At 35.3% G+C, this 72,089-nt stretch overlaps 4 protein-coding genes and 1 long non-coding RNA gene across 13 annotated transcripts in view; 2 read left to right on the top strand and 3 right to left on the bottom strand.

The window, feature by feature from the left end:
* LOC110810839 (casein kinase II subunit beta-1-like) overlaps positions 1-5,100 on the bottom strand; it is a 10,434-nt gene extending 5,334 nt beyond the window's left edge. The window contains exon 1 of one of the 3 annotated variants that reach the window (XM_022037136.2): positions 4,655-5,100. In XM_022037136.2, the coding sequence (XP_021892828.1) occupies positions 4,655-4,880 (226 nt within the window). In that variant the 5' untranslated portion in view covers positions 4,881-5,100. The remainder of the gene's footprint in view (positions 1-4,654) is intronic. The other 2 variants (XM_022037138.2, XM_022037137.2) reach the window with 2 other exon arrangements.
* On the bottom strand, positions 4,888-11,521 carry LOC110810855 (coiled-coil protein). 2 transcript variants are annotated; one of them, XR_015818514.1, is made up of 4 exons: positions 11,241-11,521; positions 10,397-10,980; positions 8,318-8,820; positions 4,888-7,487 (listed from the first exon to the last, which is right to left on the bottom strand). XR_015818514.1 is itself a non-coding variant. In XM_088218064.1 (3 exons), exons 1-3 carry the CDS (start codon positions 11,410-11,412, stop codon positions 8,563-8,565), a joined length of 1,014 nt encoding a protein of 337 aa, XP_088074190.1. In that variant the 5' UTR covers positions 11,413-11,521; the 3' UTR covers positions 8,171-8,562. The 2 variants fall into 2 exon arrangements, 1 of the variants encoding a protein (XP_088074190.1); XM_088218064.1 differs by lacking the exon at positions 4,888-7,487 and having other exon boundaries at positions 8,171-8,820.
* A 23,189-nt stretch (positions 11,522-34,710) lies between these two features.
* Positions 34,711-47,686, top strand: UVH1 (Restriction endonuclease, type II-like superfamily protein). Of its 3 annotated transcripts, none has more exons than XM_088218062.1 (9): positions 34,711-35,664; positions 38,805-39,028; positions 39,277-39,359; positions 40,052-40,216; positions 40,750-41,544; positions 46,062-46,172; positions 46,252-46,512; positions 46,600-46,823; positions 47,090-47,261. In XM_088218062.1, exons 1-9 carry the CDS (start codon positions 34,808-34,810, stop codon positions 47,112-47,114), a joined length of 2,745 nt encoding a protein of 914 aa, XP_088074188.1. In that variant the 5' UTR covers positions 34,711-34,807; the 3' UTR covers positions 47,115-47,261. The 3 variants fall into 3 exon arrangements, with proteins under 3 accessions (XP_088074188.1, XP_088074186.1, XP_088074187.1); XM_088218060.1 differs by having other exon boundaries at positions 34,713-35,664; positions 47,085-47,686; XM_088218061.1 differs by having other exon boundaries at positions 34,714-35,664; positions 39,280-39,359; positions 47,085-47,686.
* Positions 47,687-54,163: 6,477 nt separating this feature from the next.
* Positions 54,164-56,202, bottom strand: LOC110825643 (large ribosomal subunit protein eL43). Its single transcript, XM_022056115.2, has 5 exons — positions 56,062-56,202; positions 55,383-55,422; positions 55,151-55,239; positions 54,539-54,621; positions 54,164-54,434 (listed from the first exon to the last, which is right to left on the bottom strand). The coding sequence occupies exons 1-5, from the start codon at positions 56,062-56,064 to the stop codon at positions 54,371-54,373; spliced, it is 279 nt and encodes a 92-aa protein (XP_021911807.1). The 5' UTR covers positions 56,065-56,202; the 3' UTR covers positions 54,164-54,370.
* A 1,604-nt stretch (positions 56,203-57,806) lies between these two features.
* LOC148266442 (uncharacterized) lies at positions 57,807-62,022 on the top strand. Of its 4 annotated transcripts, none has more exons than XR_015818513.1 (4): positions 57,807-58,938; positions 59,149-59,219; positions 59,455-60,244; positions 60,833-62,022. It is a non-coding gene; the product is annotated as an uncharacterized LOC148266442 (long non-coding RNA). The 4 variants fall into 4 exon arrangements; XR_015818512.1 differs by having other exon boundaries at positions 57,829-58,938; positions 59,455-59,550; positions 59,860-62,022; XR_015818511.1 differs by having other exon boundaries at positions 58,065-58,938; positions 59,455-59,550.
* Positions 62,023-72,089: the final 10,067 nt, after the last annotated feature.

Below are 72,089 nucleotides of genomic sequence, written 5' to 3'. Positions count from 1 at the left end.
GCATTAGGAAATATGCATTGAGAGATTTTACAAATGTCTCATCATCATGTAACCCGAGGAAAAACTCAAACAACTTCCCCTTTCATAAGATGCTAGACCTCCCGCAGGAAACCCATATTAAATCAATCTGGACCTGGTGCCTTATCTCTCTTGCATGTCAAAAGACTTTCAAGGATCGCATCTTTCAAAAAGCCTCTTTCTAGTTCCCTCCTACTAGATTCATCAAGGACTCTAAAAGTAATGTCATCAAGTTTAGTTCCCCAGTCAAACTCTTTCTTGTACAGCCCACAAAAGTAGTCTCTGGGCTTCATCCTCAGCTATTTATTACCTCGATCACACAATTGTCAATCTCCAAGGACTCCACATAATTGTTCCTTTTGTGATGATTAGCTAACAGTGGAAGAACTTGGTGTTGCGATCCCTCTCCTCAACCCATCGGGCTCTAGCCTTTTTTTTCCAAGAAATTTCTTCCATCTGAATTCTGTTGGCTACCTCAAACTTTAAGGACACTTGTTTAGCAAAATCTTCAATACTCGAGACCCCATCCTCTTCCTTCCTATCAATATTCGCTATTTCCTCAAGCATTGACTTTAACTCCAATTCATGTCTAAACCCTACCTCTAATCAAACTTTAAGCCTTGTAAGCAATGGGATTTTGAGAGAGTCTAGAGAGAGAGTCACGGGGAGATAGAAAGTTGAGACGAAGAGAGGAGCTAAACAAAAAAAGGAGCTGAGTACAGGAGGGCAAAGTTGTGAAGGAGGAGGGATAGCTAGAATAGCAGGATGCAAATAGACACCTCGCGCTTGCGGCAACGCCTAGGGAATAAAAATGGTGTCCAAATATAGGAGATTTCTAGTGATTGAGCAAAAAAGCTTTGATATTGTTGGGGAAGGGCTAGGGATGAGAATTTATGAGAATGGGAGGTGTTACCAAAAAGCTATATATTTCCAAGGAGAAGATGTTCAGTGGTTGTTGGATTACTTTAAGGAGTTCTTTTGGGTTAAGGGAGAAAGGGTGTGGAGCAGGAGTAGACGGAGCAGTTGACACAAACTATGGATGACATTAGGGCAAAACAGATGAGGAAACTATCGATGCAGTCTGAGAGTAAAGAGGTGTTGGATAAGGAAAGAGCGGCAGGTTCGTGGGGGCTTTCCCGGCAGGTTCGTGGGGGTTGATGGAAGCCCTCCATCAAGTAGCTGGGGTTAAGCTCGAACTACCAAGCAATAGGAAGAGGAAGGAAGTGATACAAGCCACCATCCTTTGTCCATGCTACAGAGCAACGATCAAGGGGCGTTTAAAGGTGAAGAATGGCGGATTGTTTGCGTAGATGCTGAGGAAACCAGTGTAGGGGGAGACCAGGTAGAGAAAAAAGGATTCATACCCGACACTAGACCAAGCAGTTTGAGATTCAGAATGTTAGTGGTCAAAATGCAATGTCTAGAGGTCGTTTTAGAGGGAGCCAAAACAACAGGGCAGGGGGTCATTTGGGCCAGATGAAGAAGTTGGATCAGAATGCAAGTAATAGAGGTGGCTCAAGCAATGGGCTGAGCAAAGTTGATGGACCAAGCAAAGTTGAGGGCAAGTTGGGCCGTCTCGAAGGCCCGATAGTAATACTGAAGACGATAGAAGAACGAGATTGCCTAGGCTAGACCAATGTTAAGATTAAGAAGGTTGGGTTTTCTTGTTCAACGGGCTCAAGTTAATAACAACAGCTTTGCAAAATAGGTTAGTAAGAAAAACAAGTCAGCCTTATAACCCGTTTATTGGAAAACCTTATTTCTCGAGTTGGTTGGCTTTGCAAAGAGAAAATGGGGAAATGGAGGTGGCATAAGTGGAAAGGGCAAAGGGCAAGGATTCTGATGGTAAGGAAGGTGAGTCGATGAAGTATGATGGTAGTCATGGGAGTTTGAAAGGTGGAGGGGTCAGACCTGTTGTGGGTGTTGAGACGAAAAAGGAGACTGCGAAGAAAAGAGCATTAGGAGCAATAGTGATGGAGATGGAGGAGATAGTGAGTTGAATGAGAAGATGAGCGTGGGGGAAGGGGATGGAGAATATGAACCAAATTGGAAGTCAGGCCTGGAATGGAGATTGTTTTGGCGGCCTAGGAGGAGGAGGTTAGGAAACTTTTAGGACTAGCTTTGCAAATTAGAGAGGAAACATTGGAGGTGTGTGAAGAAGGTCTTGAAACTAGAGTGGAGGATGGAGATTCTCAGTGGGTGATTGAGAATGCCCAACTGTTGAACGAGTTGGCGGGGGTGTCTTTTAAGGACATGGAGAGTAAAGCTATGGAAATGTTTCGTGAGAAAGAGAGGAGAAGAGAAAAAAAGAGAGGGGGGAGAGATTGAAGAAAAAAGCTAATGGGAAAATGGGGTTGAAGACAGAGCTGAGGAGACTAGTGTCAACAGTCAATTATGATGGTATGAGAAGGAGGGGCGAAAGGGAGAGAGTCGTCAGCAAGCAAAATAATTACTGTTTGGCCAAATTATATCGTGAAATGTGAAGAGAATCAACAACCACAAGAAGAGACAAGTTATAAAGGGGTGCATGAGTAGATGGAATCTTGAAGTGGCATGTCTGGAGGAAACTAAAATGGAAGCAATTGGGGTGGGGATTGTTCACAGCATGTGGAAAGCTAAAGAGGTGGGCTGGAGAGAATTACCAATCTAAGGCACTTCAGTTGGCATTCTTTTGTTACAGAAGACAGGGTCGATGAGTTGTGAGAAAACTCCCTCAAGTGGACAATTGCACTGTCTCCTGTCTTTTTCAAGATAATCGTAGTGAGTTTAGATGTGTTTTCATGGGTGTCTACAATAGAGGTGAATGTTGGGAACGGAGATTGTTATGGGATCACTTGGACGCATGCAAGAGGAAGTGGGAATGGTCATGGGTACTTGGTCAGAATTTTAATATGGTGCTTTATAGGAGTGAGAGATCAAGATAACACTTTCCTCATAGTTATACTGAGTAGTTCAAGGACATCATAGATAGACTTGAATTGGTAGATCTAACCATTAGTGGGAGGTAAATGGATCTGGTCTAATATGAGAATCAAGCCACCTTGTTCCATTATTGACAAATTCTTTGGGTCAGTGTTTGTCATGTACAAGTGGCAAACTTGTGTCAGAAACATATGCAAAGGATCATCTCCAATCACTTCCCTATTTGTTTGGAGGCGGATGGCATAAAATGGGGTCCATGCACCTTCCACTTTGATGATAAATGGTTAAAGATGGAAGGCTTATGTGAGAAGGTTAGGGGCTGGTGGGAGGCAACCAATCCTAGGGTGATGGCAAGCTACAGAGTTGCACAGAGATTAAAATTTATTAAGGAGGAAATAGGGAGTAGGCACTACCATGACACAAGACAATGGATGCTATTAAATTGATTCATGAAAACAACTGAAAAATGAGTAGAGCTTTATAATTTTTTTATTACAACATCCAATCACATTGTGCAACAAGAAACATTTTGAGAAAAAAAAAAAAAAGAAAGTTCGGTAGAGAATAGACTTTTTTTGAGAAAAGGAAAAATGATAAAAACAAAGAACCAAGGAATGCCATCCATGTAGAAAAGGACATACAAATTAAAAAAAGGTCAAAATATCAATTGAGTTTCCTAAATCTTCTCCTTCAAGACAAAGAAGACATTTAAATAAGATATTCATGGTCTTGAATCAATAATCTCTAATTCTACGGAAAGGAAGCAAATCAAATCCCTTACAGATTCTTTTCTTTCTTTCTTTGTAAATAAACTAAACGCAGGGTAAAGCAAGAAGGGAGAAGCTTCATCCACGACTTTCCTGCTTGAAGACTATCCAAAGAAGAAATCTTTTCTGCCATTGTGCCTTCAACAAGCAAAGACTGTTAAGGAGGTTGAATCCAGAATCCCACGACCTTCTAGTACCAAAGCAGCAAAAAATGAAGATGGTTTAGGGATCCATTCTCACAAAAACATGCATGTGAGCTGTTTACCAGAATTCTTTCCTTTCTCTCAAGTTGCATATGGTAGGAATTCTACCCTATGCAGCTTCCCGAATATTGCTCGGATAAGAGAAGGATGTAATTTCCCTTTACCTCCTCAAAATAATAACCCCAAAACTACTTATCAATCTTAATTTAATAAAAATATGCTCAGCAATTTTATCTCAAGGCATTTGAGAAAGAAAAGATTACCCTAACCACACCTCACGCACATAAAATAACAAATTTATGTTTTCATAGGACTCTGAGTCGGCTTCTTTCTTTCCGTATACTTAAAGAAGAATTCTAACGAAAATCCAGAGAACTATCCTGAATCCACCATGTTTTTCTTTTTGTTGAATAAATCCCGAACCCACCATGCATAAAGGTTCATTAAGAAAGTGGAACTTCCACTCTCGAAAGTAACAAAAAAGAAATTTGATGAGTTGACAAACGATAACATAAATTCGCTTGATACAAAGAACTCACATAAAAGAAGAAGAACGAAAAAAGCTGATTTCAAGTATTACGTCGAACATCCATTTCTTTTAAACCAAAAAACAAAACAAAAAAAAAAATTGAATTGCAAAGCAAAACCTAAACAGAAAATCTTCAAATAGTCCTCATAAACCCTAATATCGCATATAAATCAAAGATAAAAAAACATATAAGTGTATTGAAAATAGAAAGGTACCAACGGAAGCATTGTTTTTGGAGAGAGAACCAGAGCGAGAGTCCCTGTGATTAGGAGGTTGCTTCCCTATCATAACAGATTGCGCCATTTTGTCCTTGCTGTTGGTGGCCCTGGAGGTAGACGGCGAGGATCTCTCGAGATGCTTGTCGAGGGCATCATTAATTCGCTTCCGATCCACGGCTCCCACCTCGGACTTTGACCCACCCGCTCCACGCTCTCTGTACATCCTTCTCCTCTTCCTTCACACCTTCACCTTCACCTTCACCTTCTCCTTGTCCTCCTCCTCCGCCGTCGGAGACTGTCTTGTTTCGCTAGTATGGCCGATTCATGGTGGTTGCAATTACCAAACTGACCCCATTTGGCAAGAAAAATCAAGGGTTTGCTTTGGATGAACAGATGGCTATTCTCTCTCTTCTCAAATTCGAAAAGTTATGCTCGGATTTTATTGGCTATGGCCGTCGGAATTACTGAACTGGTTTAACAGTTTGGACAAATATTTCATTTTATTTAAGATTTAATATTAAAAACATTATTTAAGGGGGGGAAAAAAAAAACAGATTTTTTGGATTAAAAAAAAATAAAATTTGTTAAAATTTAAGAGAGAAAGAATTAGTCAGGCAACAAAGGGAACTTAAAAAGACGAATTTCATCAAGTTTGAAATCAAACTCATATCTTTATGGTATATAAATCTGAACTCATTCTGAGTAGATTTAATTTTATTTATTTTGTATGGTACGAGTTAGCAATTTACCCAATTTGCACCAAATATGTTTAGTTTTTCTTGAATGTTTTTTTTTTTTTTCCCTCTCTGAATACAACTTTCTTTTTTTCATATTTTGCAACTAATCAGTATTTATTTTAAAATTTAAAAAAATAATTATCACATTATAAAAATTTTATCGGGATCATCTTATGTACACTCTCGTACTTACTCGTTCATCTCTTCTTTTTTCTTTTATTATCTACACCATTATTCACACATATTCTATCAATACTCTCCTTTTTGTGATTTTCTTTTTTCATACAAAGCTTGTTCGAATTCATTCCTCTTAACAATTTTTTAATTAAATCGCTGTTTAGTGTTTTTATTCTTGTTGACACTTTTAATCAGTATTATTTTTTTTATAAAAAAATAATAATAATAATAATTTAAATACATCAAGAATAAATTAATTTTGTAACATTTTTTTATACTACACATTAATAAAAAAATTAATTAAATTATTTTTTCTATTCATAAGACACAGATAAGTTCAGTGTCTTTATTCTCATTAACACTTTAATTATTATTCATTTAAAAAAAAAATTAAATTTAAGTTTTTATACACACACACACACATATATAATAATTATTATTTTTTTGTAATAATTAATGTTTTCATTGACATTAAAAATATAAATAATATTGTGAAAGATATTAATATATGTTGATTGGTACATTTGAAACATTGCAACCATTTCTTATTACTGTTTACAATAATCAATTTACAATTGTTTGGTCAATACATCAAAAGACACCATTTAGTAATAGTCACAACTATTGGCAAAAATTATAATATCTGATCGAAGAGTGCCCACACCTCTACATATAAAAGATGAATGACAATAGCTACTTGTAATTTCCTCATATAAATACATCTCCCTTGAATTGTCTAGGTGTAAAATAACCTAAAAATACACTATATTTTCATCTATTGCGGCAAAACAGCAATTCCCTAATGGGTGGAGATGTATTTAATCTCGATATGCAATACAGATATATATATATATATATATATATATATAGCCTTATATTATTTGGATTGTTCAAAATTCTAAAATCTGGTATCATAGGGGGTATTTGCCTATACCTTTACGTGCATTTGTTGGTTTTTATTTCATGTTATGCTAAATTTTTACCTAACGTCATGGTTTTTTGCAAAGTTGTTTTGAAATTTTTTCATGTAAACTAATGTTAGAAATCATTAGGAAGTTGATTATATATATATATATATATATTCAGATGGGTTATGAAATGTCCAAATCTTTAATCAATCTGCAAACCAAGTCATTCAGGTCTTTCTTCTGTTAGAAACTAAGACGTCATTTAGGAACCAGAATACATGTTGTCATAGTAAGAAATGGTATGCAATTTCAAACGACATGTCAATTTCATAGAGAATAAATATGTCACTGGTTTAATCATAGAGATTTCTAACTCAAGAATGATATGAATCAGATAGCCCATAATGTAACCCAATTGTTGATTTAATTTGTTGTGTGTGCTAATAATATTCATTTAAAATTAAATATGCAATGCACAGGAGATGAGAGAATTAAACTTACATAACAGATACAAAATGAAAAAGAAATCGAAAATTTTGCCTATCCATGTTTACAAAAGTTGCTTGATTAGCTAAGATGAGCTCAACCAATTTTCGTTTTACCATTCATCGTTTCTAATCTTATTTCGTAAAAAGGAAACTCATTTTCACAAAACATTAAAGATAGTATCAATAAAAGCCATTTTATTTACTGTCTAGTTTGCAACACTTATCATGCACGTGTCAATGAACAGGAATAATTGCTGCCATTGTATCTTACCTAAGCCGTCTTTTTATTGAACAACAGAAAGCAAACTGAACATATGGATGTGCATGCATTGAGGTTCACAAATAGGTCATAAACCAGAAGATTTCTAACATCAACATTTGAGAAGATTTACGTTATTCAAAACAGAGAGAATACAAACCCTAATTGTCAAAAGGCGCCCGTTTTCGCCCATGTTCACTCCACTGTTATTCATTTCCCTCGCTCTCTATTGTCCTATCACCGAATTCACACTTCTCATCACTGTTTGCATGCACAAAACCCAGAAATTCCCTCTTAGAATTTTATGCAGTTATTATTTATACTTTTTAGATATATAAATAATACTTCATATTTTATTTCCTTACTATCTTGGATCAGGGCAGGTAAAATTATGAATAGAATAAATAAAACCCAAGTCCATTCCTACATTTTTTTATCTTAATTTTTTTTTTTTTTTTGGTTCAAACCCACAGGTCGAACTGGCAGATTTTGATGGGTCTATCGGTCAATGATCAAGTCTTACTGTTAGCTATGCTACAGTTACAACCAAAGATTATGAAAGAGGATAACTAGTTTTTTTTTTTTCTTTTTGAAAGAAGAAGAGGGTACCTACTCGTACATGGTTGAAGGAAACAAATTCTTTCCATGTACGACAATCAAATACAATTTCATTTAACATTCTGTCTGCACTTTCTTTGAGTGATTCCAACAAATGGTGCCCCCTGTAAGATTGGGAATCTGACATTTCATCCATCAATTACAATTAGGATTTTTATCATGGAAAAAGTTATAATTTCAAACATCTCCAATCTTTCAAGTTTCAGAAGTTCACTTTAACCCCATCACTGAAAGTTATCTTGCTTCTTTTGGGCAATTCTTCTTTTGTTGCCTACTCTCTTCTCTGAAGAAGATCTATAGTGTTTTTTTTTTAATAAGATATGAACTGAACATGGCAAGACTGTACGCCAAAGAGCCTTCTCATTAAGCTTTTACCTAACTTTAAGTTACACAGTTGGAAACCATACTAGGCACAACAGCATAAATGCATAACTCTCTTGTAGATGACAAGATTATAAAAGCAGATTCCATACCTGGTGGACTATGTTGGAGCCATCTGGTGAATCCTCTTCCATCAAGGCTCCTGTAAAAGATTCTTCACCTTCTTACTGCTAACCAAGTTGGAACAGGCATCAGAAATCAGCCAACAACAAGATGCAATCAGAAGGCCGGTGAAACAAACTGCTACTTCCAATATCATTTCCACATTAAAAGATGGGATCTGTAGTTATACAAGCAGATGATTCCTCGCAAACAGAGAGCAAAACAGTTGGCATCATCAATCTTCAGCGAAATACTTATCCTCAGCATCACGGTTGACTTCTCTTATCCAATGATCATCAAGGGTCTCATCATTGTCTATTTTTGAATAATCTAAATGTTGATAGTCTTCTCCTGAGAGAACCTTCTGTTGCATGATATATGTGAACTGTTCCATCATGTCTTGCCTATCTTCAGTTGATAAAGCGTGTCCCTTGGTGTTCTCCTCTGTTGTCAACCGGGCACCATTGGCTGCCTTAGTATCACTCAAGGGCATCTAGAAGTTACAAGGAAAAATTTTAGTGCTTTAGAAACCATGCAACATTTTATTATATCTTATAGCTGTTCTGAATATCAATAACACATTACAATTCCTCACCATATGCTAAACTGGAAATAATTTGAAGGATTTGAGAGTATACAGCAAAAATTCCTATCAAGCTACATAAGTTGCAGCACAAAACATTTTGAACACTTAACAGCATTATCATATCACTATAACACCAGGTTTCTGCAGCCCAAGTATTATTATACAACTGGGTCATTGGGCTGTAAATATATATCAAAACTTCTCCTATTGCACTACTTTATGAGATGAGTAACTTACGAACTCTCACATTTAGATCTCAGTATCTTCCCGAGCAGGAGTCCCCACAAACACAAACCTGCCGACCAACTATCTACCAACCTACATCTATATAGCCAACAAAATATGGATCTCAGTTGACTTTGATACCAGATATCTCGAAATTATTATGCGATGCTGCTATGGCAATCAAAATGACACTTTTAGATCACTTGATTGTAACTATATTACCTCTCTCTTAAAGCATCATCCTCATACAACATAAATCAAAAAAGAAAAGAATGGCCTTTATGAAAGCATTAAAATGTACACTATACCATGAATAAAATTAAAAAAGTCCTAGGAAAGATTATGCTAGTATCTCCTAAACCTATTACATAATTTCTAGCTCCATAAGGAAAGCAGACACAGAAAGAGGCTGATCAAAGAAGAACTTTGCATCTAACAATGTCTTTCTAGATACAATGCTGAATAAATAATGTTCATCTCTCCTTTAACATCAGCAGCAGGCCTTTCAGGCAGTTCACTGCAATGAACTAACTAAAAAGTGTTTATTCAAATAACTTGAAGCACTAAAAATCATATCTCATGGGCATATAAGCCAAACATGTTTTGTAACCCACTTAGCTCAGCACCAAGTTTTGGCATTTCCACTTCTATAAACCAATAATCGCTAATCAGTAGACCAGCAGTGAAATATAACTGTTCAAAATCAAAGATAAAACATGATCGATAAATTTCCCTTTCATACATGCACATCTTTCTCATCATCGTGATTTTTAAATGGTGTGGTTTCAAATTATAGTCCACTATTTTTATAGGAAAAGAGGAGCTCATGTTCCAAATGATTCATAGGGGAAGACACCATGTATAAAAAATTAATGAACTCCTGGAAGCACTCTTGCTAAACAGTAACACGAGCCTTGACAAAAATTCCACCAATTCAAGCAATTACTAGTTAAGCCTTCCCATACCAATTACCTGCACAACTCCAGCTCTCAAATATAAAGCTTAAAAAGCCTGAGCTGCGATATGTAACATCTTAAAGTCACTTTTATAAAAAAAATATTCATACAGTGTTTATTAGTCCAAAGTTGAACAGATAATAGAGCAAGAACAAGGCAATGAGAGGAAAACGTATGCCCTACCAGCCACATGAAATCTAAGGTAACAAATGCAAAGAACGAGATACAGCCTATACAAGTAAAAATCAGAACGCCCAGTTAACTTTCTGAACTTTCAGTTCTTGAACGGCTTTACTTATTACCTCTTTGGGAGTTAACATAGCAGTTGCCTCTTTTGCTTTTATTTCTACTGCTACTTCTTGTTCTTCTTCTTCTTCTTCTTCTTCTTCTTCTTCTTCTTCTTCTTCTTCTTCCTCCTCCTCCTCCTCCTCCTCCTCCTCCTCTTCCGTTTCTTCTTCCTCCTCTTTTAGGTTTGTCTCATTACCAATCCAATCCCTCTGGGCGACACCAAACCGCTGCTGCTCTTCCCTAATCTTTGCAACCAAACATGCTTCTTCCGACCTCCTCATCAAAGTCTCTGACCAACGCTCCCCTGGCCTCGCCATGCACCTGCCACTAGGATCCTGAAATTTTCCAACATACTCATGATGCAAATACGGCTCTCGCTCCCTCATGGCGTCCTCTGAGAAATACTGCCCATCAGATATCAGTTTGTTCAGGTAAGCCAGTCTCCGGTTCCTCACCACGACGGTCCTTGAGCGCAACTCTTCTGAAGTCGGATTTAGCTTCCTCCTCAAATCCTTCAAGTGCCAATTTACCTCATAGTCATCGCTGAGTGCATCGAATTCCCGTAGCTCCTCAGAAGTCAATTGAGATCCATATCGTTCTGGATTAAACATATGAAATAAAAATCAATTTTACGCCGGTAACCTGACATTTCTGTTTATTCATCTAATCGCCCTCAAGAAAACATATATAAACCGACTTATACAAGGTTAATTAAGATAATAAATATGAACAAGGAATTTGCCGAATTTACCTTCATTTCTCATTTATTTCAACTGAAACTCCATTTTGTTCGAAACCTAGTAAAGAGAAAGAGAGAGCGAAAGCGAAAGAGAAACAGGGAGAAGAAGGTGAGATTACCAAGAAAAACAGCGACATCGCGGGAGACCAGGTCGAGAAGGAGAGATTTACGGTGGGAAGGCGTGAGAGCGGAAGGTTGAAGAGCGCGAGGGAAGTAGAGATCATCGATAGACGATAGCCTCTCCGTTATGCTCTCAATAGCTTCCTTCTTTATCGTTCTCTGTGTTTCCATCTTCTACTGTATTCAATTCAGGGCCAGCTCTGTCTTCTATACCAGAACGAGAAGAGTTTATCAATTTGTACCCTTCGTCGTTTCAGCCCGTATGCCCAACGCTTTATAGGTAAGGATGAGTCTGTATTCTTCATTCCAATTTTTTTCAATTTGTAAATTAAATTGGTTAAATATTATTTCTCTTTTTATTATTATTTAAAAATAAACACTTCAAATTTCATGGGTTGTGAATGTTTATGTATCTTCCCAATTTTTTACTTTTTTCCTTTCATTATATTTTAACTAATTGTATATTTTTATTATATTTTTATAATTTTATAATACTTTTAATTTTTTTTAAAAAAATTAATTGTTATATTTTTAAAACATATCTAAATAAGTCAACCATCCTAATATAACTTATTAGTTATATTAACCATTATAAATTGATGTTTGTTACTTTTAGATCCTCTTCCTTTATGATGCATATACCACCGATCACATTCCAACCGCACTACATTATTTTGCACCAAATAAGTTTTATAATATTAATTAACACTCCAATGTAGTCTATGTAACATGTATTCTCATCTACTTCTATCTTTCGTAATGAACTTTAACAATTGATAAAATAGTTAAAATAGTAAAAAAAAAAACCTCATTTATCAAGACCGTATAAAAAACTAATAAGCTATCATAGTAGACTGATCTCTTTAATTACTGTCAACTAAATAATTTTTACCTATTAAAAAATCATGAGATAAAAATATATTCAAATAATTTTTAATTAAAGAAAATAAGAGATAGAATGGAGATTGTACAATGAATCAATACTAATTATAAATATTTTACCTGCAATTGAGAATAAAAGTTTAGACATAGATAATCTTTTACTTACATTATTTTTAAACAATTGATAAAACTCTTTTTCATATCTTTTTTCAACACTTTCATAAGTTACTTACCCAAGTTCCTCTTAATAAGACCAATAGATAGAACACATCAAGTATACCATTTAATCTTTTAAAAAGAACATGTAAGAAATTAGAAACTTTGCATACTTACTTTATAAATTCTAAAAGTTTGTCATTATTTTTTAATATATAAATCCCTTGATTATTTTTAATTTTACTATGCTCAACTCAATATATTTTCTCCTAAGCAAAAGTTTACCAACTTTTTGGAAAACATTCAATTTTGAGGAAAATGAATTACCACATTCATCGCAAGTTCTTCCAACATGGTTTTACCTCGTCTCAACTTTGTTAATGTAATGTGAACTTTTGTTCACAACTTCTTAAACAATAGAAGCTTTAGCAATTAACCCTTCACGATGAGTTTTATTTCTCACATATGATTTTGAGAGACGTAAAAAAATTCAATATGATACATCTATCGATATTGCACTAGTCTAACAACTTTCACATCCCATGCTAAGTAAATAGGCAAGTACATCATTATGAGATAAACGATGAGGAAATTTTCTTTCTAATATACATATGGTTACTAAAATCAACTTTTTGAGTTGGTCTAACTTGTTCATATATAAAGTTTTCACATATAATTCACGAAAAAAAAGTGTTTACCTCAACCAATGTTTCAAATATCTCTTTACTTAGCACACCTCATATAGCTAGAGAAAGATATTAATGTAAAAATACGTAAGAGTCATGATATTCCATTCCATAAATCTTGCACTCTTTAGTGTTTACACATCGAGAAATATTAGAAGAATAACCATATGCAACTTTCAAGTTGGTTAAAAAGTCACAAAATGCTTATTTATCATCAAATAACATAGTGTAACATTATGATTAAATAAATATTTACCATTATTATTAAGAGTTGCATGAAGTTCATATCATATACCCATATATTCTAAATCAAAATGAGCATTTATATGGTATTGTGCCTTACCTTTGAGATTAAGTAGTGTTTCAAGCACACTTTCAAACACATTGTTCTCAACATGCATAACAACCAAATTATGTCAAAGTTTAAAATCTTTTCAATATTTTAATTTAAAAAGTACTTTTTTCATCTAATTACCTAGAAATAGATTCTCTCCATGTTTTCTTTTCCTTGTTCCTTTACTAAAAGTCACATGATTATTCAATAAAATAAGTAATACAATAAAAATAATCTTTAATAAGCAATTAAAAAGTTTGAAATAATAAATAATGACATTAATTCAAATTATTATATGATCAAATTGTTTGAAATGTTCAATGATGTCATATCCTGATAATCATGAAGGAGTAAAACGTCTTTTTCTTATACCATCAAATGATTTTGCATAATTTCTCCAATTATTGTGTTATAGCAAGAAGTCCCAATGATCCATGAAAGATTTTTTTTTTGACAATTTGGACGTCTAATAGGGCAAGTTTCTATATGACAACAAGGACATTCTAATTTTCCTTTAGTACTCCATCCTAACAAGTTAGCACAAGCAGGAAACTCATTAATAGTTCACAAAATAGTTGCGTGAATTATTTCATTAGTTTTAAGTATTGTATATGTAAATTATGACATTGTAGTTTATTTTCTTCAACTTAATTTTAATTAGCTTCGTTTCCACCATAGGTTTAGTTGCATACCCTAATTTATTTTTAGCTCTCTAATTTTTGAAAAGTAACAATTATTATATATAAGGTGTAGGGGAGATGAAAATTGTTTTGGGTGTTGGGTTTTGGGTTCCCTCCTATGTAGAAAAACCCAAATTCTTTTTTGAGTCCACTTATTTTTGGCCCATTAGAATTATTAGAGTTTTTTTTTTTGGGCATATCACTTTAACCCTAAGGAATAGTATAAAAAATAATTTTTCAACCACTAAAAGATAAAGAACAAAAAAAAAATTACTAGAAAAATTACATCCAATATGTTTTACTTCTTTCCACGATCGGACATTGATCTTCATTTGGATCATGCTGAAATTTAGTGGGTATTTAGAAGACTCATTATTCTTTATTCTGAATGGTGAAGATCAATTTTGGACGCTTAGATTTTTGGTACTTTTAGTTTGAAGTTACTGTTTATGTTTTTCTTTCCTGCACCGATCAGTTTGACTTTCTCCAATAATAGAATTATCATTTGTGGTCTGATGAGGCTGAAATTTGGTGAGCATGTTTAGGATAAGTCGTTTTTTAATCTACATGGTGAAGATCGAATTTGAACTATCAGAACGTATACGTTTCGAATAAACAGTAGCTGTTTTGGTGATATTTCTCCATTCTCTTATTTATCTCTTATTGTTTGGTTGATTTGTTGTCGAGTATTTATTTTAGGATTATAGTGATTGTTTATTGTTGCTGTAAACACTAATTTTTATAGTGAAGCTCTTTTTACTTGGACCAAGAGAGGTCCCATGGTTTTTATCCTTCACATTGAAGGGGTTTTCCACGTTAAAAATTTTGGTATCTTTGTGTGATTGTTTTTTAACATGTTGGAGCAGATTTCATCATATTTATTTTGGTTGAATTTTTTACTTAACTTTCACTGCTCATAGATTCATTTAAGTGCTTCCCTACAAGTGGTATCAGAGTTTGATTCACTAATTCATTGGTTGATTATGGATTTTCTTTTGGTTGTGTGAATGATGGAGGTGAATATGCGTAAAATAGTTTGTTTAGATGGCATAAATTATTACAAGTGGAAAAAAAAAGAGGGATTTTCTTGTTGTGAAAAGATTGCATTTACTTGTGTTTGCTTCTTAAAAACCTAAGTCTAAATCAGATGAAGATTAAGAATTTGAGAATTTACAAGTATGTAGTTTTATTTGACAATGGGTAGAAGATAATATGTTGAATTATATTGCTAATAAAACAAATGCCAAAATTTTGTGGGAAAAGCTTGAAACCTTATTGCTTTAAAGAATGGAAACAATAAGTTATTCTTGCTTAAACAAGCTATACGCTTGCAATATAGAGAAGGTAGTTCTATACTTGATCATGTGAATGAATTTTAAAGTATCTTTGATCAACTGTCTGGTATGGGTGTCAAATTTGATGAAGATATTATTGGACTTTGGTTTTTAACTACACTTCCTGACTTATTGGGAAAACTTTCATGTATCTTTGACTAATTCTGCTCCTAATGGTGTTGTAACCATACAGTATGCACGAATTGGCATTTTGAATGAAGAGAGAGAAGAAGAACTCAGGGGCATCTAATTCACAGTTAGAAATGTTGGTTACTGAAAACATGGAAAGAAGTAAAAGTAAGTGTCAAGATTAGAATAGAGGTAAGAGTAGGAGTAAATCAAAATCAATGTACAAGAACCTTGAATGTCATCATTGTGGTAAAATAAGGCATATCAAGAAATATTATTACAAGTGAAAGAAAGAGAATAAAGTAGACAAAGGGAAGCAAGAAAAGAAGAGAAATGACAACAATATTGATCGTATTGCTACTACCACTTCAGATCATGATTTAGCTATAGTTTATCAAGAGAATATGATCAATGTAGCCTATGATGATACTCTTTGGGTTCTTAACAGTGGTGTATGCTTTCATGTTACATAAAGGAAGGAATTCTTCACATCTTATACTTCAGGTGATTTTGGAATTTTGAATATGGGTAATGATGGAGTGTCAAAGGTGATAGGCATTGGAACTATTTGTTTAAAGACCCAAAATAGAACAAAGTGCTTCCCATTGAAGGGGCTTTCTATGTTAAAAATTATGGTGTCTTTGTATGATTATTTTAAAATATTTTGGGGGCAGATTTCATAGTATTTATTTTGGCTGAATTTTTTATTTAACTTTCACTCTTTATAGATTCATTCAAGTTCTTCCATACATTGGGATCATATTTCCTTTTTGTATTTTGGTTTTTTTTAATCTTTCTTGGGTCTTAGTATAGATTCAACATTCCACCATGTGTAGTCCTCTTAGAGTTTCTAAATTATTTTTACTTAATATGATATTATAACAGTTATTCCTAATTTATAAAACACTAAAAAACAGCACAAGCTTCTGTCATTTTTTGAGCAAGCCAATTGTTTAGTATGGTATAATAATATACACAATAAAAATAAAGATAAATTGTTTTATTGTGTTATCATATAAATTACAAGCATTGCTTCACAAAATATATGCCATATTATTTCCAAGGGAAACCATTGTTATTTAATCAACTCAACCGCGTTATTTGTTTAAAGTTCACAAATGATTCACCATTATACTCTACAACTTGATTCCAATTTTCAAATGTTTTTTTTACATCAATTATCAAGATAAACCTGGAAAAATAATTCGATTGTAATAATTTATAAGTAATTTCAGTTTTCAGTCATAATACAAACTATAGTGCTAAGTTTATTATGACAAATAATTAGGAATATCAATTATTATTTTTTTAGGTAATCTTAAAATGTTATATAATTATGCAAAACATACTGCACTATATATAGCAAATATTTGTAAATACCAACATTCATCTTGTTCATACCTCCAATATATCCATTATTGCAAGTATCAATAATTGTTTATGTATCCGTAATTGCTCATTGGATATTATTAACTAATAAGAACTCTCTTATTCATATTAGTAATTCTTTTTTTACTAACCATCTCCTAAATTCAAAATGTCAAATTTTGATGAGTTTGCTTGTAAATTTGGCCACTAATCAAAGGAACTAAGGTCTTTATATTGGCTTATAACTCCATTGTTCAACTTGTTTTGCATGATATTGGGATTTTAACACTTGGACACCACCTTATCCATCTGCACAGCTTCAATTTCTTCGATGTCGACACCAGACAAGGAAATTTCAACACAAGTAAAGATCCTAAGAATTTTAACCTGGTTGATCCTGTTGAGAGGAATACAATTAGAATGCCATCTGGTGGATGGACAATTATCAGATTCATAGCGGATAATCCAGGTAATTAAGTCTTTATATGCTAATAAGGACTTAAATTTTCTTTTTTATTTTCTTTTTTTATAATTTAATCCGAACATACTTCTAAAATTTTGTAGGGGTTTGGTTCATGCATTGTTATTTGGAAGTACACACACCATGGGGATTGAAGATGGCAGTCTTGGTCGACAACGGAAAGGGTCCTAGCCAGTCTCTTTTACCTCCTCCAAGTGATCTTCCAAAATGTTAAGTAAAGAAGATCAAAAAGCTATTGGCTTCAACAGAGAGAATCTTGAGCTATTTGGGACAAAAAGAGACAAAGGAAAAAAAAAAGAAAAAGGGAGAACTAAGATAGAGTTCATCAATAAAAAAGAGATGAATAGATATTCAATTGTTAGTAATTGAGCAAAATTAAATGTGCTTAAAGAATTTTTGTAACGACCCCAAAAATTTTAAAGAAAATAAATTAAAAATTTATTATGGAAGCGAAATAAATAGTTAGGGTTTACATTCCTTACACAATAACTGAAAATACCAAATAGGGCTTACGGAAATAACCATTTTAAAAGAACAATTAATAACCAAGAAATAAATTAAAGTAAACAACTGAACGTCCTACTCGCAATCCTCTTGTGGATTGAGCTCTAGATCTTAGTCCTCTTGATCTGAAATGGTTAATGAAAGAATGAGCTATACTAGCCCAGTAAGAATATCACGCTACTCACCAACACATAAATGAAGATTGATAGAAATCATAAAAATAACTAATGGAGCTCTTAATTAAGCAAAATTGTTTATCATAAGTAAAACTATTTACCACCTACTTATCGTAGTGGGATTTTAAAAAAACAACCTATAGAGTCAATAATATAACACATATTATAATTTCATATACAATTGATTGGAACAATAATTTTCTCTTTTATCAGCCTACTGGTATCCATGGGGGTCCATAGTGATATCCCCACAATGAGTGAACCATTTTCTTTAACATTTCCAATTAACGGACCGTCCCCATACCTTGTTCGGTATGAGCACCAAATTACTAAACTTCGATATCTCGTTCGGTATGAGGGTGAATGGGCTGTCCCCATACCCTGTCCGGTATGAGCGCCAAATTATCAAATCTTGATACCCTATCCGGTATGAGGCAATATTCACGGTAGGGTTTTCTATGTACCCGGTCCGTCCATCGTCTTCCAAGATATCAATAAAGCTATTGTTTCATCCATTCACTTAATCAAACAGTTTTTCGATTTTCTTTAACTTCCAGTTTCTCAATTCAACCATAATCACATGAACCAAAACAATACATGCATTCAAACTATAAGATCAATCAATCAGATATTATCATGCATTCAAATTATAAAATAAATCAATAGAATTAACAGTGAATAATTTTTTATTTTAGTTCCATTAGTGACCTGTAATTAATCATAAATATTTTTTACACTACCCAAAATACCGTATTATTATTATTAATTAGACTTCAATTCCATAACAATTGATGCCCGAAATGCTAAAATTATTGGCTGCGCCTACTAGCAGTCCTCAAGTTCCCTAAATTTTTCTTCGGAGATTAAAACACACTTCAAGTACCTAGAAATCTCCCAAAAAATCCAAAATCAGTGCTAGGACCCATTTTTGGCCAATTCCAGAATTCTGGCACGGCGACAACACCAGCATCCGCGACGGTGATTTGCCTCGGGTCGGTTGTTTTCGGACGAATTCAGCCAACTTTACATCAATCTTTGTGAAAAAATATGTTAAGGGGCCTTGGTTGGCCCAAAAAATTGAAAAATAAAAAATTACCAGTGGCGGGGTTATTCGATGCGGTGGTTCTCCAGTGCGGCAGTTACGTCGGCTCACCTTCGTTATTGAGTGTTTTGCTTTGTTCAACCTGTAGAGAAGAGAATGACGATTGCAATGGTGGAAAAATTTCGTACAACGGGAATCGGAAAGGGTCTCATCGGAGGCATTTTTTGTATTTTTCTGCGGTGGCGCTGCCGGGCTTTGCCCATGATTTTTGGCCAATCCACAGGTTCTTTTACTATGATTTGGCCATGAGGGTTTTTAAAATCAAAATTTAAGCAAATGAGAAAATTTTTACCTCTTTTGGCTGTCGAAAATGACTCTGGTGCGGCGGCGACGGCTTCCTTCCTGGGGACTAGGTCTTCTTCTCTAGTGGGGGAGTTTGGCAGCTAGGGTTAGGGTTTGCTATGAAAAGGGTTATTTATATCTGTCTCCTTTTAATCTGGGCCATCCATTTCGTTTACTCTAGACCTCCGATCGCGATTAAATATGGAGTGAATCTGGACCGTTCATCGCAATCTGATCTGGACTGTCCGATCGTGTTTAAATAGGAAGTGAATCTAGACCGTTGATCGCTTTTAAATCTGACCGTCCGATCGTATCTGGGGAGGGAACGCATCCGGATCGTCTGTGTGCGCGGGAGCGAATTTGGGCCGTCCGATCGCAGCCACACAAATTGCCAGCATGGCCTCCCACATGGCATCGCATCCGCGTCCCTTGCCACGTGGCGTGCTCTGGTTCATCAGCGCTGCTGACTAGGCATCCTATGTGGTACAACTTTCCTAAATTGTGTTTTGACATTCAGTTTCTGATTTTTCTTTCAAAAATACCCCATAACCTTAATTTTCACCTATTTTTCTCAAAATTATTTTTAATTTCATCATCCACCTATTTTTCTTCATTTTTACATTAAATTAAAATTAAAAAATTATATTTATAAATTAATTTTAAATATATTAAAATTAATTGAGTATTATAACTCTCCCTCCCTTAAAAGAAATTTGGTCACTCAAATTTGTCTCTCTCTCACTCAATCAAACAGGTAAGGATATTGGGCTCTGAAGTCTGATTCTAGCTCCCATGTGGCCTCTTCCGGTGTGTGATTTTGCCATAAGACTTTAACAAATGGAATTTTTCAGTTACAAAGTACTCTACTCTTTCGGTCCACAATACCGACCTGTATTTCCACGTAGGACAGATCCTCCTAGAGTGAAAGAGGCTCGTGGGCCAAGACGTGAGAGGGGTCCGGGTTGTACTTGTGTAGCATAGATACATGAAACACATTATCGACCCTAAAAAATTCTGGAGGCAGTGCCAGTCTGTAGGCGGCGGTACCAATTCTATCTAAGATTTCAAATGACCTAATAAACCGGGAATTTAGCTTCTCCCTCTTTCCAAACCTACGGATTCCCTCTAAATGAGTGATCTTAAGGAACACCCGGTTGCCTTTTTCAAAATTTAAATCTCTCATCTGGGTATCCGCATAACTCTTCTGTCTGCTCTGAGCCGTCTGAATGTTCTTCCTGATCTTAACTATTTTGGTTGTAGTCTCCTCTATAAGATTTGGACCAAACAATCTTCTATCACCCATTTTTTCCCAACATATCGGCGATCTACATGGGTGGCCATACAACGCCTCGTACGGAGCCATGACAATACTTATTTGGTAGCTGTTATTGTAAGCGAACTCTATCAAGAATAAATGATCGTTCCAATAGCCTCTGAAGTCAAGAATACAAGCTCGGAGCATATCCTCTAGTGTGCGGATCATCCTTTCTGATTGTCCATTAGTCTGAGGGTAGAATGTAGTACTAAGGGATAGTTTCGTTCCTATGGCCTGCTGAAAACTAGTCTAATTAAAGAAGTGAACCTGGGGTCCCTGTCGGACACTACTGTCACTAGCACTCCATGTAATCTAATTATCTCCCGGATATACATTCTTGTTAACTTATTTAAGGGGTCGGTCATCCTGATGGCTAAGAAGTGGGAAGACTTGATAAGCCGATCAACAATTACCCAAATGACATTGTGTCCTGAGTGTGCCCTAGGCAATTCTGTCACGAAATCTATTGTGATATGTTTTCACTTTCACTCGGGGATTGGTAATGGCTGAAGTAGCCCACTTCGGTGTTAATGCTCTGCCTTAACCTGCTGACATACAAAACACTTAGAAATAAAGTTAGCTACATCTCTTTTTATCATGTTCCACCAAAATTGGGGTCACATACTTTGATACATCTTGGTACTTCTAGGATGCATGACAAACTTTGAGTTATGGGCCTTTGTCATGATGTCCCTTTTCAACTCACTACCACCTGGAACACACACCTTGTCTTGAAATCTAAGCAACCTATCGGCAGAGACTCGAAATTCTGAATTAACTCCCTATTCTGCATCTTTCTTAAGGGCTGTTAAGGTGGAATTGACGGATTGAGCTTCCTTTATTCTCTGGATCAGCTCAGGTTGGACAGTCAAGTAGGCCAAACATGTGATTCTCTTCAGGTCCTGAAGTCGTACCTATTGTACGGTCCCTATTACCCTACATTCTGAAACCATCAAGTGAGATAATATACTTGCACATTTTCTGCTGAGTGTATTGACTACCACGTTGCCCTTACTCAAGTGATATAAGATGTTGCAATCATAGTTCTTAAGAAGTTATATCCATCTTCTTTGATGCATGTTGAGATCATTTTAAGTGAATATATGTTTTAGACTCTTTAATGTCAGTATAGATTTGAAAGGTCTCCCCATACAAGTAATGGTGCAAATTCTTCAAAGCGAGGATAATTACAGTAAGTTCTAAGTCATGGGTGGGGTAGTTTTTCTCATGACTCTTCAACTGTCTGAACCTATAGGCTATGACCTTTCCAAGCTATATCAAAACACAACCCAACTCTAGGTAGGATGCATCACTATAAACTGTATATCCACCCGATCTGCTCGGTAAGGCCAACACAGGTGCAGTAGTCAACCATTTCTTTAGTTATGAAAAACTTCTTTCACAGTTCTCGTTCTACTTAAACTTGACGTTCTTCTTTGTGAGCCGAGTCAGATGAGCAGCTAGGCTAGAAAACCCTTCCACAAACCTGCAGTAATAACTTGTTATCTCCAGAAAGTTACGGATCTCCTTAACCGAGGTCAATATTTCTCAGTTGAGCACTACTTCAACTTTTTCGGAGTTCACCGACACTCCATCATTTGATATGATATACCATAAGAAAGTAGTCTGCTCAAGTCAGAACCCACATTTACTAAACTTTGCATACAGTTTCTTCTCTCTAAGACCTTGCAAAACCTGAGTCAAATTATGAGTGTGTTCCTCTCAACTTTTTGAATAAACTAAGGTATCATCGATGAACACAATGACGAACTGATCCAGAAATTATCGAAAAACCCTATTCATCAAGTCCATGAAGATGGCTAGTGCGTTGGTTAGTCCAAATGGCATGACTAGGAATCATAGTATCCGTACCTGGTTCGAAAGGCTATTTTGGGAATGTCTACTGCCTTGATCTTTACTTGATGATAACCTGAACGCAGGTCTATCTTAGAGAAGACCTCCCCTGCAACTGATCAAAAATGTCATCGATTCTGGGGAGGGGATACTTGTTCTTGATCGTGACCCTGTTCAGACCTATGTAGTTAATACATAACCTCAACGTCTCATCTCCCTTTCTTACAAATATGATTCCAGCACCCCAAGGGGACACACTATGTTGGATGAATTCACTGTCCTGCAATTCAGTGATCTGTTTTCTCAATTTCTCCATCTCAATATGATTCATGCGTTAAGGAGCAATCGAAATAGATTGGGTACCTGGCTGAATGTCTATGATGAATTCAATTTCTCTGTCCACTGGCAGTTCAGGTAGTTTATTCGAGAATACATCTAAAAAGTCTCGGACTACTGAAATATCTTGAATACAAATTTTTTTCTTGGGTTTACCTAGTTAGAGAAAACAGTCGGGTTAAAGTACTTGATAATAAGAAAATTTTCCATGAGGGAAAAAAATGTTAAGAAATTTTATTAATTTATAAATTACTCCTTATTAGAAGGGTTAAATACAAACTTTTTGCGAAAATAATATAGGGTGGCATGATACGCCGCTAGTTAGTTTATTATTAAAATTACATCAAAGTCCCCTGTGTCAATTTCTATTAGGTCCACACTCAATTTCCTATCTGTTATATCTATGACACAAGCTTTGTATATAACCTCCCCCAGTAGTGTTCTACTCGCAAGAGTAGACACAAACAACATATAATCAAACTTTTCAGGTAATACATTTAATTTTGATGCAAAAATATGTGAAACAAATGAGTGCGATGCACTAGTGTCAATCAAAACATGAGCAAAATAGTTACAGGTAGTGTACGAACCTTGTACCACGTCTGGGTTGACTTCTGCATCCTACTGAGTGAGGTTGTAAACCATGCCCTGGATCAGAGGTCTGGTCTGGTTCTTGTTGCCTCGGGTTGGCTATTTTCGAATGTTTTCGGTCGAATTTGGTCTTTTTTGCATCAATCCTTGCGAGAAAACACATTAAGGGGCATTAGATGACCGAAAAAAATCAAAAAATTGAAACTTACCTGTAGTGGGGGTTTTCGGTGCAGCGTTTCCACCGGCTCACCTTCGCAGTTTGGTATTTTGTTTCAGTCAACCTGTAGAAAAGAAAATGATGATTACAATGGTGGAAAAATTATGCAGAACGGGAATCGGGAATGGGCTCATCAGAGACATTTTTTGTATTTTCCTGCAACGGTGTTGCCAGGCTTTGCCCGCGGTTTTCGGCCAATTTGTCGGTCATTTTGCTCCGATTTGGCTATAGGGGTGTTTAAAGTCGAATTTTGAGCAAAAGAAAATTTTTTTACCTCTTTTTGGCGGTTGAAAATTGCTCCGGTACGGCGCCAGGTGGCAGCGACCTTCTTCCCAGCGGCTGGGTCTTCTTCTCCAGTAAGGGGGAGGGGGGGGGGGGGGGGTTTGGCGGCTAGGGTTAGGGTTTGGTGTAAGGATGGTTATTTATATCTGTCACCTTTTTATTTGGGCTGTCATAGCATATGATCTGGACCGTCTGATCGCGATTAAATAGAGAGTGAATATGAACCGTTCATCGCGATCTGATCTGGACCGTCTGATCACGTTTAAATAGAAATTAAAATTGGACCGTTGATCGCATTTAAATTTGACCGTCTGATCGCGTCTGGGGAGGGAACGCATTCAGGCCATCCGTGCGCACGAGAGTGAATCTGGGTCGTCCGATCGCGGGCATGCGGATTGACATCGTGGCCTCCTGCGTGGCACCACGTCAGCGTCCTTTGTCACGTGGCGCGCTCCGGTTCGTCGGGGCTGCTGACTGGGCGTCTTACGTGGCACAACTTTCCTAAATTATTTTTCGACCACCACTTTTCGATTTTTCTTTCAAAAATACCCTATAGAACTCAAATTTTCACCAATTTTTCTCAAAATTATTTTTAATTTTATCTTCTACTTATTTTTCTTCATTTTTATATTAAATTAAAATTCATCAATTAAAAAATTATATTTATAAATTAATTAAAAAATTAATTGGGTATTACAATTTTTATGTAACATTTTATGAGAGTTTTACTTATTAGAATAATACATATATATTTTTTACTAATTAGTGTATATGACTTATAAACATAAGCCTGAATCAAATTTTATTTGGTAGCAATATTGATTAATCTTAATGCACAATCTCAATCGATGTGATAAAAAAATGTATGAATTTTTAATTAGTATTATAATTTAATGGATAAAAAAATAATAATATAAGAAATAATAAATATATGCATAGATCATAAAAAGTAATCACTAAGTTAATAAATAACTCATTCATTGATTGAAATTAAAATATCTTATTATTCTTTATAGATCTATATTCCGTATTAATTGTGAGTATTATGAGGTATTATATTAAGAAAAAAAAAGTAAATTATTAAATTAATTCTCAAAATTTGACATTTGTCATAATATGATTTCTAATTTTTTTTATTTATTTCAAAAGTCCAATTTCCTCTTATTTTCTAAAGAAAAAAGTTAAAATAATTACATCATATTTGTGTTATTTAAAAAACAGTCTTAAAGAATAATTTTGACTAAAAAATAAATTAAAAACATTTTATTATTATTGAAAATAAGAATTGATATTCCTAATTATTTATCGTGATAAACTTGGTATTGTGGTTTATATTATGATTTAAAACTGAATTTACTTATAAAATATTAGAACAAAATTATTTATCGAGATTTATATTTATGCCTTGATATAAAAAGAAACACTTGAAAATTGGAACCAAGTTGAAGAGTATAATGGTGAATCACTTGTGAACTTCAAGCAAACTAAGTAGTTTAGTGATTAAATAACAATAGTTTCTCTGAGAAATAACATGACACACCTTTTGTGAAGCAACACTTGTAATTTGTATGATAACACAATAACACAATTTATTTTTATTTTTATCATATATATTATATTATCATACTAAATAACTGTCTTGCTTAAGATAATTTACTTAAAAAATGATAGAAGTTTGTGCAATTTTTCATGATGATAGTCTCAAGCATATTGTATAGTCTATATAATTTAGTTCTTCATTACATCGCATGATAAATAATTTTAACGAAACTATATTATTAATATAATTATTGGAATAATATTATTGTAAAAATATAAATGTTATATATATATAACATTTATGTGACGATGTTATTGCATAAGTCATTGTTATTATATTTAGTTTTTATTTTGTATTAATTTATCACAACTATAACTTATACATTTAACGTGATTTACCATTGATGATATAGTTAATTTTTCATATATAATAGACTAATAGTAAAAAAATTTCACCTTTAAAAGAAAAGTAACAAGCTTTTTAATAACTTTAAAGGTTTTGTAACAATAAATTTGTTTTTGTCACCAATAGCAGCTTCATCACAAAATAATTAAATAATAATGATTTAAATTATAGAACTAAAAATTAATTTTAAAACTAAAAACTAAAACTCTTGTAGTGTAGTGCAATTAAGTCTAAGTTTTTTAATAATTTAATTCTTAGATTTTACATTATTTTAATTCATTATTTTTATATAATTGTAGAATTTTTTATATAAAATTTCAAAAGATCTTTTATTTTATTCATATACTCCTTTGAAAATTATGGCAACTAAAATTAATTATGAAATTAACAAAAAACATTTAATTTGTTTTATTTAAGTTATATAGACAATAATGAAATATCATAAAATAGGAGAAATTTTGAACAAATTATTTTTTTTATATTTTTTAGTTTTAAATAAAGTAATTATATTTTATTTTTTTGTTGTTTTACTATGTAACAGCCCGGAATTAGGAAAAAATAAATTTATTAATTTAATACAGAAACGTATAATAACGTTAGAGTTTACATTATTTACATATAAATTTGAATGCCCAATAGGGTTACAAAAATATTCACTTTATAGCGGTTCATAAAAAAAACGAAATAAGCATATGAAAATAGTAAATAAATGTTGTGAGAAGTTTAATCTCTACTAGCTATTGACAGTATCTGAGGGACATCTACTCACAACCCTCCTGCTAATTAGAATCTAGGTCTTGATCTTTTTGATCCCGTCAATACAGAAACTGAATTTTGGTAAGAAAACATAAAACAACTAATGAAACTCTGAATTTAAGTAAGTTCATTTATCATAAGAAACATCATTTATTACATACTTAACGTTATGAGATTTTCAAAATCAACCTATAAAGACAATAACTCACATAACATTATGATTTTTTATATAAGTGAGTAAGAACAACAACTTTCTTTTTTTTATCTACTTACTGGTATTTCTGGAGATCTATCAGGATGTCCCCCTACGTGTGAACCCAATATCTAAACTTGTCAATTATCCGACTATCCTCATACCCCATCCGGTATGAGCGCCAAAAATGTCATCCCTCGATACCTTGTCCGGTATAAGGGTGAAACAGGCTGTCCTCATACCCTGTCCGGTATGAGCGCTAAAATATCATCCCTCGATACCCCGTCTAGTATGAGGTGACGTTCACGGTAGGATTTCTTATGTATCTGGTCCATCCACTATCTATCAGGATATCTAGTAAGACAATCATTTATTAATTTACATCATCAAACAATTTTTCATTTGTATATAAATTTCATGTCTCACAATCAACCGTAAATCACACAAAACAAATGATATATGTATCAAGGAAACACAACTAAATAATTTAACTATTTTAATATATTATCATGTATTTAAAGTTGTACAAGCAAATAATCAGTTAAATAAGACAAATAAATAACTAACTGGTTATGGCTCCATTAATGACATGTAATTATTCTCAAAGTTTTTTTATAATGACCCCAGAAATTCAAAAGGAAATACATAATAATTTAAGTGCAGAAACGAAATAAAAGGTTAAGGTTTACATTCTTTACACAATAATTTAAAAGTACTAAACAACATTACAGAATTAATTCTCTGAAAGAAACACGAAAAATAAGAAAACCAAAGGAAAATAGAAAATATCTAGCATCTACTCGCAATCTTCTTGCGGATCAGGCTCTGGAACCAGGTCCTCTTAATCTGAAATGGTTAAATAAAGGATGACTTACACTAGTCCAGTAAGGATATCACACTATATCACTGGTACAGAAGTAAAAATTAGTATAAAATTAAAAACTATTAATGGAGCATTAAATTTAGTAAATTCATTTATCAATTATAAAATCATTTCTCGTTTACTTATAGTGGAATTTATGAAAATAACCTATTAAAATAATAATACCATACAGGTCATAATTTCATGAACCACCAGCAACATAAAACGTATTATAAATCTATATCCATTAACAATAAACCAAACTATAACTGTTTCTCTTTTCACCAGCCTACACGTAAACCATTTTCTTTAACAATATCAATTACAGGGCAATCCCCATACTATGTCTGGTATGATCGCCAAATTACCAAATCTCGATACCATGTCTGGTATGAGGCAACGTTCATAGTAGGGTTCCTTATGTATCTGGTCCGTCCACCATCTCTCAGGATGTCCAGTAAGGCTGTCGATTCATCCATCCACTTAATCAAATAATTTCACTTTTTCTTTTAATTTTCTGTTTTTCAATTCAACATAGTCACACAAAACAAGCAAAACATGCATAAAAGGAATACAATTGCATCATCATACCAATTTCAATGTATTATCATGCACTCAAAAACTGTAAAATCAGGCAATCGGTTAAACATAGCAAACAACAATAAATAATTGGTTCCTACTCTATTAGTAACCTATAATTAATTATGAATATTTCTAAGTTTTACAAAATACCATATTATTTAAAATTAAACTTCAATTCCATAACAAGGAATAAAGTGAGGGATTCTCACTCGATTTAATGCCGAAAAGCTAAACGGTTTACTGCACCTACGGACAGTCTCTAAGTTTTCTGAATTTTTCCCAAAAACTGAAACGCGTTTATAATACATACAAATGTTCTAAATAAACCTAAAATCAGTCCTAGGGCCGACTTGGCCAATTTTGAAAATTCGGCACGGCAGCTCTGCGGTGCTCCAGTGATCGCACCGCCGCGAGCGGTGACGGTCCGCCTCGGGTCAGCCGTTTTCGGCCGAATTTGCGTTGATTCCTGCGAGCAAATACATTAAAGGATCTCGGTTGATAAAAAAATACAAAAAACTGAAACTCACCGGCGGCAGAGCTCTCCGGTGCGGCGGTTCCTCTCATGTTGTGGTTGTGTATTTCGCTTTGGTCAACCTGTAGAGAAGAAAACGGTAATCACAACAGTAAAAAAATTATGCGAAACGGGAATCAGGAAGGGTTTCATCGGAGGCAGTTTATGAAATTTCCCGCGACGGCGCCGCCGGGCTTCGCCGGTGTTTTTCAGCGAATTAGCCAGTCTTTTCACTTTGATTTGGTAATAGGTGAGCTTAAAATTGAATTTCGTGCAAAAGGAGAAATTTTTACCCCTTTTAGCAGTCGAAAAGGGTTCCAATGCGGCGGCGGTCGGCTCTCTGACGGCTGAGTTGTCTTCTCCGGCTAGGGGTTCTGGCGGTTAGGGTTAGGGTTTGGTGTGGATGTGGATTATTTATACCCATCTACTTTTAATCTGGGCCATCCATTGTATTTGATCTGGACTGTCTGATTGCGATTAAACAAAAAGTGAATCTGAGTCGTTCATTGCGATCCAATCTGGGCCGTCCATCGCGATTCACTCTGGGTCGTCCGATTATTTTTGAATCTGGTCGTTCGATTTCGTTTGGGAGGGACTGCATCCAGGCCGTCCGTGCGCGCGAGAACGGACCTCAGCCGTTCGATCGTGCGCATGGGGATCACCCACTTGCCCCCCCCCCGTGGCCTCCCGTGACAGCGCCTCTGCCACTTGGCGCGTCCTGGTTAGACAGGGATGCTGACTCAGCGTCTGATGTGGCAAAACTTCTCAAAACTGTATTTTGGCCCCTGTTTTCTAATTTTTCTTTCAAAAATACCCATAGAATCTAAATTTTCACTCTTTTTCCCCAAAATTGTTTTCAATTAAATCATCCTTACATTTTATTTTATTTTTTTACTCTAAATTAAATAAAACAAAATACAATAATATAAAATAAAATAATAAAAATTTATATTTAATAATTTTTAATCCCAAAAAAAAAATTGTTGGTGTTACATTTTTAAATTTCATATAATACCATATTATTAATTTTTAAGCTTCAATTCTATAACATGGAATAGGGTGAGAGATTTTTACCTAAATTGGTGTTCGAAATACTGTACTTTATATTGCGCCTCTTAGCAGTCCCTGAATTTCTTGAATTTTCCTACGGAGATTAAACATACTCTACGTATCTAAAAAATACTCCAAAATAAAAAATCAGTGTTAAAAATTCCTTCAAGCCAATTTCGAGATTCTAACACGGTACTGTGCTCCAACGACGGTGTCGCTGCCTGCGACAGCAGTTTGCCTCAGTCTGGCCATTTTCGGTCAGTTTCGGCCGATTTTACACATATCCCTACAAAGAATACGTTAGAGAGCCTCGGTTGGTAAAAAAAATCAGAAAAATCGAAACCTACTAGTGGTGGGGTTTTCGGTGTTGCGGCTCTGCCGACTTTTCTTCACAGTTGAGATTCCTCCTTCATTCAATCTATAGAAAACAGAACAGTAAAAAAATCATACGAAATGAGAACTGGGAAGGGGCTCATTGGAGGGGGTTACGGTGGCCCCGTCGGATTTTGATCGCAATTTTCAGCTCACCCACCGTTCTTTTTTCTCTGATATGGCCACATGGGTGCTTGGAATTGAATTCTAAGTGGATAAAAGAATTTTTACCTTTTTTGGCGGTCGAAGGTGGCTTCGGTGCAGTGGCGGTCTGCTCATTCTCCGACGTCTGGTTCTTCTCTACTCGGCGATCGGGGGGGCACTAGCAACTAGAGTTTGAGTTCTATGTGATGCGACATATTTATACTTATCTTGCGTTAATCTGGACCGTCCATTGCGATCAATCTTGATCGTTCGATCATGCCTAAGGAAAAAATGAATCTATACCATTCATCGCATTTGATTTCGACCGTTTGATCGTGCCTAAGGGAGAAACAAATTTGGACCATTCATTGCGTTTGATCTCGACTGTTCGATCTCGCTTATGGAAAAACAGATCTGGACCGTCCACGCACGCAGAATTGATCCTGGGCCATTCGATCGCGGGGCATGTGGATCGCCAACGTGGCCTCCCGCATGGCATTGACGTCAGCGCACGTGGCCACGTGGCTCGCTCTGGTTCGTCGAGGCTGTTGACTGGGCGGTCCTACGGGCGAACTTTCTCTAATTGTATTTTAACCCACTGTTTTCAATTTTTCTTTCAAAAATACTATTTGAACTAAAATTTTCAGCTCTTCTTCCTAAAATTATTTTTAATTTCATCCCTAATTAGTTTTTTCTCAAAAATTCAATCAAAATAAAATAAAATATATATTTTTTAATTATTATATATATATTCATAATCCGTAAACATTATCTTGGACCAATTTTTAGATCCGGGTGTTACAACTCTCTCTTCTTTAAATGAAATTCGGTCACTCAAATCTGTTGCCTTTTTGCTAGTCAAATAGCTGGGGATACTGGGCTCTGACGCTTGATTCCAGTTCCCAAGTGGCCTCTTCCTGCGTATAGTTCTGTCATATGACCTTGATGAATGTAATTTCTCAGTTGCAGAGTAGTCTACTCTCTCGGTGTATAATGTCTACCGGTACCTTCTCATAAGATAAATTCTTCTGGAGTAAAAGGGGCTCGTAGGACAAGATGTGTGAGGGGTCTGGGTTGTACTTACATAGCATAGATGAACACATTATGAACCCTAGATAGCTCTGAAGGTAGTGCTAGTATGTAGGCAGTCGTACCAATCCAGTCTAACATCTCAAATGGTCAAATGAACCGAGAATTTTATTTTTTCCTACTATCAAATCTACTAATCCCTTTGAAAGGAGTGACCTTAAGAAACACTCGGTCACCTTTCCCAAATTTCAAATCCCTCCTCCAGGAGTCTGTATAACTTTTCTGCCTGCTATGAGCTGTCTGGATGCTCTTCCTGATTTTAACTATCTTGGCTGTAGTCTCCTCTACAAGATCTGGGCCGAATAATTTTTTATCACCCACCTCTTCCCAACAGATTGACGATCTGCATGGTCGGCCATACAATATCTCGTACGGAGCCATACCGATGCTAATACTTGTCTGGTAGCTGTTATTGTAGGCGAACTCTATCAAAGGTAGGTGATTATCCCAATGGTCCCTGAAGTCTAAAACACAAGCTCGTCACCATAGATCTCCAACCTATCTTAATGGCCCCTTACCGCATGAGTCGTATCGAGATGAAAGAACTGAGAAAATAGATCAATGAATTGCAGAGTGCCCAAGTCTTTTCTAAAATTGATTTGTGTTCGAGTTACCACCAAGTAAAAATCAGGGTAAAGGACATTCTCAAGACAGCTTTCAGAATTAGGTATAGACATTATGAGTTTCTGGTCATACCCTTTAGACTAACCAACGTGCTAGCCATTTTTATGGATATGATGAACCAGATTTTTAGAAAATTCCTAGATCAGTTTGTCATTGTGTTTATCAATGATATCCTGATCTATTCAAAAAGCAAAAAAGGACACGTTCACCACCTGGCTTAGGTTTTACAGGTTCTCAAGGAGAAGAAATTATATGCCAAATTGAGCAAGTATGGTTTCTGGCTCAAGCAGACTACTTTTCTAGGGCACACATTGTATAAAGAGATGGAGTATCAGTAAATCCTGAAAAAGTTGAGGCAATGCTTGGATGAGAAAAATTGATATCGGTAAAGGAGATTCGTAGTTTTCTAGGGTTGATAAGCTATTATTGCAGGTTTATAGAAGGATTGTCTAGTCTAGCCGCTCCATTAACCCGGTTAACAAAGAAGAACATTAAGTCTAAATGAAACGTAGACTGCAAAAGGAGCTTTACAGAACTTAAGAAGTGATTGACTACTGTACCTGTGGTTGCCTTACCGAGTGGGACAATGGGTTATATAGTGTACAGTGATGCCTCATACTTGGGACTGAGTTGTATTCTGATGTAGCATGACAAGGTCATAGCCTACGGGTCTAGGCAATTGAAAAGTCATGAGAAAAAATACCCCAAGAAAAATTATTTACTGCATATTTACCGTTATGAGATTTTCAAAATTAATCTATCGAGACAATAACTTAAATAACATACCTTGTTCGGTATGAGTGCCAAAAATGTCATCCACCGATACCCCTCTGGTATGAAGGTGAAACGGGTCGTCCCCATATCCTATCCAGTATGAGTGCCAAATACCATCATTCGATACTCCGTCCAATATGATGTGACATTCACGGTAAGGTTCTCTATGTACCCGGTCCATCCACCATTTTCTAGGATATCCAGTAAGACAACTATTTATTAATTCACATCACCAAGCAATTTTTCATTTGTATATAAATTTTACGTTTCACAATCAACTGTAAATCACGCAAAACAAGCGATATATATCAAGAAAATACAACTAAATCATTTAACTATTTCAATATATTATCATGTATTTAAAGTTGTACAAGCAAATAATCAGTTAAATAAGACAAATAAATAACTAATCAGTTCCAGCTCCATTAGTGACCTGTAATTATTCTCAAAGTTTTCTAAATTTCACAGAATACCATTTTATTGATTTTTAAGCTTTAATTCCATAACATGGAATACAGTGAGAGATTCTTACCCGAATCGGTATCCGAAACACTGTACTTTCTACTGCGCCTCCTAGTGATCTCCAGATTTCCTGAATTTTTATGCGGAGATTACAGATGCTCCACGTACCTAAAAAATACCCCAAAACTCAAAATCGGTGTTAAAAATCCATTTCGGCCAATTTTGGGATTTCGGCACAGCGATGGTTTATCTTGGCCTGACTGTTTTCGACCGGTTTAAATCAGTTTCGGCCGATTTTACACATATCTCTGCGAAAAACACATTAGAGAGCCTCGGTTGGGCAAAAAAAAATCAGAAAACTGAAACCTACCAGTGGTAGGGTTTCCGGTGCGACAGCTCCACTGGCTCTCATTCGCGGCTGGGATTCATTCTTCGATTAACTTGCAAAAAACAGAACGGTGAACACAACAGTGAAAAAATCACACGAAACGGAAACCGGGAAGGGGCTCATAGGAGGAGATTGCGGGTTTTGGGTCGCAGCGGCCCTGTCGGGCTTTGCCTGTAGTTTTTAGCTTACCCGCCGTTTATTTTGCTCCGATATGGCAACATGGGTGCTCAGAATCGAATTCCAAGTAGGTAGAAGAATCTGGATCTTCCATTGCGATCGATCTCAATCGTTCGATTGCGCCTAAAGAGGAAACAAATCTGGACCATTTATCGCGTTTGATCTCGACCGTTCAATTGCGCCTAAGGGGGAAACAAATCTGAATCATTCATCGCGTTTGATCTTAACTGTTCGATCACGTTTAAGGGAGAAACAGATCTGAACCGTCCACGTGCGTGAGATGGATCCTAGGCCGTTCGATCGCGGGACACGCGGATCGCTAGCGTGGCCTCCCACGTGGCGCCGATATCGGCGTACCTGGCTACGCAGTGCGTTACGGTTCATCAAGACTGCTGATTGGGCAGTCTTACGTGGGCGAACTTTCTGTAATTGTATTTTGACCCATATTTTCAATTTTTCTTTTAAAAACACTCATTGAAATAAAATTTTCACTAATTGTTTCTAAAATTATTTTCAATTTCTTGTTTAATTCGTTTTTTCTAAAAAATTCAATAAAATTAAAATAAAATAAAATATTTTAATTATTATATATATTCATAATCCGTAAATACCATCCCGAACCAATTTTCGGGCCCAGGTGTTATATACTACTTTTGATAAAAAAGTATTATCCAAAAATTACATTTTGAAATAATTTTTTAAAATTTAAAATTAAATTGTAATATTTTTTTTTTTAAAATTAAATCATGTAATAATTCATAATTTTAAAAATTAAAATAAATAAAAACTTACTTGTGTAGAAAAAAAAAAAAAAATAGTTTCAGTAAGTTATAAATTTTCCTTCAGCCCCCACTCTCCTTCTTGCTCTTCTAGCCAAACCCTAAAACATCTCCGACGCCATAACCAGAAGCTTTACAAGAATCAGAGAATGGTCCTACAGTTCCATGAACAGATAATCGCTGATCTCCTAGACGATTCTAATGGCGGCCTTGTCGTTCTCTCCTCCGGCCTCGCCCTCGCGAAACTCGTCTCATCCATTCTCCTCCTCCACTCTCCCTCCCAAGGTACTCTCCTTCTCCTTCTCGCTTCCTCCTCTCACTCTCTGAAATCACGAATTCTCCTCCACCTCTCATCCTCTCTCCCCTCTGAGATCACCGCCGACCTTCCCTCTCACCATCGCCACTCGCTCTATTCCTCCGGAAAGATATTTTTTATTACACCTCGCATCCTTATTGTCGACCTTCTCACTCAAAAGCTTCCGGCGTCTTCCCTCGCCGGCATCCTCATACTCAACGTTCACGCCATCTCCGAGACCTCCACCGAAGCTTTCATTATTCGCTTCGTCAAGTCCGTCAATCGTACCGCCTATGTCCGTGCCTTCTCAGATAAGCCCCATGCCATGGTATCGGGATTTGCCAAGGCTGAGCGCATTATGAGATGCCTTTTTCTCAGGAGGCTGCACCTCTGGCCTAGGTTTCAGCTCAACGTGTCCGAGGAGCTCGAGCGAGAACCGCCTCTCGTGGTGGATATTCGGGTCCCAATGAGTAAGTACATGGTGGGAATCCAGAAGGCTATCGTCGAAGTTATGGATGCTTGCTTGAAGGAGATGAGAAAGACTAATAAAGTTGACGTGGAGGACCTGACGGTAGAGAATGGCTTGTTCAAGTCTTTTGATGAGATTTTGAGGAAGCAATTGGATCCCATTTGGCATATTCTGGGAAAGAAGACCAAGCAGCTCGTTTCCGACTTGAAGACTCTGAGGAAGTTGTTGGATTATCTTGTTAGGTACAGTGACTAGTTACCATTTCTCTAGTTTTTTTCCCCGAGAGTTAAGAGTAACTTCCTCTGTTAAAGTCGATTGAGCTTTTTTTTTTAATTGAATTTTAAAAAACAGTTGCTAATTTAACTTGGGGAATTTAGTTGCTTTTATGTGCTAGATACTTGTGGATATGATTGGTTTATGATTAAGGTTAGAACGTAGGGTGTGTAGCAGATGGTCAGGATTGGAGAGGAACTTACTGAAAATAAAATATGAACCTAATCCACAGTTCCATATAGTTTTCTTCATAAGCAGTCCGTTTACAATGATAAAGCACCCATATATTGATGGGGTATTTGCTTAGCCTATTATTGTTAAATTTCTTAAGTAGGGTAGCAATAGACATAATAAGACATCTAACTAAACAAAAATTAAAACTTTAAGAAAGTATACAAGATCTTCTAATATAAAATAATGATAATAATTATGGTGCTAGGCTTTCCTATGTTAGTGAAAAGTGTGTTAGATGGTCATACGTCATTCTCCCCCTCTTCAAAAGTATTCAACTCGCACGAGGAATCTTGGATGTTATTAAACAGATAGGTTTAGATTTATTATAAGAAATCTCTCTTTAATTGTCTATAGAGTGCTTTCGGACGAGCCCAGTTGGTCGAGAATCGACCGGTTTTTTATTTCTAACGGTTTACTTTTGCAGCTTGCAGGGTTAAGCCAAAAGGTTTTAAAAAGACCTATTTCTGACCACTTTCCTATTTGCATTATCCCGGATGGTATCATTTGGGGTCCGGGGCTGTTCAGGTTGGATAACAAATGGTTGAATTTGGCGGGTTTCAGGAAGTTGGTGGAGGATGTGTGGAGACAGAAGAATGAAAGTGGTACGGCCAGTTTTGTGTTTGCTTCCAAATTGAAGAGGTTGAAGTTGGAGATTAAAAAATGGGCTAAGGAGGAAGAGGCAGATCTGACAGAATCCTCAAAGCCAATTTTGAGGAGTTGGGGGAGTTGACCATTTGGAGATGGACAGGCTGTTAGGGGAAGGGGGAAAGGGGAGGAGAGGGGAATTAAAACTGGAAATTGCTGCCATGATGAATATGGAGGCAATTTCTTGGAGGCAAAAGGCTGGAGAGAGGTGGATTAAGGAGGGTGATAGAAATACAAAATATTTTCATAGTTTGGCAAATTTTAGGAGGAAGAACAACTATGTTGAGAAGCTGGAGTTTGGAGAGGTTACAGTTAGGGGTAATGCTGCCTTGAGGGAGAAAGTTAAGGATTATTTCACCAAGCTTTGTACTGAAGAGGAGGAGAGGAGACCGAGACTGGATAATATTCCCTTTAGACAACTATCGGATGGCAGCAGGAGGAGCCTGGAAGTGCCATTTTCGGAGGAGGAAATTCTGGACTGTTTAAGGCAATGCAATGGAGACAAAGCCCCAGGACTGGATAGATTCCATATGAAGTTTTTTCAGAAGTTTTGGGCTGTCATTAAAGATGAGATCATAGCTGTTTTTCATGACTTTCACAGAACTGGGGTTTTTGTCCAATCTATTAACACAACTTTTTTGGTTATTATCCCAAAAATCGTTGGAGCTGGTAACATAAAAGATTTCAGACCGATTAGCTTGGTGGTAGTATGTATAAATTGATCTCAAAAGTTCTAGCTGGTAAAATGTCCAAGGATTTGGGTGAGGTTATTGGGGAGAACCAAAATGCATTTGCTAAAGGAAGACAAATTCTGGATGCTGTTATGGTGGCAAATGAGGTAGTTGATGACATGATTGGGCAGAAAAAAGAAGGTATCATTTGTAAAATTGATGTGGAGAAGGCTTATGATCACGTTTGTCGGGATTTTGTGGATTATATGCTTGAGATGATGGGTTTTGGTTGTAGATGGAGGAAATGGATAAAGAATTGTATCTCTACGACCTCTTTTGTTGTGATGGTGAACGGCGGCCCTTCGTCTTTCTTCATTTTAAAACTTGAAAGGATCCAATATAGATTTTTTTGGGGTGATGTTGACGATTGTAAAAAATTTCATTTTGTAAGGTGGGAGGAAGTGAAGAACGGTATGGATAAGGGCGGGCTGGGTCTAAGATCTATTGCAGATTTGAATGTGGCACTTCATGGGAAATGGCTATGGAGGTATTGCACTGAGGATGACAAACTTTGGAGAAAGGTGGTGGAGGCAAGACGAGAGGGGGATTGGGAGCGAGATGGGGGGAGAAGAGGGAAATACAAACCGCATGGAATGAGTTTATGGAAGAGAATCAGTGGGGAAGGCAGTAGATTTCGGGAATGTATGGGATGGAAGGTGGGAAATGGAGAAAGGTGAGATTCTGGCAGGATGATTGGACGGGGGCTTTTAAACTGAAAGACAGATTCCCTAACATCTACAATATTCCTAGTGAGAGGGATATTATTGTGGATAAAGTGTATGGGAACGATGGTGGGGGAGGGGATGGAGTGTTCAGGTGAAAAGGAACTTGAAGGACTGGGAAGTTGATGAATACTGCAATTTACTCAATGTGCTGGCTGGAATTAACATGAACAATAGGAATGATAGGAGGATTTGGAAGTTGGATGAGAAGAATGGGTTTTTGGTAAAATCCTACTACACTTTTATAGCTAAAGGGGACAATGATAATAATGTGACAGCTCCATTTAGACAAATCTGGAAAATTACAGTACCCCCTAGGATGACTTTCTTTGCTTGGGAAGTTTTAAGAGGAAGTATTTTGACAATTGATATGTTAAAGAGGCGGGGCAACATTCTTGTTAACCGATAGATCTCTGTAGTGTCTGTTAGTTGAGTACTTGTCTATAGCAATGTTGGAGCATTGAAAAGCTGACTATCTGCAAAAGCACTAATGGGAAAAGTGGGAGGCCCAGAGCACCTCGATTAGGAAACTGAATCCTCTATGCTGAAAACTCGAGTTCTTAAATAGCAAAATAGTTAACCTGAATAATACTTCTAAATAAATAATAACTAAAATCTTAAGGAAATATAAAAGTCTTGCTAAAGGATAACAAATGTAAAAATTTTGTTGGTAGCCCATACTCGTAAAAACCTATCTTTCTAACAAAAAATTGTTTTTGTTGAATGTTTGGTGAATTGTGGTTGAGGAAATTGATGTTTGATATTTAATGGGATTAGGTATGATGCAGTGAGTTTTTTGAAGTATTTGGATACACTGAGAGTATCAGAGAGCTTCAGATCTGTTTGGCTATTTGCAGAGTCCAGCTATAAGATATTTGACTATGCAAAGAAGCGGGTTTACCGCATAATCAAGTCAAGTGATGTGAAATCAAATGGGCAGGATCAGAGTGCAATGAGCAAAAAGAGGAAATCAAAGGAGAGGGAGGATAATGAGAAACTTGGTGAGGGCTTATATTTATTTTTGTGCCACTTCATCTATATCAACACATTTCTTTCTTTTTTCACCTTAAAAGAATTTTCTGAATGACAACTTTTAACAGATTACTGAAGAAGTATATATCTTTTTTGAAAGTATACTGAAGAAATATATTGATAAGCTGAAGAAATATATTGATAAGCTGAAGAAATATATTGATAAGCTTTTATGACGGAACCATTTCTTTTTAATCTTCTCTGCATTTCTTTTTAGCAGTTGGTGGTACGACAGCAATTGCTAGTGGAATTGCTCTTGAGGAAGTCTTGGAGGAGGCACCAAAATGGAGGGTGTTAAGAGTGAGTGTGTGAGTCCCTATTTCTGTGGTAGCTGTTGGGTATTCTTTTTTTTTTCTTTTAGGTCACCCAACTTTTTTTTTGAACAAAAGGAAGAACAATTATTAGAAAGAGAAAGAATACAATCTGTGGGAGGATAGACGATCCTTCCATCGAAAGAATGGCTAAAATAATACAGGAAGAGAAGCAAAGAGAGAATAAAGAAAAATGGAAGCCCAATCTCTTACGTGATTTATATAAAAGAAGTTTCTAAAGAAACCGGAGGGTATTAACAAATAGAGCAGCGGTACTCCACCTATGACAAAGAACAATATCAGAAAATTCTCATGTTCCGGTCTGACCAAAAGGACACAGACCCCTTTAGTGCTCACTTCCCTACAACAGTATATGTTCCTTACTCTGCTGAAAACCACACAGAGGCGGAGATAAAAGTCTCCTGATCAGGAAGAAAAATCTAGAGAACACTAGAGGGGGAGATATTCTTGTACAAACCTCCAAGCCGTCCCAAGAGTGCAGAAACAGATATCTGGGGAAAGACCTTTCCTGTTAACAATTTATACTTGCTGATATTTAAATATAATTGTGCTTTTGATTCCTACTGTATTCTTTTCTTTCCCTTTTTTCTTCGAATCCAAAATAGGAATTATCAATTATAGGAAGGGGAAATACGAATTCTAATATTCTCTCTGTTGCAGGGGGTTCTTGAAGAGATATATGAGGAAAGACAAAAGCAAGCTTTGTTGGGGGAAGAATATCTGGTTGAAGGTCAAGATGATGACAATGGCGTTGTTCTAGTGGCATGCAAAGATGAACATTCATGCATGCAGCTTGAAGATTGCATAACTAATGGCCCAGAGAAGGTTTTTATCACTTTATTTTGTTTATTTTTTCTTTTTTTCTTTTCCTATATATCTGTAGGATGACAAGGGTGATACTTGTGGTTGAACATTTGTTTTATTTTCCTTTCTATATGTTTATTACTGTTTTTCCATTAATTTAAGAAATTTTGTCAAGGATTGCCCACGTCTTAGGTCCATGTAATCCTGTGTTTTTCTATAATTTGAATGAAGAGTAAGCAGGTTTGCTTCTTTCTTTTTCTTTTCTTGAGGGCAGCCGGCTGTTACCAATTTCCTGGCAGAATAGAGGGCTCGAGGGATGTGCAGTCTTCATCTGTAAAAGAGTTACTTTAATAAGTTTTTTTAGAAAAAAGGTGTTAATACTATAAATCTAACTATATTGTGGATTATCATCGATGCTATTATGCTTTTGAATTTTCATACCTAACTGTATGATAATCATATGGCCATAGTATTTTGTGTAAATGATGAACTGATGCTCTATATAACATATTAGGTGTGAATAATTCATTTTTCTTTTTTTTTTCTTTGTAAAGGTCATGAGGGAAGAATGGAAGAAATACTTACTGAACAAAGTTGAGCTACGCAACATGCAAACACCTCAAAAAAAGAAAGCAAAAAATACCAAGGTTTTGGGGACTCCCAAGGGCTTTGGGATTCTTGATGGCATTGCCCCTGTAACACCTGCACAGAATGCAGAAGCTAGTAGTATGTGCAAGCAGGAACATGATGCTTTGTTGGCTGCAGCATCGGAGATAAGGAATCTGGGTAAAAAAGACAATTCTACTGTGGATAGTCTTGAGCCTCAGGCTGGCAACAGAGAACCTGCTAAAGGTAAGGGTTTTAAAAGGAATACAAGAAGCTCGGCAACTATTCAGTTATCAAAAAGTAGAAAGTGCAGGAGGAGAAAGGCATCAGTAAAAGATGAATCTCAATTATCCGGTTCAGACAATGAAGGCAAAACATGTGAAATCAATTCGGTTGTTGAAGGTGGTTATTCAGAAGGCAGTAATCATAAAGTGGCTAATGCTCCACAGCTTACAGATTCGAAGCCATTACCACCAGTACATTTCTATGCCCTGGAAAGCGATCAGCCTATCCTGGACATTTTGAAGCCCTCTGCAATTATAGTTTACCATCCAAGTGTCACTTTTGTCAGAGAAATTGAGGTTTACAAAGCTGAAAATCCCTCAAAGAAGTTGAAAGTATATTTTCTGTTTTATGAGGATTCTACTGAAGTCCAAAAGTTTGAGGCAAATATACAGAGGGAAAATAGCGCATTTGAATCTTTGATCAGGCAAAAATCATCGATGATGATTCCAGTTGATCAGGTTTGATCTTCTATAACACTAACTCCCATTAATCATTGAGTCCTGGAAACAACAGCTTATCATCATATCCACAAACATGGTATAATCAATCTAGAGTGTCCCTTGTAAAGCTTCACATGGATCTTTCACAAGATAGCCTGTGTGAACCAAAGGGAGAATGGGTAACATCTAATATAAATTTTAATTTAATAAACTGATGTGTCAATAAACCTCTAGCAGTCTACTCCAGAAGGAAGGACAAAAAAAGAATTTCACCCATCGGAGGTAAAATAATTATTTCACCCAAACATATTAGGACTATGACTGATTGACCAGATTAACATCAAATCCAGTTTTTGCCGCTGCTGCCACAATGGCTGAGCAGTTTCTTTCCATCGCCGTTCGTCTTCACCAGTTGTAGCCAATAAATAGGCCCTTCTCCAGAATTTTTTTTTTTGTTGAAATAATAGGCCCTTCGCCGTGAATGTAAAAACATTGAAAATAAAAATAATTTACCTAACAGAATCTATCTTCTTTTCTCTATTCTTTCTCTTTTTCTTTTCTAAGGTTCAGGCCATGAGCAAGGCTTCTGACACTGTTTATCATTTTCCAATATTACATGAACCTCATTAAAAAAAAAATTACACGAACCTGATACATCACACATGTCATGCCAAGGGGCATTACCCTGAACTCATTGTGGTCTTGATGAGTTTGAAATGCTGTCTTATGAGAATCTTTCTCTTTCGCATGAATCTGATGATATCTTGCTGTCAGATCAAGTTTTGAAAAAAATAGAAGCACCATGTAATTAATCAAGTAAGTCATCAATGACGGGAAGGGAGGACTTATTTTTTATTGTTAACGAGTTAAGTTTCCTGTAATTTACACAGAATCTCCAGGTTCTGACCTTTTTAACTAGCAGGACTGTATATGAGAATGGGCTGCGATTAGGTTGAATAATTGATTCCTGTAACATGTTATGCACTTGTTTTTCTATTTCATTTTTCTGAAAAGAGTACTTGGATTGCCAAATGTTAATAGTTGCTACTTCCTTAATTAGGGATATAGAATGATCAAACTCCCTAGGTGGCGGTTGTCCCCTGGGTTCTTTGAACACATCTTTAAATTGTTCCAGCAAGGACTTCAATGGTTCATTCTTGGTTGGAGTAGTTCTTTCTTCTGGATCAACTTCCATAATTAGGAACGTAGTCCCGCCTTCCATGTTTTGTTTGCCCCAGTTCTTGGCATAGGTTTCTTTCATCTGGCCCATGGCATCGTCTAATTTTAGAACTGTGAGGAAATTGCCATTCTGGAATTGGACCGTGACATTTACAAAATCAAACACCATAAACTGTTTCATCCAATCTACTTCCAATATCATGTTATATCCGTTGAGTTTGATGACTTGAAAATTGTACTTGAATTTGTAACCTTACATAGGACATGCAACCTCGTGGTGATTTTTGTTCATTTGCCGCCATTACCATTAGTGGTTTTCGCTTCTAACTCTTTTAGCCACCCTTTCATCCAAAAATGATTGTGAACTTCCACTGTCTAGCAATACTAACAAATCACGATCAGACAGTCTCTCTGATTCTAAGGATAGTTCCTGCCGATATTCCTTCTATTACCTGTATGGATAAAGGCATCGTCTAATTTTAGAACTATGAGGAAATTGCCATTCTGGAATTTGACCGTGACATTTACAAAATCAAACACCATAAACTGTTTCATCCAATCTACTTCTAATATCATGTCATATCTGTTGAGTTTGATGACTTGAAAATTGTACTTGAATTTGTAACCTTACATAATCTAGGTAGCATCTGGACATGCAACCCCGTAGTGATTTTTGTTCATTTGCCGCCATTACCATTAGTGGTTTTCGCTTGTAACTCTTTTAGCCACCCTTTCATCGAAAAATGACTGTGAACTTCCACTGTCTAGCAATACTAACAAATCACGATCAGACAGTCTCTCTGATTCTAAGGATAGTTCCTGTCGATATTCCTTCTATTACCTGTATGGATAAAGGCATCGTCTAATTTTAGAACTGTGAGGAAATTGCCATTCTGGAATTTGACCGTGACATTTACAAAATCAAACACCATAAACTGTTTCATCCAATCTACTTCCAATATCATGTCATATCCGTTGAGTTTGATGACTTGAAAATTGTACTTGAATTTGTAACCTTACATAATCTAGGTAGCATCTGGACATGCAACCCCGTAGTGATTTTTGTTCATTTGCCGCCATTACCATTAGTGGTTTTCGCTTGTAACTCTTTTAGCCACCCTTTCATCCAAAAATGACTGTGAACTTCCACTGTCTAGCAATACTATCAAATCACGATCAGACAGTCTCTTTGATTCTAAGGATAGTTCCTGCCGATATTCCTTCTATTACCTGTATGGATAAAGTTTCTATTGGATTTACTTCATCCACTATCTCTCTTCGCTCCCTTTTCTAACAAGTCTTTGTGGCTGGATATTTCTTCTAGTGCCATCGCAGTTTTTACTTTGGCAGTTGTGTCCCCGGAAATAATGGTCACCATATTTATAGCGTGATGCTGTTGAATCCTGACTTCTGCTTCTCTTCCTGTTCATTTGGACTTTCAAGTCGTCGTTCCCTTCGAACCATCCGATGAGTAGGTAGTTTTTTTCGTGAAGATGGGAGTTTCTCGGCATTTCAATTATGGACTATTCCTGTAGTAAGGCTTGCTCAAAGGCTTTGATTAAACATGTGTGGCTTAAGCAGCTTTATCATAGGCTGTAACTTCGGTTTGACAATACTGATGAAACTGAATATAAAGAATCTCTCCAAAAGCGTGGGATTGTTTGCTGTTATTAGAGTGCGCGAATGCTTGAACTATTCTTGATATTCTAGTACAATACCTGTTTGTGACAATTTGTTAACTTCTTCTATAAAGTCCTTCCACGATGGCCCCCCAAATATCCAGCAAAGCTCTTCAACGAAATAATCCTATTGTATTTCCTCGATTTTCGCTAACCACCCTCAGTTGCATACTTCTGCAATTTTTCCCAGAAAAAAAGAGATGCAACTTCAACCTCTTGTTCATTTAGTGTGTTGTGTGCAAAAAAAATACTTCTCGTACCTTCTAACTCAAGCGCGGGGATTTATTCCTTCAAGTAGGGGAATTTCCATCCTTGGAAGACAAAACTTTTGAGTTGAGCCAGTTCGGTTCAGTGTGGTAGACAAACCGGTTTGGTCTAGGGGTTTTCAATGGACCCGTTCGGATCAAACCGGTTCAGTTAAATACTTCCACTGGACTGGTTTGGTTCATTTCCTCCATTGAACCAGTCCAAGTCTTTTCATTTGAACCGAATCCCATAACTCTTTTAATCCCTAAACCTGACTTCAGGGCTTTTTCAAGCTGCTCACATGAGAAAGACAAGAGGCCTCTTCCTTCGCACGCCCCCGCTGTTGACTGCTTCGGCCCTTTTCCCAATGGCGCCCTGTGGAGCCATCCATGATTACGTTGAGCTGCTGGTGGGATTGCCGAGTCATTTTGACAAAATTGTCCATCTATTGGCGGATTGATGATTCAACTCAAAAAAATCATCCATGAACTTGGTAAGTCTCTAATGCACGTCCTTCATGGTGGGCTTTACCGATTCCACCTTTGACGGATTAGGAAGGGTATTGGTCAAGAAACCTCTGGCAGTCTACTACATAGGGAAGGGGAGAAAAGGAATTTCAACTGCTGGGGCTAAAATAATCATTTCACCTGGACAGATAAAGGTTAATGTTGATTGACTGGATCACCCTAATTGATAACATCAAATCCTGTTTCTGCCGCTGCCGCCACAATCGCAGAGCGGTTTCCGTCTCCAACCCTTGGATTGAGTACGCAAGGCGACCTTGGCGTATGTGTTGGCCGGCTCCGATGGCTTTGATACTATTTTGTCAGAAGTCTCACTTTGATACCATTTTGTCAGAAGTCTTACTCATGGCTTCGGACATGAGAAAAGAAAAAGAGAGAGCAGAGAAAAGAAGAGAGATTTTATTAGATAAATTCCTTTTATTTTTTATGCTTTTAGATTCATGGAGAAGAGCCTATCTATCGGCTACAACTGATGAAGACGGATGGCAATAGAGGTGGGAACCGCTCGGCCATTGTGGTGGCAGCAAGGCAAATGGGATTTGATGTTATCGGTTAGGGTTGATCCGGTCAATGAGCCCTAACCCTATTATGTTCAGTGAAATGACTATTTTACCTCCAGTGGGTTAAATTCCTATTCTGCCATTCCTTCTGTAGTTGATTGCCAGAGGTTTCTTGACGTATGGGTTTATTCAATTAAAATTTATATTAGATGTTACCCATTGTCACTTTGGTTCACGTAGGCTGTCTTGTCAAAGATCCATGTCAAGCTTTAGGACAAAGACTCTAGATTCATCCTTCTTTTAACCCAAGATAGCAACTAATTACCTCTATAGCATTGATAAGAAGTGCCCTTAAAGAAACACTTATGTTTTTGTTTTTTTGTGGGTGTCACATGGATTTGGATCAGGATGGGCTCTACCGGTGTTTAAATTCTTCGACTCAATTACAAGCTACAAGTACCCAAAATTCAATAACAAGAAAGGCAGGTGGAAGAAAGGAAGCTGAGAAAGAAATGCAGGTGTCATATTGGGCCTTTCCTACAAATTCTCCTATTTGTGACGAAGTAAAAGTGGTTCATGTTTTCCCTATCTTTTCAGGTCATAGTGGATGTGAGGGAGTTCATGAGTAGCCTTCCAAATATGCTTCACCTGAAAGGCATGCGCATAATACCAGTCACATTAGAAGTTGGGGACTATATCTTGTCGCCATTATTATGTGTAGAGAGAAAAAGTATCCAAGATCTTTTCAGTAGCTTCACATCTGGTCGTTTATATCACCAAGTTGAAAGTATGGTGCGGTACTATAGAATACCTGTTCTTCTCATAGAGTTCTCTCAAGATAAAAGTTTTTCATTTCAGGTGATTTATATTCAATATCTTGGTATAGGAAATCTATTAAAACTTAATACTTTTTGCTGATTCAATCTGTTGACTTCATCTGTGCAGTCAGCTAGTGACATTGGGGATGATGTTACACCAAACAGTATCATATCAAAGCTCTCATTACTGGTCCTACATTTTCCACGTTTGCGTATAATCTGGTCACGCAGTTTATATGCAACTGCTGAGATATTTGCTTCGCTAAAGACAAATCAGGATGAGCCTGAGGAGGCCAAGGCAATTAGAGTTGGTGTCCCCTCGGAAGAGGGTATTGTGGAAAATGATGTGAGGTAAGGAAATTGAAGTTTTGTTATATGTGCTCCAACAGGGCATGAGGAATTAGTCTGGTTATTGAAGCCTTATTGTTAAGATATCAATTGTTCCATTTCGTAGAAGAAGCTGTTTCATATTACAAGTTGTCTTTATAAACTTTGCTTAGTGTGAGGAATGCTGCGGATAAGTTGTTTTCTATACCCAGTAGCACTCTTAGCAGGGAAATATGATCTGTTTTTGACACAAGAAACTTAAAGTTTTTACTTCTTCCGCTGCAGAGCAGAAAACTACAATACGTCAGCTGTTGAGTTTCTGAGAAGGCTTCCTGGTGTAACAGATACTAACTACAGGGCTATAATAGATGGCTGTAACAGCTTGGCAGAGCTTGCAGTTCTTCCCATGGCGAAGCTAGCTGAACTGATGGGTGGCCAGAAAGCTGCCCGGACTCTGAGAGACTTCCTTGATGCCAAGTATCCGACCTTGCTATAGTCCTCCTGCTTATTAATCTCAGTTTGAGGCAAATAATTCATCCTTTTGGATGACAATTTATTACGGGGTTCAAAATCTCAAGCAAGTTTTTGTCAGTTTAGAGTTGGGAGATATATATTTGGATCCATGAATGATTTGATTGTAATTTGTATTTTTCGGATCAGGTTGGAAAGATGACTTGAATTTCAGTCATCATCTCCATTTAGGGTGTCTCATGTCATATCTTGAATTGAGTAATCATCCCCTAGGTGAATTACTGTGTTGACCTTGTAATTTGTATATTGAACACATTGGTTTTTTGCCATTTAATTAGCTGGTCATTTTATTGTAAATATGTAACTGGATGGAAGATGTTATTCATAATATGTCAGATATGCATACTTAATCAGTATATTTTATATTTTATATTTTTTTTTTACTAAGGAATACATGCCGAGATAAAAAATTTATATATTTTTTTAATTTATTATATGTTTGAGTAACTTATTAATTTTGTTATAATATTTATATTTATTTTTTTATTCAAAAAATAAGAAAAAAAAAAGTGAATATCAAGGTCAATTGCCCCTTTATCTTCCCCATTGGAAAGGGGAAACACGCTTAATAAACACAAAGAAGCAAGAGGAAGGCTATGTCTTAGCCTATTATTATTATTGTTATTATTATTATTTTTTTTTGTATTTGCTTCGGTCTAACTATCTCTTTCTTTTTATTCTTTTTTTTTTTTAATTGTTTGATTTGTAGGCTTAGAGAACAATTTAAGTTCCTATTTCAAATTCAACTTACATGCTTTTTTAAAACTCTTTATACATGTTTTCATTAATTGTACGAGAAATTATATCATCCACATATACTTGGATAATTAAGATATATTCTCTTTTAGTCTTTTTAAATTAATGAATTGCCAAGTTTCTTCTTGTGAACCCTTTTTCAAGGAAGAATTTAATAAAACATTTGTACTAAACTCTTGGAGTTTGTTTGAAACCATACATGGCTTTGATGAGTTTGTAGACATAATTAGGAAAGTTTGAGTCTACAAAACCATTAGGTTATTCTACATAAGACCTCCTCTTCTATAAGACTATTTAGAAATATACTTTTGACATTCATTGGGAAGAACTTAAAATCTTTTGTAAAAATAAAAACTATTAGTATTCTAATAGATTTTAATCTAGCTACTATAGCAAATGTTTTCATTAAAATCAATTATTTCCTCTTGATTGAACTTTTTGCTACTAATGTAACTTCGTTTCTAATAATTACCCCATTCTCATCCATTTGGAGTCGTGGTACTCGATTCCATATCTTATTTCTTTCATACTGATTCAATTCTTCTTGCATGACACTTACCCAATTTTCATCATTTTTTGCTTCTTCAAAATTTTTGGTTTCTTTTTAGAATATGGACAACAATAAATGACATTTATTTGAAGGAATTTCTAGTTCTTACTCTATGTAATGTATCACGTACAATTTGCTTTTTAGGATGAACATTAACATATTTCCAAATTTTAGGTAGGCTTTTATGTATTTTTTATTCTTCATTTAGGCTATATGAGATATCACGTGTTTCCTCTTTAGTGTCATTTCTTTTTATTAGTCCATGATTCTTTAATATTTATTTTCTTTGGTGAGTTTATTATGTCTATTTCTTCATCTTCATCATTTTTCTTTGGAGATAAATGATTAGGTTCATTAAAGACAACATGCATGGATCCTCAATTACTAGTGTTCTTTTGAAAGAATTTATAAGTTTTATTAGAGGTTTGAGTATCCTAGAAATATTTCTTCATTATACAACATCAAATTTTCCAAGGTTATTTTTCTTGTTATTCAATAATGGAACATCTACACCCAGAAGTGAAAGTAACCAATATTTGGTTTTTTTTCTTTCCAAATCTCATGGTGTGTTTTGTTTAGCAATGAGCGAATTAACATTCTATTTAGTACATAGCAAGTTATGTTAACTGCTTCTGCTTTGGCAAATTATTTTCACATATAATGGTTCTAGCCATTTCTTCCAAAAGATCTATTCTTTCATTCTGTTATACTATTCTGTTGGAGGGATTTATGTACATGTTCTTCATAGAAGGTAGCAAATTATTGATTCTCATATTCTTTACCATTCTCATTCTTAATGCTTACGTTTCAATTCCTTTATCATATTAAAGTTTCTTGCAAAGTTTGTTAAAGCATGAAATGTCTTATCTTTGTAAGTAAGAAAGATTATCCAGGAGTATCTTGAATAACCATCCACTATTATATAGCCATATAATGCCTCCGTATGCTTATGGTTTTAGTAAGTTAAAACAAGTCCATGCAAAAGAACTCTAGTGGTCTAATAGTAGTAACAATATTCTTAGATTTAAAGAATGATCTACTTTGTTTCTTTAATTGACAAGTCTTACAAACTTTATCATTTTCAAAAGTCATTTTTTGAAGCTCTTTAAAGGATTCATTCTTAGAGAGCTTTAAGATTGATCCATGTTAATATGAGCTAACCTCCTATGCCATAGCAAACAATCATTATTCAATGCAACCAAACAAGTTTCAAGAGAAGTAGTCAAATCATCAAGGTAAATCACATACACATTGTCATGCCTATGGCCAACAACTTTAGTTAAGTTATCTTTTATGTCAATAAAAAAGAAATATTCAAATTCGAGGATAACTCTATGGCCCTTTTCATATAATTGACTAATACTTAATAAACTGTATTTAAGATCTACAAGCAAAACATTTTCAATGGAAGTAAAATTGTTACTTATTTCACCAATTCAAATTATCTTACCTTTGTTGTTATCTATAAATTTCATTTCTCCTTCAATATTCAATTTGAGCTCCTTGAAAGCATCTTTAACTCTAGTTGTGTCTTCGACATCCATTATCGAGGTACCAACATTTTTATACTTTAAATCTTGAGGCGTACCTACAAGAAAATGTATTCACCTTGTAGGTTTTGGTACCCAAATATTTTGAAGTTTGTGAATGTTTTATGGAACCTAAATCTTTTCAGACCATTATGTCTATTCTTGTTAATGGAGTATGAGTGCAAAATACATCAATTTTTTCAATAAAAATTACAATTAATACATAAATTATTTTGATTAATAGATTTCAAAAAGAAGTTTTTAAGAAACGTTTTATTTCTTAGAGGGATCATATCCAAGTCCTCCTTTATCATACCCATTCATGTATTTAATTTTTCTTTTCCTTGTATAAATTTGGCAAGTGTACCATTTAAATCTTTGATATTCTTTTCTAATGCAAGATTTTCATCCGTCATATTTGCATATTCCAATTTTTTCATTTTTGTTTTTAATTTATCATTTTTCCTTATTAGAGTTTTCACCTTTTTAGAAAGAGATTATACCTATTCTTTGAACCTATCATTCTTTGTGCTTAATTTCATTCGTTCATCATAAAATTCCTTAAAGGCATCTAGTAATTCATATGTGTGTAATCAAGGTGAGATCATACTTACTCTTTTCTTTATTCACGGCCATGAAGTACAAGTTTGGAACTTTATTTTCTTCCTCTTTTATGAAGCTATTCTCTTCATTGTCACTTCATGTTGCTAGCATTACCTCTTTCTTATTCTTCTTTTTAGCTTGAAGGTCATCGATTATCATCCGTTGTGGTTTATTGAACCCATAAAAAACTATGGGATCTTTCTTGTTTGATTCTCCTTTTGGTGGTAGTTTTTTTCCACTAAATTTCTTTCTTTTCATAAGTCTTCTAAATCTTTTTGTGATGAGTGCTATTTCTTCATCATCATCACTTTTTTCATGGAAGCTTCTAGAGCAATGGCTTTCTTCTTTTTGTTTTATTCACTTTTTACCCTCTTCATTTTGAGTTCATAGGTGAATAGTCATCATAAGAGTTCATCGATGTTCAATTTATTGAGATCCTTAGCTTTCTTGAATGACAATCAATTTTGTATCCCGTGATCTTGGTGGGCACCTAAGAATCTTTTTTACCAATTCACCATAAGAGTGAGTTTTTCTAAAAGATTACAAATCATTAAGGATACCAGTGAATCAAATAGACATATCCATAATGGATTGATTTTCATGCATTTTGAAAAGCTCGTAATGATAAATTAACATGTTTATTTTAGATTCATTGACTTGGTTCATTCTTTCATGTGTTACTATCGATTGATCTAAAATTTCTTTAACTGACTTATAAGTTGATTTTTTATTTACTCATTCACATCAAGCTCGTTTTATAACAAGTTCATTTCCCTAGAATTGTACAAGCCTTTTATCATTCTCACTCATTCATTGTCTAATGGGTGGTCAAAAGGCTAGCCGAAATCTAAGAGACTTCTTTGATGTAAAGTATTAAACCTTATTATAATCTGCTTATTAATCTTAGTGGAGGCAACTAATTTATCCTTTTAGACAATGATTTATTATGGGATTTAAAACCTTCAAGTAAGTTTTTATTAGTTTAGATTAAGAACATATATACTCGATCGATAAACTATTCTTGTAATTTGCATTTTTTAGACTAGTTGGGAAATGTGACTTGAATTTTAATCATCATCTTTATTTAGGGAGTGTCATGTTATATCTTGAATTGAATAATCATCCTTAAATTAACTTCTTCGTGTTGGCCTTGTAAGTTGTATATTGAACAAATTAATTTTTGCGGATTAGTTGGTTGGTTATTTTATTACAAATATGTAGTTGAATAGATGATATTATATGTAAGATATGCAATACTTGATCAATTTAATTTCAAAGAACTTTTAATAACTTCTCTAAAACTTTATCCTTTTATGAGTACTAAGAAACTAAAATATGTAATTCAATTATATTTTACACCTTAATTACTAAAGGATACATGCTGAAATGAAATACTAACGTGTGTATTATTATATATTATGAGTAATCCTATCACCTTATTAAACATGTTGTCAATACAACATTTATTTATTTTTATTTGAAAAATGTGAAAGAAAGTGAATATCAATTCCAAACCGTTAAACATGTGTGACAATTTGAGAATTAATGATAATAAATCAATACTTAAGAATAATAATCAACATTTGTTAAGGAAGATCACATTGTTGAATGGACATTGCAATATTATCGAGTGTTAACCAACTTAAAATTTGTTCTATATTGAAATTGAACCCCCTTTGCTACAACATACTTGATAACAACTTTCTTAAAGTCATTTGCTTCTTTGAACAACATATTAAAAGACCAATCATGGCAAACTATGGAAACTCCTTTGCCTAGGCATAGAATCTACATCATTATCCGATGAATACTCATCACCATCCAAGTAAGTACCTGAATTTGATGATTCAAAATAATTACTCTCATAACTGCTATATGCCACATCTATATCTAAATATCGAGAACTTTCACAATCTAATTCATCTATGATGTCATTATCATACACTTGTGCAATTGTAATACATCTGTTTCATGTCTAAACTCCCTTGTTTATGCGGAAGAATTTTCTTAATCTACTTCAACTTGTCTCTCTGGTCTACTAGAACTTGCAAAAACAACTTTTTTATTGTAAATAAAAATATAAGATACATCTTATAAGTAGATGTCTCTCATGAAACCATTAGCTAGTGGACATATTCCAAATCAAATGGAACATATTCCTCGAGGAAAATGTCCATGGTATCACCACTATTAATGAATCCACGACATTCTTGACATGCTTTTTCATTGTTTAACCATCTTAACCCGCCATCATCTACACTCCTACCAAGTAGTAACCATGTGTCCTACTTATGCTTGTATAACATAAATCAACCATGAATCCCTTCAACATAAACCATTTAAATTAATCGACATCAACCTTATCATAAATCTTCATCTCCCCATCCACATACTTCTAACTCTTCCTCGTACTGAAAATTTTCCTTTATAGTAAAATATTAAATGTTAATTAAGTAATTTTTGCAATGAAAAATAGTCGGTAAGATAAAAATAATTTTGAAGCTTACCGACAAATACATTACCTCACAATAGTTCAAACCAATTTGCAATATTAGACACCTCTTAAAAAACAGATATTGTTTTGACAGTAATTCTAATAATAGTTATTTTTGCCATTCATTCTGGTGAATCTTGGAAAACAAGTAACTTCACTAAAGTGACATGTTGAACAACATGAAGGAGCACATGACTAGACCAAATAGAACCCAAAAGCATGGAGCCCTACAAGTCTACCCACAGCTCAAAGTGACACGTAAATAAATGGGTTCCAAATATAGACCCCTAAATCACAAATTGAAGTTTTGCACACACAAATACATAGGAGATAACATAAACACTTGTGTAAGAATGCTCACATAGCACAAAACAATTATCTCATTTTTCCAGCATTGCTGAATAGTTGTCATTTTCTCCTATTTAATTGTCTGGTGAATTTTGTGGATTTCATTTTACATTTTGCATGCACTCAGTTCCTTAGTTTTTCTAGACATCCAATAAAAGAAAATCAATCTGTCTTACCTTTTGTTTCCCATAAATTGGCATTAATTTTATTGAGAATGCTCTGATCCCAAAAAATATCAGGTTTGCTTTTACTGTTATGTATTTGGAATTCAATTTTTAAAGCAATTTTATGACATATAACAGACTTGAACTAAAAAACTAATATTTAATAATATAAGATAAAATTTAAAATATTGTGGCCTCCATTACCACCATCGACCAAGTAAACTTGCCATAGAAGCTATCAATAATACAACCGTCAAGACTTCCATATACAAGAAAATACTTATGTCTTAATGATGACATCACATTTGAAACTAAAATTTCTAAACAAAATACAGAAAATTACTCTTAAGAAACCAAAAATTGTAAAATGTCTATAACACACATTAAAGGGCAGCAAACACACTTCATCAAATTAATAACCATTACCTAAAATTATGGGTTAAAATCAAAAAGTCGTCAAGATTAAAAAATTTGATCAAATAATTCCCCATTGCACATTTAGTGCTTCAAATATAGAAATGATAATCATGAGCAAAAATGATCCTAGTCTTCAACTAGAACATAGATTCCAATATCCTAAAACAGCACTACAAGACTTAGCTCTCTGTTTGCTCTCTCAGCCTCCGAATGGTGCTCCTCACGGTCACCGCACTAGCAGTGCTGTTAAATTAACAACAGCATTGTATTAGTAACTTGGATGAGTGAAAATTTGAAAGAAACTTGAAGAGGAGGATAAGTGAAGAGACAAAGAATTCGGATTTTACTTCAATGTGTAAGCACCTCCAGCTTTGACTTTCCCGCAGTCCTTGCAGCCCCAAATTCCAACGGCCTTCCTCTTCACTGCATACTGCAGAAAGAGAAATATTATAGCCCAAGGCTATGCTTGGCAGACGAGAGAAGTCATGTAGAAAGGAGACAAATATAAAATATTTTTTAAGAAGACTATTAATTACTGATACCATCAAAATGACAGTAAACAATTTCTATCTAATCTCCCTAAAATACCCAGAATTTTTCACCCCCAGTTTGAGAGAGAATGGATGGAATAGACATGGATGTGAAATTTAATTCGGATGATTCACTTGAACACCTTCATTCTTTAATCATGTGCATAGATAACAACCTTATTTTTGTCTTTTGCACATTTCAAGGTAGAATATTTTATCCTCATTTCCATGATTCTATCACAATCTTACTCAAAAATGTAAAACATTTTCTATTCTATTCCTTTCCATAAATTTTCATTATATTCCACAGATTCCAGTGCTTAGCTATCTCTCTCCCTCAAAAGAAATCTGAATGTAAACTATTCAGGGTAAGATAACACGCTAACATTTACACATGCATGTTTTCCTGTATAACCATTAATGTTGTACCTTTCCACAGAACTCACAGAAGTATTTGCTGTGTTGACTGACTTCCATCTTCTTAATTTGCTTCCTCAAACTAGCCCCATATCTTGTACCTAATTCACACACATTAAACATTAAAGAGAGAAAATCGAAAAAGATATCCTAATTTTACACCTTTAATTCGGAAAGAAAGAAGAGGATTTCTTAGAAGTAAACATAAGAGCCCTAACCCAATAAGAAATATTTATGCACCTACCATACTTTCCAACAATACCGGCCTTCTTAGTTCTCTTGGTCTGGAAAGCAAAATAAAGGGAGTCAAACCAAAAAAAATATGAGCAGATCAAAATCAAATAAGAGGGAAAAAATAACGGTCAACATATAATAAAAATATTGAATCCATGCATAGCAGTGATAACACAAAAACGTAGCAGGAAACAATCATTTAAAATTAGAATATTACAGTTCTTACTTTAAAATACTTTTATCAAATAGCCTTCCACCGTTTGATAATGAAAATGCCAGTAAACAAACAAAATTGCACAATTTGCTCAATCTTTTAGCATAAAAAATGATCCGAACCAATTCTACAACAATGTATATCCTAAATCACCAAAGCTTGATAAGAAACAAAGAAGATCGATAAGGAATTGAACAAAAAACGATCCCTAATGTTTTGAAAACACATAAATTTTTTCGGCTTTAAGTCAGAGACACCCAAGAACACATCCTGAACAGTGTCCAAAATGTAAAACGCATCTAGGAGGATTAAAGTAACTCTTTTACCGAGTAAAACATTAAAGAACCATGTCAACCTAAACAAGACAACTACGATCAACAAAGATCTATAGATTTACGTATATGTAAGAACTCATATACACAGGCGAAAACATATATAAGAGAAATACAGTCGCAGAAGAAGAACCATAATTTACCATGATTGTTGTTGTGTCTGTCTGAAAGGCGGAGAAGAAAGAGCTGCGGCAACTAAGAGAAACCCGCGTGGCCGCTTGAGTTTCTTATATACTGAAATCAGCAGTTAGGGTTTTCTTCTGGGGTCGGCGGAGATAAAGAAATGGCTTTTAATTAGAGCTACTTTTTCCGGGTCGAGTTGCACCGGCCCGTGACTTAGATGGACTGAAGCCCAGGTTACGTAGGGGTGGCATTTGCAGCGTAGAAAGCAAAAACGAAGAGATTGAATATTTATTATACAAAAATTATTGAAAATTTAAAATGCAATAACCTTTAAGAATTTAAGATGTTGTATTCTTTCTTTGTATCCTTTTGAGGCGTGGTAAATTGTGAGAATTTTTGAGTTATTTTGAAAATATCACTTATAATGTGTTTTATTTTAAAATAAAATATTTTAGTTTGAGTCGATAGATAGCAAGTAAATATTCGAGGAATGGAGGAGGTTAGATTAGCCAGAAGATGGCTATCGATTCGAGGATGCAAAGTGCTCCCAATTTTTGAGAGATAATAAGAGGCAGAGGGGACGAGAGATAACTTTATTTAAGAAATACAATAAAATAGCTCTTTAATTTTAGGAGAACGGGTGCCTTCTCACAAAAAGTTTCGTGGTGAATAGGCCGAAATGACTGTTTGCTCATTTTAAGTTACTATTTACTAAAAACTTTTAATTTACATAATATAATATTTTTATTATAAATTGACAATTTGAGAGTTTGAATTTTATATCTCACTCTATTCTAAAAAAATTAATATTTAACTATAAAATTAGATGATTAAAGGTGATCATAAAAATAATAAATACTTAGGATAAATTGCATGAGAACTATGAATTTTGGATCCAATACAATTAAATATTACTATTAAAAATTAAAAATTACAAACTCTTTAAAAATTACATGAACATTAAACTTACCATTATATAGAAGTACTAAAACACAATAATTTTTTTTTTTAAAAAAAAAAACATTGATGAAAATAATTGGGTTAGTTAAGCTTCTCCAATGGAAGCTATCTAAAATCTTTTTGATTGAAATTCTTGTACTTTTTTCAAACTTTTGTGCATTTTCCCTCGCAGTACTACTTTGTTATCGGACACTTATGAGTATTTAAAAGATTTAAAGGCACAATCATATTTTATTAACAATAATGAATATTTATGTAAGACTATCATAAGAGAAAATTAAAATAGTATCATAGTAGAAAATAGAAAAAAAAAATATACAGCTAAAGTTTTCCTAAAATACAATTACCACAATAGAGTTACATTCCTTCTCAATATTTAGCCTTACAAGGTAGTTCTTATTAATTCACACAGAATTCGACGTACCTCATGCTACTCATATTAAAGTATAAGCTAGAGATGCTTTGGGTTACTGGACTCTCGTTATATAGGGTCCAACACTCTACCACGTCACTAACAATATAACTATAACACCTCGAACCTTTGCACTTAAATGTATGGTTAAACTCTATTTTAAATCGAAAATTAATTTTTTAGTATTTTAATTACTAACATTTCTACATTTTAAATTTTATCATCTTCTATTTAAAATTTATAATTTTTTCGAATTAAATTTGTTTGAATAATTATTCTAATATCTTCATAAAATAAAAGAAAAAGGAAAAAAGGGAAGAAAAATGGGGAAAATCACCAAAATCCCGCGAAATGACCGCAACACTACGCGTGGGCATACCTGATAGTGCGCATGCATCACCCTATGTCTACATAACACGACAAGACATGCTTGCACGCACACAACGCGCGACATGGTTGCCTGCACACACACAACACGCAGCATGGCTGTCTGTGTGAGCTGTCAGCCACCAGAAGATGTGACAACCACTCTCACATCTCGTCCGGCAAGCTTGCCCATGCCGTGTAGGCTCCACTATTAATCATTCTCTCCACCTACTCGCCACCTATTGCACATACGTAAATCCTCTGAAATCTATTTAAAGTCCCCTCTTCTCCTCATTTGCACACAAACCCATTTCTTCTTCCTTTTCCATCATTTTTATTCTCGCATTCCTAGAATATTTAGGGAAAAAAGGGGTGAAGGTTAGAGAGAGAGAGAGAGAGAGAGGGAAGGAAAAAGAAAAGAAAGTAAGAACTTTAAGAGCTTGCTTGAAGATTTCTAGAAGCCCTTTTCTCCAATCTCTAAAGACTTATTTGACTTCAATTGTAACGCCTAAGTATCTTTTTTTTTATTCTTATTATTTTTATTTTTATTATTTTTTTTTTGTATTTGAATTTTCTAGATTTTTATTTAATTTAATTTAATTTAATTTAATTTAATGAAAATAAAAATAATAATAATGATAAAATTAGGTAAAAATATTATTTAGATTTAATTAAAATTGATTTTAGGAAAAAAAAGTGAAAATTTGGATTATGGGGGTATTTTTGAAAAGAAAATCGGAAACCGGAGGTCAAAACGTAATTTAAAAAAGTTATGCCACGTCAGCAGCCCAGTCAGCAGCCCCGGCCAACCAGGACACGCTGCGTGGCAAGAAAATGCTGATGCAGGACGAGCCACGTGGGCGATCCGCGTGCGCGCGATCGGACGGCCCAGATCAGTTCCCGCGCGCACGGACGACCCAGATCGAACATGCGCACGGACGGCCCAGATTTAATCCCAATTAAATCGCGATCGGACTGTCCAGATTTAATCTTGATGGACGGTTGAGATTAAAAAGTAAAGGGTATAAATAACCCCATCCACACCTGATTACAAAACCCAAGCCGTCAGTGCCTCGTCGGAGAAGAAGAACCGGATGCCGGAGGAGCCGGCCGTCGCCACCTGCCACCGCACCGGAGAGGTTTTCGACCGTCAATCGAGGTAAATTTTCTCCTTTTGGCTCATTTTTTGATGCTGAATCCGCCTATGGCCAAACCGGAGCTAAACCACCGGCCAAACGGCCGAAAAACCCAACCAAAGTCCGACGGCGCCGCCGCAACTCCCCTTTGTTTTTGCCTCCGATGAGGCCATTCCCGGCCTCCGTTCGATGCAAATTTTATACCACTGTGATCACCGTTCTTTTCTCTACAGGTTGATCGGAGCCAAACATCAAAACGCGACTCACGTCAGAGGAGCCGCCGCACCCGAGAGCACTGTCGCCGGTAAGTCTCAATTTTTCGTGATTTTTTGACCCCCCGAGGGCCTTAGGGTTGTTTTATTGCAGGAACCGATGCAAGTTTGATCGAATTCGGCCGAAAACGGCTAACCCAAGGCAGATTGCTGCCGTAGGCGCCGGCGGCGTCGTCGTCGGAACACGACGGAGCCGTCGTGCCGAAATTTCGATATTGGTCGAAAGGGGCCCTAGGTCTGATTTGGGATTTTTTGGGACTCGTGCAGGTACCAGTAGTGCGTTTCAGTTTTCTGGGAAAGATTCAGGAAAATTAGGGACAGCCCGTAGGTGCACTGTAGAGTCAATTTCAGACCCCAAAACAAGTAAGGACCCCTCACCCTACTTCCTATCACGGTATTAAAGCTAAATAAATAATTAAACTATACTTTGTGACTTTATAGATGTAAAATTGATTAAGGTTGCTAATGGAGCCTGAGTCTGATACAGTGTTGGTATGTTATTGTTTGATCTAATTTTTAGTATTAAATGCAGCATGATGTTTGATGTAATTATGTTATGGTTTCGTATGCATAAATCGTGGTTTCTTTTATTATGGTTTGTATTATGGTGAACCCGATACTGTGTGGTCTTGTTTGATGTCAATTACTGGTTTACATGTTGTATATGATTAGATGATTGAGGTCAAGAAAAAAGGCAAGATGGATAATATGGACAGCCTGACTAGATATCCTGGGAGATGGTGGATGGACCGGGTCCGTAAGGAACCCTACCGGGAACGTGGTCTCTCATACTGGACGGGGTATGGAGACCTTATGTGTTTTGGCGCCCATACCGGACGGGGTATGGAGACGGACCGTTTCACCCTCATACCGGACGGGGTATTGAGGTTCATGATTTTGGTGCCCATACCGGACGAGGTACGAGGACGACTCTGGAATCAGGTTATTAATGTTAATGGTTCACGGGTAGCGGAGACCCCCTATGGATCCCCATGGATACTAGTAGGTTGGCAAAAGAGGAAAATATGTTGTTTAATGATTGAGATGCAAAGGCGTGGTAAGTGTTATGTTATAAAGTCTATATGATTTCATGATGATGATAATGTTATTGCTTTCATATGTTGTTTTCATGGATCTCACTGAGGTAAGTGGACAGTAAAGGTTTTTATGTTAATAAACGAGTTTGTTATAAATTATGCTCCATTGGTCATTTTTGTTTTCTACCCATCTTTACTTCCGTGGCGGTGAGATAGTGTGATGTCTTTACTGGGCTGGTGTAGCTCATTCCTTATTTAATCATTTCAGATCAGGAAGACATTGTTCCCGAGCCCGTTCCACAGGAAGACGGCGAAGGGGACGCCTAAAGACTTTATAGTTATATTTATAGTTCTTATTTCAAGTATCTCTTTTAGTTAATTTGTTCTTTCATGTTTTGAGTACGTTTTGGTTATTGTGTAAGGAATGTTAATCAAATTTTTATTACGCTTCTGCATTTGAGATTTTTAATACATATATTTCATTTAAATTTCTGGGGCTGTTACAGTTGGTATCAGAGCCGCGTTCCTCAGACCCATCCCTTACACAATAATGCTTAGAGAAATACTCACCAATAAGTCGTTACTCAACCATTCCTTATGAAATGCAGGTGCAAAGAAATGAGGAGAGGAAGACCCCCACTAAACCGAACGGCCCGGGATAATTCGCTTCGGGAGGATGTAGACAGATTATTTGAGATGATGAAAGGGTTCATAGTTGCCCAGCAAGGGCGAGAGGAGAGAAGGGAGTTACCCAACCCTCCTCCACTACCGCAGGTTGAGCCTCCGCTACAGCAGGCTGATCCCGAGCCACCCCAGCACGAGCCTGCCTCTCCACAGTACCACCCGGCACCACTGCCGTAGTACAACCCGGTGCCCCAGCCACGGTACTACCCAGCACCGCCACAGCACAACCCAGTGCCCCCATCATATCAGCAGGTGCCACCACAGGACCCCCTAGTCTATTCCCAACCGGGTCCAGTCCCTCTTCCACGGGACCCCACTCCTTCCTTGATCAACCCGGGCTACATAGAGAGGTACAGGAGATTGAACCCCTCTACCTTTGTAGGGAGATCCTCTTTTGAAGAGGTCAAGTACTGGCTGGCAGAGACTGAGAGAGCTTTCAAGACCTTGGGAGTAGTTCCTGAGCAGAGAGCTGCCCTTGCTTCCTACATGCTGGTAGGGGAAGCAGGACGTTGGTGGGAGCTCAAGCAGACCACCCTGCCTACACTAGTCACTTGGGAGCAGTTCTTAACGGCCTTCCATGCGGAGTATCTCCCTGAGCACATCCGACACCTAAAGAAAACGGAGTTTGTTCAACTGGTTCAGGGAAACATGACAATATCAGAATATGCTCGTAAGTTCCTAGAGCTACTGGTGCATCGCACTCTTTTGTTTCACATGCTTTTGCTTCCAAAATTAATGTATCACCTGATAAACTTGATTCATTGTTGTTTGTGTCTACTGCCGGGTGTGGAGACCTTATGTGTTTTGGCGCCCATACCGGACGGGGTATGGGGACGGCCCGTTTCACCCTCATACTGGACGGGGTATTGAGGTTCATGGTTTTGGCGCCCATACCGGACGGGGTACGGGGACGACCCTAGAATCAGATTATTAATGTTAATGGTTCACGGGTAGCGGGGACCCCTTATGGATCCCCATGGATACTAGTAGGCTGGTAAAAGAGGAAAATATGTTATTTAATGATTGAGATGCAAAGGTGTGGTAAGTGTTATGTTATAAAGTCTATATAATTTCATGATGATGATAATGTTATTGCTTTCATATGTTGTTTTCATGGATCTCACCGAGATAAGTGGACAGTAAAAGTTTTTATGTTAATAAACGAGTTTGTTATAAATTATGCTCCATTGGTCATTTTTATTTTCTACCCACCTTTATTTCCGTGGCGGTGAGATAGTGTGATGTCTTTACTGGGCTGGTGTAGCTCATTCCTTATTTAGCCATTTCAGATCAGGAAGACGGCGAAGGGGACGCCTAAAAACTTCATAGTTATATTTATAGTTCTTATTTCGAGTATCTCTTTTAGTTAGTTTGTTCTTTCATGTTTTGAGTACGTTTTGGTTATTGTGTAAGGAATGTTAATTAAATTTTTATTACGCTTCCGCATTTGAGATTTTAAATACATACATTTTATTTAAATTTTCGGGGCTGTTACATCAATTTCGGTAAATGATTCTTTAGTATTTTCTCTTACATTTCCAAGTGCATTTTTTAGAAATAATAATTTAATTGTTGAATTATATTTTGTTGCAGGAATTTATATGATGATTTGTTTATTTAATTACAGAATTATTAAACATGATGATTTTGGATGCATAAACTTTTATGTTGATTGGATATTGCTCATTTGAATATGAATATGAGAAGGTTAAGCATGTTACATGAAAAACACGATCAGTGGAAATATATGCGGGTTGACCCTTCGCCTTACCATTTAGCATGGTGAAGAGGGTTGGTCCAGGAGCTTCGGCTCTAAGAAATATTCCAATGGTCAAGTTCGAATAATATGGGACTCGTGCCGATTATGTTAATGGACTCTCATCGGGTTCGGGATATATGATCATGAATATGAGACTTGGGTTAGATATGTCATTGAACCCTACCGATTCGGAGCATATGATTGATATGAATACTGAATAAATAAGTGAAAAAAATGAAAATTCGTCTGACTATTATCTCTGAGGGGTTTATGTCTCTTCCTACTCTATGATCTAAAAAGATTAGTGAACCACTCTTTGTGAAAGACAATGTTCCCTCTAATGAGAGTGAATTCACGATTTGCACGTGTAAGAGCCACAGTGATGACGTACTGTCGTGGTAATTAGAAATGAATATGGAAATAAATTAAGTGTTCCTTCTGATGAGAGTGGGTTTGTGATGATATATAGGTTCATAGTGGCCATGTACGTCCGTTGATGCGGAACTCAAGATCAACTAATGTGATAAAAAATTCTGCATATAATGATGTAGAATCTGAGATTAAAATAGTCAATCTAAAACCCTACATATAACATTAGCATACAAAAACTTATCCTTAAATAAACCCTCCCTACTTGACTCACACTCAACAGAGGAGCGAAAACTAAGGTACTATGGATAATTGAATTAATTAGAATGCTACGAAAAAAACTTTATAAGTTAAAATTAATTCAAAGAAGAGATTGATGAAAATTTCACAAATTACTTTGATAAGTAGACATCAATTCTCCACTTAATAAGAAGGTTAAAGACACTTTTCTAAGGAGCAACTTAGCCAATGACTAACGAAAGCTAAAAGATTAATTTTGTTGATATCAATTTTTCATTATTATAATTAGAAATTGATGACTTATTTATAGTGTAGGCCATGTAAATAATAAAAAAATCTAATCTCCTAAATTAGTGAAAAAATTATATAGAAAAATAAATATAAAATAGAATAGGAAACTTGCAACAACTAAAAAGATTATTTTGTAAAATAAGATATATATGATTTCCCTTTTCAATTATAGAAGATCTTAATTAATTATAAAGATGACTGAGGTAAGAATTAAGGAAGATTATGATTAGTTCGGAAAAAGATTAATTGCTTCTATAATCTTCTAAAATCTATGAGATTCAATCTCCCATTAAGGTATGGGATTTGTTTTCCTCTTTCTCTTGATTTCCTATGCAATTTAGGAAGGAAATTCACCCATTAGTTGATTCTCCCTTTAAGAAGAAATTCCTTTCCCTTTCCTTGCTTATATCATTATACCCATATGAAATGGAAAAAATTGATTGTCATTCACAGTGGTAGTCGGAGATTGTTCTGCCCTTAGTAGATATATGTTTTGAACGATTTCACACAGAGGTCGGTAAAACATTTAAATAAAACACGATCATGAATATTTAATTAGTATTCTAGGATGATTTTGTGTGATGGTTCTTCTGTTTGATATGAGACTATTTAATATTATGCTTATTTGGTTTCTATTGGATACCTAACATGTTCTAGTATGCCAAATATGATTTAATACACCTGCTTATGACATTGACTAATTGTCCTCTCTGCTTGGTTCTAAATTTTGTTCACTCTATTTTTAAGAAAGGCAAAAAGGTTTTCTAAACACTTGAATATGTTCATCCTACGACAGTCCTTCGAGGTAAGAGGTTTTGGAAATATTGTTTGGATTAATTATTTTTTAAACCTCAGTTGTATGGTTTAAATATTATTTTCTTTATTGAGTTTACATGGAACTCACTCCTAATCCGTGCCCTCCAGATGATGTGGAAGTTGAAGAATTGTTCCTCAGAATGCCTCTGGAAGCTTGTTTGGACTCGTTTGCGGATCCTTAGTAAAACTGTAACGACCCCTGAAATATTTAAAGAAAATAAAATATAATAAAAGTGCAGAAGCGTAATAAATGTTTAGGGTTTATATTTCTTACACAAATAACTTAAAGTACCAAACTACGTTACATAATTCACTCTTTTGAAAAAAACACAAGAATAAGGAAATAAATGAAAAATAAAGAAATCTAGCATCTACTCGCAATCCTCTTGCAGATCGGGCTCTAGAACCTGGTCCTCTTGATCTCAAATGGTTAAATAAGGAATGAGCTACATTAGCCTAGTAAGGATATCACACTATATCACCGACACAGAAGTAAAGGTTGGTATAAAATCAAAATACTAATGGAACACTTAATTTAAATCAATACATTTATCAGAAATAAAATCATTTACCGTTCACCGTAGTAGGATTCATAAAATAACCTATGCAAATAATAATATCATACAGATCATAATTTCATATAAAATCAGCAACATATCTCATATCACAAGTCTATATACATCGTCAATAAATCAAACGATAACTGTCACTTTTTTCACTAGCCTATTAGTATCCATGGGGGTTCATAGGGATGTCCCCGCTACACGCGAACCCTTTCCTTTAACAATCTCAATTACGGGCCGTCCCCATACCCCATCTAGTATAAGCACCAAATTATTAAATCTCAATGCCCCATCCAGTATGAGAGTAAAACGGGCCGTCCCCATACCCTGTCCGGTATGAGATAACGTTCACAGTAGAGTTTCCTATGTACTCGGTCCATCTACCATATCCCAGAATATCCAATAAGGCTGCCGTCTTCATCTATTCATTTTTCAACACAACTTTTTCATTTTTCATTAGTCTACATATTCTAAATCAACTATAATCACATAAGCAAACAAACATGCATCAGGGAATACAATCATATCTCAATTTTTTTAACTAAACGGTGGTCACGTAAGGCAGCAATACATGCATTCAAACTATAAAATTGATAAATCAGATACTATCATATTTTTAAACTGTAAAATAAATCAACAGAAATCAACATAGAACAATTTTCGGTTCTGGCTCCATTAACAATCCGTAATCAATTATGCACATTTATTGCATTCGCACAAAATACTATATTATTATTTATTTAAACTTCAATACTATGATAAGGAATAGGGTGAGTGATCCTTACTCGATTTGGTGTCCGAAAAGTTAAATTGTTCGACTACGTCCACGGGCGATTCTCGGGTTCCCTGAATTTTTCTTTAATAATTAAAACGCACTAATAGTACCTACAAATATTCCAAACAAACCCAAAATCAGTCTCGGAGCTCACTTGGCCAATTTTTAAATTTCGACGTGGCAGCTCTGCCCTGCTTCGGCGCAGGCGGCGGTAGTCCGCATTGGGTCGAATGTTTTTAGCTGATTCTGCATCAATCCCTGTGAGAAAATACGTTAAAGGGCATCGATTGGCCAAAAAACACAGAAACCAAAACTCACCGGCAGTAGAGTTCTCCGGTGCGACGGCGCCTTCGGCTCACGTTGTGGTTAGGTGTATTGCTTTAGTCAACCTGTAGAGAAGGACATGGTGATCATAACGGTAGAAAAATTACACAGAACGGGAATTGGGAAGGGGCTCATCGGAGAAGTTTTGTGAAATTCCTCGCGGCGGCACCGCCGGCCTTCGCCGACGCTTTTGGTCAATTGGCTGATCTTTTTGCTCCGATTTGGCCATGGGTGTGCTTAAAATTGAATTTCGAGCAAAAGGAGAAATTTTTACCTCTTGTGGCAGTCGAAAAAAGTTCGATGCGGCGACGACTGTGTTTTTCTGGTGGCCGAGTCTTCTTCTTCGGCGAGGAGGTCTGGCGGCTAGGGTTAGGATTTGGTGTGGATGTGGGGTTATTTATATCAGTCTGCTTTTGATTTGAGCCGTCCATCGCGTTTGATCTAAATCATCCGATCGCGATTAAATAGGGAGTGAATCTGGACCATTCATTGCGATCTAATTTAGACCGTCCATCGCGATCCACTCTGGGCTGTCTGATCACGTTCAAATCTGACCGTCCGATCACGTTTGAGGAGGGAACGCATCTGGGCCATCTGTGTGCGCGGGAACAGATCTGGACCGTTCGATCGCGGGCACACGGATCGTCCGCGTGGCACCGCGTCAGCATTCGCTGCCATGCATCGCATCCTGATTCACCGGGCCTGCTGACCGAGCGTCTGCCGTGGCGAAACTTTCCTAAATTGTATTTTGACCCCTGTTTTTTTATTTTTCTTTTAAAAATACTCACATAACCCAAATTTTCACCCTTTTTTTCTAAAATTATTTTCAAGTTAATTCTCAATCAATTTTACTTCATTTTTACTCTAAATTAAATAAAAAAATTATATTTATAAATTTGAAAGTACATACAATTTATTTTGGGGTGTTACAAAAACTCTAGTATATAATTCGAGTGCAATAATTAAATTTGCATTCTAATGTAATTATTTTATAAGAACTCTATTTTGTATTTGGATACCTAAGTTTGCTAAATTATGGTCTGATGTAAATATTGAACCTAGAGCACTTTGTAAAGGATTTTTATCTTCCACTTAAATGATGAACTTGTTATTTGCACTCATAACTATTTGATAGTTGGCTCCCTTTTACTCTTTGGTATCTGAGATGTTATAACGATGCTTTTATTGCTTTTTCACAATCCTATTTTCACAGTTTAGACTGCTCCCATTTCGCTCGTTGCAACTATGGAAATCATTTTTGCTTTCTTTTTCTCTGACCATTTATATTTAGGTTTTGTAAGTTTTCTTGGAAAATAAAAATTATCTCTTTGCATTTGATTAATTGTTTGAATAATTTATTAAAGGAAATTGTCATGTTTCTTCAACTTATAATTTTTTATTTTTTTAAAACTAATCTAAAAATTTTAAAACTAATATAGTTGTAATTAATTCCGGCTTATTTATAATTTATTTATTAGCAGTCGTTATAGTTCTCTAGGAAAATGATCAAATAGATTCTCATTATTAAAAAGTATATTCAACAATAATATATGTGCATATATACATATACACAAAAGTATATTGTTGAATGCCTCTTCTCGCCATTTTTCCCTTCTTCCAGAGCTCGACTTATACAGTCACAGCTGCTGCTCTTCACCTCTCCATCTGTGATTGCTATAATTGTGTCCTCTTAAAAGGCTCTAAATCTGTTTTGTGTGTTTGTATATAATATATATAAGTTTGTGTTGTGTGTGTATATATATATATGTCCATGTATCTGCAATTTGTATACGTATACATATCTTAAAAGTATGTTTTTTATTTTTAAAAAATATTTTTTTATGTGCATGTATTATATATATATATATATATTTTATTAACAGAAGTATTTTTGTATTATATATATTGTTAATTTCAGCAATTAAGTGGATGACCTATTACCCTAATGTTTTATTTTCTAATCTATTTATAACGGTTGAAGCAAATTTAAAAGATACTCAAAATAATAAGTTATCGTTATAAAGAAAAAAGTACCTTAATGGAATGGATAATTTTAAAATAAATTATAGAATTATTGTATATTATGGGTATTAAACTACAATAATAAAAACAGTTATCAATACATTTAATTGTCTTAAATTCCTCTCATCTATAAAAAGAGTACAAATTCTTCTTCAAGGTGTCTTCCATCAACTAAATTTCTTCATTTTTGTACATAATAGTTAGGTAGAAAGAAGAAGTGAGTTAGAGAATTTGTAGGACATTTAAACTTGATTTAATTAATGTTGAAAATTAAAACTTACATTAATTAAACAATAAAGAGGAGAAGGTGAGGTAGTAGTAGTAAAGAGAGGAACAACAACAATAAAGATGGGAAATGCAAGAACATCAACAATAAATATGAAAAATGTGAACCGACAACAATAAAGAATTGAAGGGAAAACGAAAACATTTCTATTTATATAAATAGATTTAGGCAAAAGAGAAAATACAAACAAGTGTGAGAAAGAAAAATAGTTGAGACATAAGGTAAAAAAAATTAAATGAGAATTATTAGTTTCAACAAGCTAATGCATAACGAGTTTAAAGTATGAGATTTTATATTGTAAGTCTTGTAAAATTTATGTTCTTTCTATTAATAAAATATTGAATGTTTTTTTAATTTATAAATTTATTCTCTAAGAAATTATAACAAAATCAAATTGCCAACATCTAATATGAGAGCATAAGGTTTGAACAATATAACTTTTAATTCAACAACAGGAGTTTAAATTCAACAAGTACAGTCATCAATTTCTAAGTTTGGCAGCAAAAATAATTTTGTGATACGGAAGCACTTAATGGAGCTGTATTTGAGACGCAATGGTTATGGCAAAATTTTAGATAATGCTTTTGCTGAAAAGGAAAAGTCGTCAACAGCAAGTTTACAAGACTTAGTTCGTGATCATTCGTTAAATGAGAAGGCTTTATTTTTAATTTGTCAATCTGTGGAGTTTTCGGTCCTAGAAAAGTATTCCATGCCAAAACAATAATAAAGGCTTAGAATATTTTACTCAAAACATATGAAAGTGTAGATCCAGTCAATTGAACTCGACTACAAGGATTGAAAATACAGTTCGAGCTAATGGAGTAACACAAAGACGAAAGTATTTGTGATTATTTTTCACAAATGGAGAAATTAATAAATGAGATGAAGAATAATGGAGACCAAATAAATGAGAGAGATGTCATGGAGAAGATCTTACGTACGTTGTCAAGTCGATTTGACTATGTGGTGATAGCCATTGAAGAGTTTAAAAACTTAGACACCATGACCCTTAATGACTTACAAGCTTCATTAGAGTCATGAGAGATGTGGATGAATGAAAGGTCTCCAAGCACAATAGAACAAGCTTTAAAGGCTAAATTAAATTTAAAGGATGAGACGCTTGGATTACAACATAGTCTAAGAGGCTCAAATCTCAGTGATTGAGGAGGAGAAAATTTTGGAACGACTTTAAGATAAGGTGCAACAAAGAATGAATCTTCTCAAGGTAAGCCTCGCACCCACGTCATAAATACAAAAAATATGATCATTATTAATTAGAGTGTAAATCACTTATTCAATGCTATAATTGCAAAAAAATATGATCATTATAATAGTGAGTGTCGTGCAACGAGATTAGAATATAGAGAAAATCAGGTCAAAGTAACCCAAAATAATAGTGTAGAGACCTTATTGATGGCAACTCGTGATAACAATGGAAGTAACAATAGTTAGTGGTTATTAGATTCAGGTTGTAGCAATCATCTGAGTGGAAATAAGAAAGTACGTTAGAACAATATTTCTTTTCAAATCCGTAGATCTTTAAAAAATTAAATATACATCCTCGTACTGAATTAAAGAGAAATATAATCGGAAGCATACCTGAATCCATTGCAGAAGATTTGTTTACGTCTAGCGGTAGGATCTTTCGAATCAATATAGCGTCTTGAAACTAATTTTTTCTGGTGACAGGATTTTAGGAAAAAAAATGATAATATTTTGATTTGGGGACCATAACCGTCTTTTATATCGACTAACTTTTGCAATTCTTATTTTACCGATCATAAAATGAGAATATTACAAAAATAGTATCTCCACATTGCAAGCCTATACTTAAACCTGATGCATTTAGACCCAATATTATTTAACTATATTTGATCACTTTTAAATGAGTCCATTAAATTGACAGCCTTATATGCATACTAATGTCCACATTAAGCTCGCACATTAAAAAATTCAACAATCTCCACTTGAGCTTTATGTGGCACCTTAACTATGCGTTAATAACCGTAAGAGTACTCAGAACTGTGCTGTCAATACCTGAATGCATCACCAAACAATCCCGTCCATCAATCATAAAAACATAGGATTAAAGCGGCCTTTGCTACAGTTAATGTAGATAAACCCATCAATGGTCACATATATCAGTATAACCAAGTGACATGGATCAAACATGGATGTGCAGCACTGAAATTACATGCTATGTGATCTAAACATACCTATTTCTAACTAGTTATACCTTAAACTTAGTGATATCAACTGTAAAAAAATCAGAGATAATAATATATATAAACATAAATGCAAAAACCAAAAACTTAAATAAAACCATATATTTATAAACTGAGCTAAAGTACATAATTTGTGACATGCCTTACAAAATAAATGAAACTATGGTACAAGACTCCCATTGAAACTACACATAATTTAGAAATACAACACCCACATGAGCAGTGTGCTCATGAAAGACCTTAGGTGGTAATCTCTTAGTGAGTGGATCCGTAATCATAGAGTTTGTTCCAATGTGCTCTATCGATATCTGTTTACTCTGAACTCTTTCTTTAACAATAAGGAACTTAATATCTGTATGCTTTGATTTTGTCGAATTCCTGTTGTTGTTGGAATACATAACTACAGATTTATTGTCACAAAATAACTTTAATGGTCTTTCTATGCCATTAACAATACGTAGTCTAGTGACAAAAATTTGCAATCATATTCCATGATTGGATGCCTCATAATAAGTTACAAACTCTACTGCCATAGTAGAAGAAGTTATAAGTGTTTGTTTAGCACTCTTCTAGGAACTAGCTCCCCCAGTAAGCAAGTAAATATACCATGATGTAGATTTTTTACTGTCTTAACAGATGGCAAAATCAGAATCAGAATAATCAACGATTTCCAACTAATTTGACCTCCTGTATGTGAACATATAATCTTTTATTTTCTGTAGATACTGCATGACACATTTGGCTACTTTCTAATGATCCATACCTGTATTGCTTAAATATATACCTAACATTCCAACAATGTATGCAATATTTAGACGCGTACAAACTTGTGCATACATAAGATTCCCTACAGTAGAAGCATAAGGAATCTTTTGCATCTCCGTAATCTCTAAATTATTCTTGGGGCATTGACTTAGAGTAAACTTATCTCCTTTAGACATAGGGGTGTCTCCTAGTTTACAATCCTGTATGTTAAACTTTTTAAGAACCTTTTCGATATAGCTCTTCTATGATAATCCAAGAATACTTCGAGAGCGATCTTAGTATATCTGGATCCCTAATACAAAAGAGGCATCCCCAAGATCTTTCATCTCAAATTTCGTTGTCATAAATCTCTTGGTTTCGTATAATAAGCTTATATCACTGTTAGCAAGTAATATGTCATCGACATATAAAACCAGAAAAAATATATTTACTCTCACTAAACTTATAGTATACACAATCTTCTAATAAATTAATCTCAAAACCAAACAAGATGAAGACTTGATGAAATTTGTGATACCATTGACAGGAAGCATGTTTAAGTTCATAGATGGATTTCTTTAGTTTGCAAACCATTTGCTGTGCATCTTCAGATATAAAGTTTTCTGGTTGCACCATATAAATCATCTCATCAATGTCACCGTTGAGAAATGTTGTTTTAATATCCATCTGATGTAACTCAAGATGGAAATGTGCCACTAAAGTTATTATAGTCCTGAAAGATTATTTCAATGAAATCGGAGAGAAAA

This window comes from Carica papaya, chromosome 4 (genome assembly GCF_054855325.1).
Source record: "Carica papaya isolate Zhongbai chromosome 4, ASM5485532v1, whole genome shotgun sequence".
Lineage (NCBI taxonomy): Eukaryota > Viridiplantae > Streptophyta > Magnoliopsida > Brassicales > Caricaceae > Carica > Carica papaya.
This window is presented reverse-complemented; position numbering and strand designations above follow the sequence as displayed.

Excerpts from the sequence above, each read along its gene's own strand:
- UVH1 (XM_088218060.1), top strand. The coding sequence starts at position 34,808 with ATGGTCCTACAGTTCCATGAACAGATAATCGCTGATCTCCTAGACGAT. Across the intron at positions 39,360-40,051 it reads CAAAATGGAGGGTGTTAAGA|GGGGTTCTTGAAGAGATATA; the intron begins GTGAGTGTGTGA and ends TCTCTGTTGCAG. Across the intron at positions 46,824-47,084 it reads ATTGTGGAAAATGATGTGAG|AGCAGAAAACTACAATACGT; the intron begins GTAAGGAAATTG and ends CTTCCGCTGCAG.
- LOC110810855 (XM_088218064.1), bottom strand. The coding sequence starts at position 11,412 with ATGGAAACACAGAGAACGATAAAGAAGGAAGCTATTGAGAGCATAACG. Across the intron at positions 10,981-11,240 it reads CGATGTCGCTGTTTTTCTTG|AACGATATGGATCTCAATTG; the intron begins GTAATCTCACCT and ends TGTTTAATCCAG. Across the intron at positions 8,821-10,396 it reads CTATGTTAACTCCCAAAGAG|ATGCCCTTGAGTGATACTAA; the intron begins GTAATAAGTAAA and ends TGTAACTTCTAG.
- LOC110825643 (XM_022056115.2), bottom strand. Across the intron at positions 54,622-55,150 it reads TCTGTGAGTTCTGTGGAAAG|TATGCAGTGAAGAGGAAGGC; the intron begins GTACAACATTAA and ends CTCTTTCTGCAG. Across the intron at positions 54,435-54,538 it reads GGAGGTGCTTACACATTGAA|CACTGCTAGTGCGGTGACCG; the intron begins GTAAAATCCGAA and ends TTAATTTAACAG.